The following is a 72,089-nucleotide window of genomic DNA, read 5'->3' as shown; positions in this document are numbered from 1 at the left end:
GAACAAACAATTTCAGACAATCTTACTTCTCAAATTCTTTCTTATCAGAGGAAACCAATTTTTGTTTCCTCAATCCTTTTTCCAAGGCGCTCTTTCCTAACTCTCCTCCAGTTTTACATTACCATGACCCATGAGATATGTTCAAGAAAGAGTGCAGGTAGTTACACTCATGGTCCTTCATTCCCAGGCTCCATACTAACTCTTAGGAGGAAGAGGGGAAACATGTCAATGGTTTGGGCCCCTCCCCACCTAAAAGGAGTAGGCAATGTGACATCCAGACTATGATGACTCCGCTCAAAAGGCCCTGATGGGAATGGGGGAAATTCCAGAAATAGAGACTTGGAGTGAATTGGGGAATTGAATACCAGGTTACTAGAATTCGGAGGATAGGAGTGTAACTCAGAAGAGTGCAAAAACCTGGAATGTGCTCCGGTCAATATTACCTTTACCAGAATTATAACCATTTGTAGTCATTAATTACCAATTCTGCTTCTGTAGGTCTGCTTGCTTGCTTTGTCTAACTTGCTCCACCACCTGTGGATGGTTTTCCCTTTAAAAGCCCAGGCCTACTGAAGCGCAGGGGTTGCACTTTGCTCCCTGAATGGTGGCATGCAGACAGCATTCGGTAAATAAAATCCTAGCCTGACTTAAAAGAAAAACATGGATATGAAAACGATTTAATAATCTTCCCTTTGTCACATGGTAGGGTGTGTGAGAAAGTGGAAAAGTGGCCAAGAATGAAATTTATCTTAAAAAATTTTATCTTGCTGTCAATCATTGCATTTCAATATCCCATATCTTGCTACAATAATTAGCCACCCCATTTCTTTCTGGACACATGAAGCTTTTAATGAAATCATCTAATTTTGTCTTTTTAGAATAAGGTTTTGAAGCCACTGAATGAACAATTATATCAAAAGCAAAGTGGAGTTTGCCCTTGTCATTTTCTCTATTGGCTTCACTGTGTTACACATATTCTTCATGCAAAATCCTTAGCTGCACATTTTGCAAGCTATAAAAGTATTTAGGTGAGTCATCAGCCAATCAATTACTGAATAAATGAACTTCCTGCTTCATTTGACCTCTATTTGCATAGCTGTTAACATTTATTCAGAAGAGTCAAACACAATTTACCAGTAATCATTCCCATAATGGTTCTTTCAAACATAAAGAAATCACAATGTCCACTAAAAAAGAAAAAAAAAAAATCAAAACCCTCCTCGCACCCAAAAGAAGAGCTATAAATTCAAGCCAATATAAACTTGTCAGAGTTCTCCTTCTCAATTTCACACCAGGGTGTGGTGCTGCACAGCTGGGGAGCTGAGCTAATAAGTGTTGAAAAATGAAAAAAAATGCTGCTTTATGGCATCACATAAACTGGCAGAAAGAATACTTTTAAACTCCACCCCATTTCTGACAAACAAATGCCAAACGGAGATGCTGTCAGAATGAGACTGGATGGTGTGAGACCCATGGGGGAAGCACAATTGTCTTAAGGGATTCCCTTTTTTTTTAATTGAATACTCCTTGTAATAAGAAGTGGCATACCATTTGTAAAATCTAATCACTTTGGGTTCCCTTTTGAACCTCAAAGGGGTCATTTCTAGAAAAGCTGTTGGAAACACTGCATAATGATCTATTTATCCAGAGGTGAAACAGAATTATCCCTTTTGCAAGGCAGCTGAGCTTTCCCTAACAATATAAATACTGTAGCACAATCACACAACTTGAGGCTTTTGAGGAACATCACGTTCAACAAATATTTATTGAATAACCATGACAGAGTTCAAAGAACATGCTTAGGAGCTCTTATATAAGATACATGAAATAATATAATCAAGCCCAAGCTGTTTTTCTTGGGTTGGTTTGTTTCCTGATGATCCATCACTGGTCATTCAACATTCAATCATCAAGAAAAATCTATTGGAAGTTTACTGTATTGAAGTTACATATGTCTAATAAATCCTAGAAAATTGTACAGTTTAAAGAATGAAATAGCCAATGTATTAGAGAATAGATGGCTTTAAGGGCTTGCAACAAATGAGAAGGAGCCAGAACAAAGTAAGCCAAAGAAGTAAAAAGTATATTATTGGGATGCATTACTTCTCTATAGAGAAATGCTGAACTTCAGTGAAAAGAGAGGAGATAGCTCCAGGCCCTACTCTACAGCTTTCAAGAGATGTTAGATACCAGTGGGAAAACAGTCGTTTATTAGATAGTTGTCATTGTTCTTCTCTCTATATATGCCTTCCTGAGTTTCAATGGCTGCCAATACATATTCTTTCCCCTGTGAATCTGGAAATTTTTTATGTATAACCTATCAGAAGTGATTGTTATTTATGTTTTAAATATAAATACTATTTATCTCCCCGCTAAATATGAACTTTTAAAAGGTAGGACCAAAGCGTGACCCATTTTTCACTCACCAACAATCCATGTTTTAGTGCACAATGCACATTATAAAACATACTACATTATAATAATGGAAATTATTTATATCACTGAATAAAGTTTTGACTGGTTCAATTAATATTATAATCAAGCACTCACAATGTAAGTGGAAACTAATAACAGAAGTATAAGTACTAACTGAGGAAAGTAAATGCCTAACTAATATTTGAGGGAAATACCATTTGGGAAGTACATACCATGAGCAAGTAGGTAAATCATGGCATGGAAGAGAGAATTCTGGTTACAGCTTTGTATATAACACAAAATTAAGAAAAGTAAGGGAGGGTATGGGTGAAAATGGGGTGAGAATATTGAAGGGGGTGACACTGATCAAGATGCACTGTATACCTAAACTCTTTCATTAAATGGCACCTCCATTGTACAACTAGTTAAGGATAAGAAAAAAGAAATTTAAAGGAAGTCCTTTTTACCAATTCCCAAAAGTATCTGTGTATATTTTATAGGGCTCAACTAAAGACTACAATTACATGAGCTGAGTAATATTATCAATTTTCAATTCCTTAATTAAATAAAATGTATCATTACACTATTTTTCTCACAAATGAATGTACATTATATAAACATCCTATTATTTCCTAGAACAAATCCATTTCCCTGATACTCTGATGGCTTTTTAAGGTTGCTAATGTTAAATGTTATGGAAGTGAGACAAAAGAAGAACGTTGATAGATTTAGCTGGCTCCAGTATTAAACAGATAATTTCAAATATGTCTTGTTTACTCTGAAAAAAAGAAAAATATGTACAAGTATTGTAAGAGTGTAAACTTTTAAAAGTTATCTTGTATAGTATTTCTCAGGACATAAGTGGAAACCTACCAGTTCTATTAATGCATTACTAATTTAAAGAGTGTTTATCAATCCTCAGGGAATAGTCATTAATTTTGGTACCCAGTTGAACTTTGAAGATGACTAACAATGAGAATGTCATTTTACCTAATTTTGATACCATATCTAGAAAGGTGATGCAGATACCTGACTTTGCTCTGCAAAGGACAATTAATTAGTATTTTGAAGTCTTGGGCTATTCACATTTGGCAAGGGGGGAATACTGGACAATTTTGCATGAATCTGAGATGTCGAGGTATGTGAATAATCTCATATTTTGAAGCTCTTAAATTGACATTTTCATCTGCTTGAAATTAAATTTCATCACAATATAGGTCCAAAGAAATAGGCACAAAACACCAACATAACTTTAATGAGTCTAAGTGGGTGAACTTCAAAGAACAACAGCTGACAAGAATAATCTCAGGACTACCCTAAGCACCTGGTCAAACAACATGGGAGACAAGAAAGGTTAGCAGAATAGGGACAGTGTAATTGGAATGTACCCACATCTTTAGAGGACAGAATTCAGTCAACAGAGGTAAAAAAAAAAATCAGGCAATAATTAAAACCAGTAAGAAAACAGTGAGAAAACAGTAAGAACCACAGGTTAAAATTCTTTGTCCCAAGGGTTTCATGTTAAGTTACAAATAATTGCTGTTATTGGCATAATCTTTGAGTGTAAAGGATATCATTTCTTTTTCTAATTGAGATAACTAAAAGAGACAAATGATACATTTTCACCTCTTTTTTTTTTTTTTTTTTTGGCCAGTCCTGGGCCTTGAACTCAGGGCCTGAGCACTGTCCCTGGCTTCTTCCCGCTCAAGGCTAGCACTCTGCCACTTGAGCCACAGCGCCACTTCTGGCCATTTTCTGTATATGTGGTGCTGGGGAATTGAACCTAGGACCTAATGTATACAAGGCGAGCACCCTTGCCACTAAGCCATAACCCCAGCCCCACATTTTCACCTTTTTATTGGTGTATATAAACTTTATAAAATGTTAGGTTTTGATAGGCACTGGTAGCTCATCTCTGTAATTCTAGCTGAGGATTGTGGTTCAAAGCCAGCATAGGCAGAAAAGTTCAGAGATGGTCACCTTCAATTTACTATCAAAAAACCAAAAGTGGAGCTTTGGCTCAAGTGATAGGGTACTGGCCTTGAACAAAAAAGCTTAGTGACAGTGCCTAGGCCCCAAATTCAAAGCCCCAGGAGATTGCATTGTGATTTTCATATATGAATCTAAAGTACTTAGATCCTATTTCCATCTTCTATATCCCTCCCCTATGCCCTCTACCCTAGCCCATTGGTCCTGTTCCCTATCAGTCCTCATTCTTCGTTCATGTTTGTTTTTTTTCTAGATTCTGAGTATGAGAGAAAGCACATAATATTCATCATTCTGAATCTTACTTATTTTACTTGTCAAAATGATCTGCAATTCCATCCATTTTGCTGCATGTGACATGATTTCATTCTTCTTTATGGTTGAATACAACTCCATTGTATATAAATACATTTTCTTTCCTAGACTGATGCAATACTTGGTTACTATGAATAGTGCTGCTTACAAGCAAGGATTGATCTGTATCTCCATTATAAGCTCACTTGAACTCTTTCCAATATATGCTCAGAAAGTGGTATAATTGGATCATATGGTATTGTTTTGGAACTTCCTTGCAGATTTCCATAGTGGCAACAGTATTTGTGTTGCTCCCACCTTTTATTCCCATTCAAATGAATACTTTCAATGCCATAGAACCTATGTAAATCATCATAAACCAAAAATGAAAACATGTCATTATTGCCAAACTCTACATTAAAGAAATCCCTAGTGAAATGTCTTAGATAAGCACTACTGGAATGCCTCAGAGACCTATGAAACATAAAATGCTTGCTGTGGAATAGAAAGTGTATGGCCAACTTTTTATTTCACGCTCTATATATTTTTCTTTTTTTCTGTATCCAGAAATGAGCAAATCTATTTAATGCTGTTATGAGAGAAACATTGTCCTTTACACAAAGCACAAATTGTGGGAGGAAAATTCATGCATCTTGTGTTTATGGCCAAGGCCATAGGTCAAAATGAAAATCATGTCCTGTGCAAACTGAAATCATCAAGAGATTTTATTTGCCATGCCTTTTTATGTTTTCGGGAAGTTTGTTTTAAGACAAAGAACATATTTCTTGATAGTTCACTCTATGGGCTTAATGTTATGGCAATGATTAGATTTTCAGTCTGTATATGTTGAAGATGTAGAATTTGTCTTCTCTTCCATTTTACTATGTGCGTTCTCTTAGATGGGCAGCAAATTGGTGATAATTATTATCCTTAGGTATGTCCAGATCTCAACCTTGTGATGAACAGAATTATCCTGACAAGACCAGCAAAAGACTTAATTCAAATTTTTATTTTAAAAACCATGAATAAATACTTTTCAATCAATTCTTCTGCATGACGAAAAACATCTACATAGACAGGATAAGCTCCTATGAAGAAAAGAAGTTTTGAATTTGTACAGCAGCACATGTCAAGATTCTCCTGTTATCCTTTTAAAAGACTAATGTAATGAAAACTGACTACAACTTACCTCTTAATGCTTTACTTTTAGATTTTTTTATTTAAAGATATTTTTATTTTTTATTTTAGGTAATTGTCCGAAGGAGTTTCAATTCAACAAGTCAGATTTTGAGTACAGCTGATCTTGATCAATGTCAACCCTTCTATTATTCTCCTCTATTGAGGATAATGCATCGTTTGAATCCATATTCATTTCTGACAAGTCCTGTCCATATTTTTAATCATTCTGGTGGAACATACTTCTAAATTATTTGCAACTAAGATGCAGCTGATGGTTACCTTTGTATTAAGAAAATAAATAGTTCACATTCTTGTGCATGAAAGTCGGTAGTTTTCTAGCTTTCTTGAAATTGTATTACTATTAGGGGCAAGTGCCAATAAAGTTCATGGGTGGTGCTTCTCTCTGAAAAGCAAGACATAAAGCAGTATTTTTTAGCAGAGTTAATTCTCTTGGCTTCCAAACCAAAATATTATTTTTAGGTTAATTTTCAAACAGAATCTCGTGCTTTATTTATTTATATTTATTTTGTCCTGGCGTGTCTTCAAATCATGATTCTTTTATCTCCAGTGCAGAGGGGACGACAAGTGTGTGCTGCCACGCTTGACTTATAACATAGGCCTTGATCACTTTTTGCAATGCTATTAACCATGATCCACCTAATCTCGGCTTCCTGAATAGCTAGAAGAGTAGTTAAGATTACAGGCATACACCACCATATCCAAATACGGAGATATTTCATTACAGCACTTTACACCTAACATACACCACTTGGCTACTAGGAATAGTAATTGTTTTTGAATATATTCAAATTTGCGTCCATGTTTAATCTACACAAAGAATCTCTGCTCTTGAAAATTGACATGTTGCCATCATTTCCTAAGTCAATTCTTTAAAGTATATTCAGGAAAGGGAATGACTTCAAAAAATGAATTAAGGAGAACTTTACAAAATTTCTGTCTTCATTACCTAATATATGGTTATGACAACAAGAAATCTACTGTTGTATCTTCCCACAAAATCTGTTCACACACAAATATGCAGTACAGACATCCTGAAAGTAGCCCACTTTAAAATAAATTGTAGTACTTTCTTTTAAGTTGCAAAAATCGACTTCATATCATGTACTTTTTAAAAAGGTTCTTTCATAATTCATATATTTCTAATGTTTAGAAGTTATTATAGGAAGAATAGGAAGAATTGAATATTTAAATTTTTATGATCCTAGAATCATAAGGTTTTAAACCTTATTCTCTCCCTATATATATATTTTATTATCAAACTGAATTTCAGAGAGGTTACAGTTTCATACATTAGGCATTGGATACATTTCTTGTACTGTTTGTTACCTCGTCCCTCATTCACCCCTTCCCTCTTCTCCTTTCCCTTCCCCCCCATGAGTTGTTCAGTTTATTTACACCAAACAGATTTGCAAATATTTCTTTTGTAGTTGTTTGTCTTTTTTTACCCTGTGTCTCTCGATTTTGTTATTCTCTTCCAATTTCCTAGTTCTAATACCAGTATACCCAGTTCCCAATATACTCACATAAGATACAGAGATAGTGTAGGCACAACCACAGGAAGGTGATACAAGAAGATCATCAATAATAGAGGCTACAGTTACATATGGAACATTGAAAGTAGTTACAACTGTGATATGACAATCATTTCCATAACATGGAGTTCATTTCACTTGGCATTATCTTATGTGTTCATAAGGGTATAGCTATTGGGCTCCTGTGATCCTCTGCTGTGACTTGCCTAAACCTGTGCTAATTATTCCCTATAAGGGAGACATTAGAGTCCATGCTTCTTTGGGTCTGGCTCACTTCACTTAGTATAACTTTTTCCAAGTCCTTCCATTTCCTTACAAATGGGGCAATGTCATTCTTTCTGATAGAGGCATAAAATTCCATTGTACCACATTTTCCTGATCCACTCTTCTACTGAGGGGCATCTGGGTTGGTTCCAGATTCTAGCTATGACAAATTGTGCTGTGATGAACATAGTTGTGCTGGTGGCTTTAGTGTGATTATGTTTGTGGTCTTTTGGATAGATACCCAAAAGTGGGGCTGCTGGGTTCTATGTTTAGCCTTCTGAGGAATCTCCATACCACTTGCCATAGTGGCTGAGCCAGTTTACATTCCCACCAACAATGAAATAGGGTTCCCTTTTGGCCACATCCCCTCCAACAGTTGTTATTGTTAGTTTTCTTGATATAGGACATTCTTACTGGGGTGAGATGGAATCTCAATGTTTTTTTGATTTGCATTTCTTTTATGGCCAGTGATGTAGAGCACTTTTTCCTATGTCTCTTGGCCATTCTCATTTCCTCATTCTCATTTCCTCTTTTTAAGTCTCTAGCCCACTTGAGGAGGGGGCTATTGGTTCTTTGCGGTTTTGTTTTGGAGAAAGGTAATTTTTTTTAGTTCTGCATATATTTTAGATATGAGGCCTTTGTCCATTGAATGGCCAGTAAAGATCTTCTCCCAATATGTGGACTTTCTGTTTATCTTTCGAGCTATGTCCTTTGCCGTGCAGAAGCTCTGCAGTTTGATGTAGTCTCATTTTGTCCAACCTTTCTTTGATTTGTAGCCTTTCTGGGTCTTTGTTAAGGAAGTTCCGTCCTGTGCCAAGGAGCCCAAGTGTTTCTCCTACTCCTTCCTTTAGTGTTTTCAATTCCAAATGGATCAAAGACCTCAAAATCAAAGCCTTATTCTCTTATCTTACAGGAGAGACACAATAAGGACAATTGGCTTGTCTAAGAACAAACAGCTTTTTATTCCTTGAAGCACAATAGAAATTCCTCACTGACATGGTAATACTCCAATATTCATGTATGCATAGATAGAATCTTCTCTAAAGTGAATACAAAATAATTGTTTAGCCTGGATTAATAGTCTTTTTTGTCTTTTTATTAGACCTCTAGAACATAATGACTTAACCTCATCTCACAGGAAAGTTGAAAACTGAGTTTGTCCATAAGGGAACAGACTTATTTAGTAATGGCTACTAATTCTTGGTTTAGATTTGAAAAGAAGAACCACCAAAATCAATTGCACAAAAAGGAGGAGTGTTGTTTAACTGCTCTGGTAGATAAACAGATCACCTATTCTGCTATGATGGAAAGGAACATCCAGCCACTCCTTTGGGCCTGGATATTGCTTGGGTTTGAATCACTGCCTGTTAGCAATCCATCCAAGTAAGAATTAACAGTGCCACAAGGCTGTCTTTGAGTAACTCATTTATTCCTTGTCCCCAACATTAATGTTGCAGTGTCCCGGCTGACCTATCTGCTCCAAAAAAGAAATGCTAGCAGGAGTAATGGAGATAAATAGAAGAACCCCTCTCCTCTGTTTCTAGAAGGATAAAATTCTAGATTTTAAAGTATTTGAACTTCAAAAGATTAAGGACTCTGGAACTAAGGTGATGGTTATACCAAATTTCATAAGCTCACATCAAAAGTGTGTACATTAACTGTTTTATAAAAATCCATGACCTTTTGGTAGTCTAGATTTTTAATTAGTGTATAATGAGAATGTACAAGAATTTTATTTATTAACTTAAAATTTTAAGTTACCTAACACTGAGATAGTGTGTATGATATGTATGTGTATTGTGTGTGTTTCTCTGTCTCTTTGAACTATGCAATAAATTCTAACCTATGGAGGAATTACAGTGAAGCTCAAGAAAGAAAAAGAACAAAAGTGTAACTGTACTGTCTGCATGACTAGTGAAATTTCATTTATCATTCGAAAATACCAAATGTTCTACTCTAAATGGCTTCTTAAAAGCCAACATGTATGCCCTAAAGACTCTTTTAAACTCACAGCAGAACAGAGAACTAAGCTCTGACTTTGCTATGTGTGTGCTTAGCTCTCAATAAACACTGAAATCATGAGATTGAAAGGTCATTCTTAGCTTTTGCTTTATTTTGTTTACTTGCCTTTTTTTTAAGTTTAGAACTACTTACCAAATGAAGAGTGCATCTGTAACAGATGCCAACCAAGGCTGGTAGGGAACAAATGTATAGTTACAGTATAATTAAAAGATACACAGAGAGGGGCTGGGGATATAGCCTAGTGGCAAGAGTGCCTGCCTCGGATACACGAGGCCCTAGGTTCGATTCCCCAGCACCACATATACAGAAAACGGCCAGAAGCGGTGCTGTGGCTCAAGTGGCAGAGTGCTAGCCTTGAGCGGGAAGAAGCCAGGGACAGTGCTCAGGCCCTGAGTCCAAGGCCCAGGACTGGCCAAAAAAAAAAAAAACAAGGAAAAAAGATACACAGAGGAATATGTCTTCCATGGATAATTCCTTACTCTCCTCCCTTTCCCTTCAATAGAGCAAAAGATCCACCATAAAAGAGGCAAACAGCTATCCTGAAACTTAATTACATTTCAGAGTATTACAGTTACATGAAAGGAACAAAACATTTTTTCAATAGTTTGCCTACCAGATGGCATCCCTAAATATAGCAATATAAAACTTTCTGTTTGTACTATAAATAAAGATGAAAGGAATAGTGACAATAGCTAAGCATTTAAATCACTTGACATATAAAGGCACTTGATTAGGTCTGGAAGAATCTGGCTTGTTCTAATTATATCTGACTCTGGGAAGGATTGATTTCCAGGTGAAATCCTAAATCTTAACCTGCATGTATCTATGCTTGCTTATCTACCTGTTTAGACCAGTGTTTATGCAGGAGTTGATACAAACTGGAACCCAGAAGGTTTGGAAAGAAAGAGAAAGAAAGAACTATAAAATAAGAAAGAAAAAGAGAGAGAGAAAAGAAAGAGAAAGAGAAAGAAAGAAAGAAAGAGAGAAAGAAAGAAAGAAAGTAAGAAAGAAAGAAACAGGGAGGAAAAGAGGGAGGAAGGAAGGAAGGGAGGAAAGGATGGAGGAAGAAAGGGAGGGAAGGAGGAGAATCCTAACAGCCTACTGCTCAAATTCCATAAGGATTTTTAAAAATAGTTGAAATATACCCTTGATTTATTTTTGTAATCTAGTGTTATAAATGTAAGCAGTATTTAAGTAGCCAGTCTCTGTAATCAAACACAACTGGCCAAGGCTCTAGAAAGGACTAGAAGGATATTTTGAAGCAAGTTCCTTCGTTATTGATTCTCTTTGCCCAGAGTAGATCATAATAATAGAGAATGTTATAGAAACGTACTTATGACCATCCCATGAATTCAACTGCTTAACAACAGTAGCAATACAAGTAATAGTAACTATGAAATCATCATGTTCCTCATTTCTTATCTCAAAAGCACAGTTGTGCCCAGCAAGCTGTTGTGGCAGTGAGTTGAGATCAAGGAATGTCACTCACAGTCTTGTCAGATATTCCTCCAAGGGCCTCTCCTAGGAACTATACACTCTTTTCACCTGGCTCTAAAATCTACCTAGAACTGGTGTGCAAAAGGCAAGCCTACAGACAACAGTGCTCTATACGAGATTTTGTTATAAGAGTTCAGGCTACCCTAACTTATTCTTCTCAGAAACTTTGCTCTCAACACAGTGCTGTAGTGCTAAGGGCTTTAGGAGAATGAGTCAGTTTGTTTTCAACCTGGCTAGTTAATGGCATGTAGAACCATTCTCCTGATAGCAATGGTGCCACACAGTGGTAGCCCAAAATTGAACTGGGCACTAATTTTTGATAGAAAGCAGTAAGTCACCCAGGAGCAGGAAAATAGCAAGAAAACATAAAAGCTGCAGTAGCTTAAATCTAATATATACTACTGTGAAAGGAAAGCTGATGTCTAACTGTACTTGAGAGTTAGACTGGGCTGTTTTGTGGGATGTTGCATGAGGAAAGAGCCTCTTATTGAGTTACATTTTTAGTCATTTAACATTACTAAACCATATCTATGTTTGGGCCTTCATACAAAAAAAGTCTAGTTTTCAATATCCTTAAATTTTGGTAATAAAATTTATTATTTTACTCATTAAAGTGTATGGAAAGGTCAGTAAGTACCTTAATGTGCAACCACCTACTAAGTCCTTTTCCAGAGCATTTTCATTATTCCAGAAATATACGCTACACTAACCTATTCTCATTTCCCTTTCTCAATTAGTCCCTACTAAGCCCTATTGTATTTTGTCTCTGTGATTTTGCCATTCTATATATTTCATTGGGGATGAAAACAGGCATTATTTGCCCTTTTGTGCTTGGCTAGTTTCCCTAGCATAGTAAGAAGTTGAAAGCTGGTAACTTTTGAATGCTGATCTATGTTGTAGCAAAGATGTAGGGTTTTATTCCATTTAAGGCTCAGTCATAACCCATTTTTACTACATATTTTATTTATTCATCTGTAGGATGATATTTTGGTTTTTCATCTTTAGACTATCATGAATAGTACTACTATACATATTGGTATGCAAACACCTTTTACGAGTTCCTGTTTTCATTTCTTTGGGGACATATTTGCTGGCAGATTGCTTTATCTAACCCCATGCTTATCTTTCCCAGGAATTATCACAGCTAACACATTATTTCATATTCCCATCAGCACAAAAGTTCAGGATAATAGCTACCTTAGTAAATGTGAAGTTCCATCTCCTTGTATATCTGATTTGTTAAATACTTTGGGGGTAATTTTTTTTTTTAATACAGAGAGTAATTATTGTAGAGTTGGTTTTACTCTGTGTACAAATCCCTGCAAGCATTTGGTGTGTGCTCCAAAGTGGTAAGTGAAATATAATCTGTTGGATTTTAAACACAGTTGGCATAGATATTTCTACGGAGGTACTTCTGAGTTTTAAAATTGTGTTTAAAAATTCCTCAGCAAATGCTCGAGATAAAAGATACCCATTAATCATTATAACAGCTCACAGGAGGCTGACACCTCTGGAGTACCAGCCACAGTAAACTCTCCGTACAGCAATAACTGCCTCAGAGTTGACCCCAAGCATTCAAAAAGTAGCCGGAGCCATCCCTGGTTCGCGCATGCGCGGGAGGGGGGGCGAGCAGGCGCGCTCTCAAAGGCGCGCTTACGAAAGTGCCAGCGTGCGTGCGTGCGTGCGTGCATGCTTGCGTGCGCGGTCCCGAACAGGCAAAGGGGCGGGGCGGAGCAGACTGGACTTGGGTCCAGGCCTGCGCGATGGCGGCGCCCGCAGGCCTAGCACACCTGGAGACCTGTATTGTGTCACCGCTCAGAAGGCACAGCGCCACGCTGATCTTGCTGCATGGCTCAGGTGGACTGAAGTTTTGCGTCCTTTTTGTTGGTGTTGCAGCTTGGGGAACGTTCTCCCGTGGGGGTGGTTACCCCGGTGTTTGGTGTTTCCCAGTGGAGGAGGTGCTAGGCCGTTCTTGGGCCCCAGGGTGAGGGAGTGTGTGCCTAAGGACCGGACCCCCCTATCCCCAAGTCAGTCTCTGTTTGCTGTCTGTCTGTCTGTCTGTCTGTCTGTCTGTCTCTCTCTCTCTCTCTCTCTCTCTCTCCGTCCCTCTCCTTACTTCCCTCTCCCTCCCTCCTTCCCTCTCCCTCCCTCCCTCCCTCTCTCTCCCTCCCCCTCTCTTCTCTTTCCCCTCCTCCTCTCCTCCTTTCTCTCTCCTCTGTCTTCATTGATGAACCACCCTCCATCTGGATTCTAGCCTGTTGTGCCCTGGCCAGCCCTCCTTCCACAACGTTCTAATGGAGCCACTGCCATCCCACTTCCCTGCCCGCCCCTCCACCCAGGTTCTAACACTGTTCTTTTAGTTCTTTTAAGACCTTTTAGGGGCAATCAGTTATGTGAGTACCGTTCAGGGTCCAGCCAGTAGAGGTTTCTTTTTCTTTTCTCTCTTTTTAAAAACTGATTTGCAATGCATTATTTGCCATTGTTTTCTTTCTGTAGTCTTACACTCATGTAGGCAACTGAGATTCACAGCTATTGTAGGTAATACTGATCAGATATTTCCTTTCCTGGTGACACTTTGACAGAGCTGGAGTGCTTTTCTATCTTCAGGCCTCTGCTTTCCTGATTTCTTATGTCTTCCTCTGTCCCTTAAGCACAGAATCAACTCTGAGGCCCATCCTCTGCCTGCCCTTCATTCTTTTCTTTCTTCATTATAACTTTTTTCCCCTCTCTCATCTGTAATTATGTCTTTCTCCCCCCACTGGATGGTGAGGCCCCCCCACTGGAGGACCCTTTTTTCAATCTGTGCATCAACAGTATTTGACCCAGAGTAAGTTCTCAGGAAGTTTTATTTTTATTTCTTAAGAAATGAGATGGAGCCTGTGTCCTTAGAGAGCCCACCTAAATTTCAAAAACAAAAACAATTCAATTAATTTGAGTCAGCAGTGCATGGGAGATCACAAGATGGTACAAGATTCACTGCCAAGTGAATACTAGGGACAGACAAAGCTGTGGTTAGGCTTCAAGTCATTTGGAAGAGGAAGATGGTCAGATTTTTCCAACGAAATTCGAGCTAAGACATGGGAAGGCTTACATGGGATGGTGATTAGGAGGACACAGGGTTGAGAATAGAGCATGGGGCAGCGGTGGTTCAACAGCTTGTCCCAGTGTAAGTGGTGGTCACATTGAGATTTGAACCCAAAGCTTTCTGACCAAACTCAACTTTTGAACACAAAGCTTTTTGACTCCAAAATCAGCTTTTAGGGGGTGAGCACGTATAAAAAGTCTAAACTAAATTATGTCATTTGTAGGAATGATGGTTAAAGGGAGAGACTTTACTGGTGAAGTCAGTTTATAACAGATGTCCAAGATCACAGCAATACTTTACAACTACCAGACTGGCCTTTTGTTGTAGGTCCCAAAATAAGTACTCACCTATTCTCCATACTATATTCCTCTCATAAGTAACATAATTAATTCACAATCCCTTTAGAGAACTTTCAAATTTTGTTAATTTTCTCCTGTGGCATTGTGTTTTGTCTGTATTTTCCCCTTCCAAATTACTGACATTCTTACAACATGTAATACATGTCTTTGAAACCTATGGTCATGTATTGTAAATATACATTTATACACATATTTATAATGAATATATATGCATGTTTATATAAATACTTTTATACATACATATATGCATATATGTGCATATATGCATATGTATATATATCCTTAGTAATTTGGGTGACAATTACAGTGTAATTCTTGTATATTTAAATCTCCTCTGAAGTATAGAAAATTCTTATCAGGAATAGGCCTTTATCATGGATTTAGAGGCCAACAGTTTTACATTAGACTTTAACATTTATATTATACAGTATGTTTGGCTTCTGGTTAATCCAAATATGGACAAACTAGTTATAACAGTGTACCATAGTCTTGGATTAAGTGCTGGCATTTTAAAAAGTGGACTTTGTGAGTGGATGTTGTTTGGTAGAAATCAGTATTTTTTCAAGACTGAAAAAAATGTACTAAAAACAACTCTTACATTTTAAAACATTATACAAGTATCTTACAAGAAAAATTTCCTAGAACATTGCTGTAGAAGAGCATACAGCACCGTAAGTTACACATTGCCAACTTAATTTGAGTCTTTTATACTTTTTCAGTCTTCCAGATTAGGTTAATACACTCTGTTAATTTGCTCCTTTGAGACTCCATGGTTCTATCATTCACAATCATCATACTTGTAGTTACTTAATTTAAGGTCTGCATTCCACACTGATTCAGAAAGTTCATGAAGATCCCAACCATGTGTGTCTCTTTGAGATATTTCTCCCCATATAATAAGAGTTCATGAATTGACCAAGTTGATCTTGCTGAAGTCACCAGTAACCTCTGTCTTGAAAAGTCTAGTGGACATTTTTCCATTAAACCTTCCTCTTACTTGAATTTTAGCAAAACAACTAACTGTTGGTTCTTTCTGGTGTCATTTACAAGACCTATACTTCTTACTCAACTGTATCTTTGCTCTTCTTTACTGATCCCTCCTGTCTTGGCTTCTGGGCATTTTCCCTGTCCTCAGCCTCAGATGTTTCTTTTTTTTTTTTTTCTTCTTCTGCACTTCCCCCCGTCCTATAGATTGTGGTGCATATAATTCAGCAACTCTTTTGGGTGCCCTGGTTGTGTCACTGCTGTTCCAGACAGTAGAACCCATAGCTTCATGGATAAAACCAAATGAACCTTGTCTTGGAGAGTTTATACTTATTGAAGATGTCTATGGATTGCTTAACTATTCGTTCTGAATAGAGTGAACCCTTTGCAGTGGTTATATTTGTCTTTCATATTTATTTTATGATTAGTTGACTAACTACTGTGTATTATAATAAACCAATATTTTCTGTCATTGCTATGCCAGCAGAGAACATAGTACCTTCTCATTAAGGTATTCAATAGAAAATTAATGAATTGATGTTGTAATGAAAAGATTAATTAAAACATTAGAGTTGTGACATTTAAATTTTCTTCTTTACTACCACGTAAGATGAACCTATTTACTTCCTTTTTTCTGTGAATAAATATTTGTAGAGACTTGAATGATTTTGAATTATTTTTCAGACTTAGCATGTCATGGAAATTAAATTGAGTTCTTTGAGGGACTGTTGTTTTAAATAAGAAAATGAATTGGGCTGCACTAACTACAAAAGTCTAGCAATTGTATTAGGAATTTTATTAGTTTTAAGAGTAAGGTAAGAAAAAAGTAGAGCTAGTTAAGGGGGAAAATCCCGTTTTAGGACAATCAGTTGTTGATTTGTACTCATTTTAAGTGAGAAAACCTAAAATTCAAGTTTAAAGGTCTTCAAAGTGGTGAATTTCAGATCTGAAACTATTGTAATTAAAACTGTACTGTTGATGCCTGAGCAAGCAACTTCTATTGGGAAATCTTGTTCTAAACAGGTATTTTTCTATGGAGATTTAAGAATTCCTGATTCCAGCCTTTGTTTTACTTGAAAGTTATAGACTGCTTGTTTAAGTTATAGACTGCTTTTAAATGCACTGTGTTTTTAAAATGTTTATCTTACTATGTATTTTGTGATTCATCAGGTGATTCTGGACCAGGCTTTAGAAAATGGATCAAACAGGTTTTAAATAAAGATTTAGCATTCCATCACATAAAAGTTATTTATCCAACAGCTCCTCCCAGGTATGTAGTCATTTATCTCACTTTCAAGATGACCTTGTGGCATAAAATATATGTAGGTGTGCCAGCCAGATGTTTACAATGTATTCTTCATTTTTCAGTTCAATTCTTGGGCCAAGTTTTGCCAAGTGAATAATTTCCCTCTCTGCTAAACATACTGTACAGCTCTGGATTTATACTGTGTCCCAGCGTGGCCTGCTAGACTCGGCTACTTCTGGCCATGAAGATTGCACATTGTTAAAACTATCTATTCTCAGCCATCCCACAAAGAAACATTGTCAGCAAAAACAGCCTTTCTAATGATTTAGTTAAGACAGCTCAGAATCTCTGGAAAATAGATTTATGACATCATTTCCACATTTAAAAAGATTACATAGAAATAATATTTTTGTGAATTGGTAAACAAGGAATGTGCAGTTGAGTATTTAATAAATATTTAGATTTTGTAACCTGTAGGTATGTTTTTCAAAATGGGTATGTTTTTCAAAATTCACAGTAATAAGAGTAGTAAACTATGGAAGTTGGAATGTTTTATTTTTCTATTCACTTAGTGTTCAGTGGAAAAAGAACCAGAATTTCAAAGGTCTTTTTAAATTTGCTAATATGATGAAAGTTTGACATTGGTCAGGATGCATTTTAATAATAAATTGACTTGTTGAATTGAAACCCTTTTATACACCTACTTAAAGATGCTAAAAAAATACATTTATAAAAAGAATTTACTTCATTGAAAGCCTCTAAAGAAATAGAACAAAAATGAAAATGTAGGGTTAAACAGGTAAAAAATTAGGAGAAAAGAGTTTAGAAGTTTGGTAGTACAACACAGGGTCTGTTAACGTGGGTTATTTTTGTGGTGTAAGTTGAATATCTTTGAAATTGTTTCGGATAGGTAATATTTGAAAGGAATACTGATATTTCTATGGTGGTGGGAAAGATATTTAAATCTAAGTATAAATGTAATTATACCACTGTACATAAGAATACTATTAGAGGGCTGGGTTTTAGCTCAGTGGCAAAGTGCTTACATACCAAGTGCAAGTTCCTGGGTTTGATCCCCAGTACCAAAAAAACACAAAAAACAAAAACAAAAACAAAGCAAAAAAAAACCCCAGACAGTAATACCATTAGAGATGTGGTTTGGGGAATTAATGTTAATTATCTGAATTTTGTGTGTCATCAGCCATTATGATGTGAATTTTATATTCATGTTTATCAAACTTTAGGTTGGAAATATTTCAAAGTCTGAATATTCCGCTGTATATTATGTATTTGTGGATATTATGTGAAATATATGATCATTGAAGTTATTCATTTGAATTCCTAGTAACTTTTTATTACATTTTTCTAATTAATACTACTTTGGACATATAACCAGAGATTAGACTACCCTAACTAACAAAAATGTAATATGAGCTACATATGTAAATGTAAATTTTCTTGACACCACATTTAAAAAGGTAAACAGATAAAATTCAGATTAATCATTTATTTAACCTAATATATTCAAAATAGTTTTTTTAGCATTGCCAAAATAAGCATTGAAGTGAAGTATTTGTTCAACATGTAAATCTTACCTCAATTTGTATGCTATTTAATTGATTAAATTTAAATTAGTGTTAGTAATTCAGTCCTTAGTTACATTAGCCACATTGGAACAATTTGTGGCCAGGGGCTGCCATTTCGAAGGCATAGCTTTACACCTTATAAAGGAATTCCCATAGAGAGTATGTAGAGAGCCACTGTTATTGATTGATCAAACCACCATTTTTACTTAAGTACAAGGCTCAAGGTCTAAGTTTCCACTTGAGATGTAGCTCAAGTGATAGAATACCAGCTGTGAGCAAAAACAGTGAGAGCTCAAGACCCGAAGTTCAAGTCCCCTGTACCTGGACAACAAAAACAACAAGAAAATACCAAAACATAATCTATTCATATTTCTTATTTTGTTTTTGAGTGAGGATTAATGAAGTGTAGTTCTTACCTAATTTTTGTCTTTTGTGAAATTTGTCAGATTTATTGACAAAGTTTTTTGTATATTTAGTGCTTTAATGGATTATATTGATTCATTTATTCATTTTTAGTAGTTTTTATATCTTTATTCCTTTTTCTCTCAGTTCAGGTTGACAAAGAGTTATCAGTTTTATTCATCTCTTTTAGATGTTGCCATTTTCGTGTTGTAGTGTTCCACTTCATTTGTAGTAATCTTACAGTTCTTATTTCTTTGTATTTTTCTGAAAGCTATGTATTTCTTGCTGATCACTACTTTATCTAAATATCTCTAGTCTTTTGTTTAATTATTAATATTTTAATTCTTTCTGTCCCCTTTATGTTTCCAGTGTTATTTTTAAGAAACTACTGTAATCAACAGTTTTATTATGGTCACAAATTTTGTGGGGTAGGAATTCAGAAAAGGTACAATAGTGGTGAGTCAGTTGTGTTCTGTTGTTTTTCGGGCCTCTCCTGGGAAACCTTGAAGGCTGGGTGTGACTTATGACTGCTGGGGCTTACTCACATATCTGGCAGCTACAGCTGGATATTACTAGCTGGACACTTTCCTTATGTCTTGTTACTGTAACACCTATGTGAAACTCTGCCATGTGGAAACTTGAGCTTCCTGGTAGAATGGAGATAGGGTTGGAAAAGCAGATGTCCTCAGAGAATGAGGAAGCTGTATTAAGTAAGACCTGGTGTTAATAGTTTCATAGCACTAGGTTTTTGTGGTTTTCTTTTGCTGTGTATTTGTTTGTTTGTTGTTGTTGTTGTTGTTTTGGAGTCAAGGGGAGAGAACATAGAACTTTACCCCTTGGCCAAGTATCAGAGTCATATTATAAATAGGATTTATGTAATGACTGCTCTAGTCAGATGTGGAAAACCTAATTCAGGGACATTTTTAGGTTAATTAGAAATTTGTTAGTAGCTTCTAGATAATTCAGGTTCTGTATGTCCTATTGCTACTGATTTCTGATTCATATCATTGTTGTCAGTATATTTCAATTTTCATGCTTATTAGAACTTATTTTCTGGCTTTTGCATATGGTCTGTGTAGGAGACCACTGTGTTTTTTTTGTGTAGAGTTCTATAAAAGTTGAATCATTGGTCTTCAAATTTTTTAATAATATTATTAGATACATAACCTTGTTTAGTTATTTATACTATCTTTACAGAATGGTTATTTTGAAGTGTGCACCAGCTTTCTATGTGTACTTTATACTTTTTCTCTCCTTTTACTTTATTATGATTACTGCTACATAGGAATTCTTTCTCTAGCCTCTTCTTTATAACCTAATTACTATCAATTGTCTTTAAAAAATGTTTCCTATATGCAACACATAGTTGGGCTTTATTTACTTTTAACCAACCTGACAGTTCTACCTTTTGAGTGATTTGTTTCAACCCCTAACATTTTGTCTCTTACCTATCCCACCTACACTCTACTTTCTCCTTTCTTTAAGTTATATGAACTTTTTAATACTTCAGTTTAAGTTATCTATTCCTTTTTCCCTCTGTTGTGCTAGAGTACAATATGCAAAGCAAATCTTTCCATCTTAAGAGGTAACTATAGAACCATAACTTATAAATCATATTTTAATTGTCATATGTACTTCATCAACATATATTGAAATCTCAATCAAACGAGGTTATACATGATTTCTGTTTTTAACCATCATGCCATTTTAAAGAATGCAAGAGGAAAACAATAGTCTATTGTATTTACTTAGTTGTGGTCTATAACAGCTTATTGTTATGTTGTGATTAAATTCTGAGTTACCCTTTTGGTTATAAATAGTCCTTTTCCTAACTATATTTAATAGATGTTTTAAATCAGCTTAGTGTGGGCATGTTAAATAAAGATCAACAATTAGTTTGCTGTGTTAATTAAAATGGAGACCATTGTGGTATTTTTTATTATATTTATTTGAGATTCTTTTATTGAAATACTCAGTGAGGACTTTCATTTCTGTGATATGTTTTCACTGTGCTTGCAATAAGAGGTTTTCTTAGTTGGGTTTACTACTAGAATTCACATTTAAATAATTTTTAACAAGCCATTTATACTTATGATGACAGAGTTTCCCTTGGTGTTTGAAAAATTATAGAAGAACTGAAACTTGTGTGTGGTGCCACTATTCTTTTGGTTTGCTATTTTCCCACATAAAAAGTGCATGTTTATGTTTTTACCAAATGCATTCTCTTAAATATCTTAAGCACATTTTCTTGAGGCATAGGAAACCATGGACTTGTCTTCACTTCACCACTTAGGATTCATTTTGAAGCAAATCCAGAGATCCTTCCCCTGACACCAACTCTGTGTGATCAGTGCATTTGCCAGGGACTCCACTAAAGAGTAAACAGCTATTTTAGAGGAGCAGCGTGCTTCTTTGGTAAATATTTAAATACCTGTTAGTGCATATGACTCTTTTTAAGGCATGTGCTTTCATTCATTTGGGTTTTTAAACAGCAAAATAAAAATTTGGCCATTGTCTAGAAATGATAAAAGTTTAAATCAAAGGATATCCAGAACACAAATGAAACAATATTAGACATTCTACTTTAGCTGACATAAAATCATTCTCAAGTGACACCAATGATTATTGGCATTTTCCAATCAGCAAATGCTTATGTAGGATTGTATCTACTGTAGATAAAACTTTGTTCTGGGCTTGTGGAGAAAAGAAGTCTTTGCTATGAGGAAGCTCAAATAAACACAGAAAATAAAAATAAATAAATATAAATAAAATATAAAAATAAAATTTTCTTTAAAAAATTAGACACATTACCTGTTAAATATAAGCATGCATTTTATGAAAATAGATGAGTTTTTTTAATTTATTTTTTGGTTTATGTGGTACTATACTAAGGAATCAAACCCAGGGCTTCATGCATACTAGGCAAGCACTCTACCACTAAGCCACATCCCAGCTCAAAACAGATGAGATTTTTTTTATCATAAACATAATGTAACCAAAACTGCATCATGTTGCATCATTTTAAAAAATCTATTTAGTCAGAAGTGGCACTGTGGCTCAATTGTTAGAGCCTAGCCTTGAGCTGAAGAGCTCAGGGACAGTGCTCAGGCCCAGAGTTCAAGCGGACAGTTGCCACCCCCCCCTCCAAATCTATTTGGTATCTAGTTTAATAGAAAATGACTCTGTTTTTATATATGCTGCTGGATTTGGTCTGTTGCTGTCTGTTTTGGCTGAAAAACAGTTAAATACAAAAAGATATTTGGTTGAAGAGGAAAGAAAAGTTGAAGTGTCAAGTACTCTAATTTCAAATGGTGATAAATGATATTAAGACAGTTAAATCAGGTATAGGATAAGGTCTTTGTGTATATTACAGACAGATGTGAAAGTTGGAGAGTCAAAGGAATGCCCTTAGGAAGTGGTCTATGAGCTGTAAACTAAATCATCAGTGGGAGCCCACCTTGCAGTTAGGTGGCAACGTTCATTCCCATAGAGGGAGAGTAGATGCAAAGCTCCTGCATTAGTAGTGAAGCTGGTCATATGTAAAGAAAGTAGGAGACAAATGTGACTGGGGTATAGAGGGTGCTGGAGGAGGTGGTATGAAATGGAGACTGAGGAGGAAGCCAGGTGGTTATCTTACCAGCTGTGACTGACTTCTGATTTCACCACTTTAGAGAAACACAGTTCAAAACAAAACTTGGAATGAAACTGAATGTCTTCTTACTGTTCGAATACCTTGGACATTTTCTTCTCACTTGATATTTTGCCAGCCTGTAATGGGTTGATTGATTGGCTTTGGAACTACACAGATGTTCTTTGCAAACATATTTATTTATTGTGGTAATGTCTGAGCTGTTTTAAACCAGCTAATAAAGTGATTTATTTGAGGAAAAGGTGATTGAGCATAACATACGTTCCAAATGTTTTACTTATTTAAAAAGTAATCTTTTGTGCTGTATTTAAAGGTTATTCTAATGTCTTAAGAGACTTATACATTTGTGATTATCATTCATTAACAAAAAAATAGTTTGTCCCATTACATTTTTCCAGTTATCCCTTTTGATCATAAGATTTTAATTTTCTTAAAGAAAGACTAAAAAGCTCCCAGATTAGTAAACTACTTCATTGGGATTCTAGAGGCATGGATCATCTATCTAATTAAGTAAGGCATTGTCAAAGGAAAAGAACCTTAGGTGAATGTCATTTTTTCCATTTATGGCTGAAGTCCCAGCATGAGTCACATGTTAGCCTATGATATCATCCTTATTTAAGTGCTTAGACAGACAAATAAACACTTTGAGTAATAGCAGAATAAAATGGAAAGGGAACTAGCAAGAATTCAAATAGGTAACAGTCTACTTTGAACCTCAGAGTGAGTGTTGTATATTCAGTTTTGATTTAGAACTTCAGTTATATTAGTGCCAATCTGAATATGATTTGGGAATCATTTTATCTAATGATGGCTGTGTGGAAAACAATTGCTTCCACTTTCAGGTTACTTTTTTTTTTTTTTTTTGGCCAGTCCTGGGCCTTGGACTCAGGGCCTGAGCACTGTCCCTGGCTTCTTCCCGCTCAAGGCTAGCACTCCGCCACTTGAGCCACAGCGCCGCTTCTGGCCGTTTTTCTGTATATGTGGTGCTGGGGAATCGAACCTAGGGCCTCGTGTATCCGAGGCAGGCACTCTTGCCACTAGGCTATCTCCCCAGCCCCTCAGGTTACTTTTAAGAGAGTTAAAACCTGAAGAGGTTTCTTGGAAGAGAAAAATTTGAATGTTTTCTACCTTTTCTCAGCTTCTACTTCCAGTTTATCTTCTTTCTGAGTCAGTCTCTTCAGGGTCAGAAGGCATGTCTCACTTAGGGAGACTTTAGGCTCCCTTGTAGTCCTGGTAGAGACATGGTACAGGATTTTCTCCTTCGCACCAGTTGAGAACCTGGGATAAGAGCTCTGCAGGTGCAGGGTGGAGAATTCAGCTTGCAAAAGCCTGTCTTGCTCTCACGATTTATCCAAACATTAATTCTCAGACAATAATGCGAGATTAATTGATATTTTAAAGAACTTTCAGATAAGTGTTTTTAAAATCTACTACGTGAACAAACACAGCTCTTAGAATGTATGCAATTGTATATGGTCAAACCTATGGATTAGGAAAAACTTAAATCAGGAGAATCTGTAATTTAGTTTAAAATATTATAGAAAATGTAAGATCTTTTACTTGGTTAAAAAAATCTTAAATTCATCTAGATATTCAAAAATAAATTTAAGTGGTACTGTTGCTCCAAGTGGTAGAACACTAGTCTTGAGAGAAAAGGCTCGGGGACAGCACTCAAGTCCTGAGTTCAAGCCTCAGGACAGACAGAAACATAAATAAATTTAAAAATTCTTGAAAAACAGAAGACAAATACTTGCAATATAGACACAGTACTCTTCTGAACTAACAAGAAAAAAGTAAAACCCCTGTGGAAAATGATAGCAAATAATATCAGCCACAGTTGTCATTCATGCATAACTTTGGAGTAGGAAGAAATAATCATTGATAGGAACACTCAAAAACATGTGGGAATTGCCTACAAAGGTGTCTCATACAATTTTCTGAGGAAAGGGTATGTTCTGTGTCATTATGCAAATGGTGTTTGCTTTGTATCCATTGCCATGGGTACTCAGATCATCTCACCTTTCTGGAAGAAAATAAAATTTAACCTTCTTTCTGAAAGCAAGTTTGAAAATCTATTAAGGTAGAAATGGAATGTATACTTTCAGTCTGGTAGGCCTATTTGTTGGTTTCTGTTCCATAAGACTAAACATAATACTACATAAACATATATGTGTGTATGTGCTTAATGTAACATGTCTAGCACTTGGGTACCAAATAAATGGCCAGTTAGTGATAAATTATAGAACATGATAATCTCAGAGGATATCATAACTGTTTAGAAGGTTGGTGAGAGTTATATCGTATGTATGGAGTTCTGTGAGATGTTGAAGGAGAAGGAAGAGTACGACACATTTTTTTTTTTTAAAGACAGGTAGGCATATTTCGTTATTGTAAAACATTTTAAAAGTGCATGTTTCAGTAAAAGTTGAGGGAAAGATTTCCAGATTATTACCATGATATATATAGTATGGAGGATAAGACACATAAGAGAGAGAAGGGCAATGATGAGGAGATGAGCAGATGGTAGATATTTTAAAAATCATGCCTGAGTATAGTGGCCCATATCAATATTCCCAGCTATTCAAGGAGTGATTATTGGGAGAACTGTAGACCAAGGCCACCCAGAACAAAATGCTGTGAGACACCCCCACAGCCCTCACACACAACCTCACCAAATTAGTTGAGCTTGGTGGGTTGTGTCTCATCAAGGAAGGTAAGAGGCATAATGGGACAATAAAATATCCAGGCTGGCCCTAGAAAAAAAAAGTGCAAAGACAACATTTGAAAAATAAAGCAAAGAGGACTGTGGGTTAGAGCACTAGAAGCCCGAGGCTCTGAGTTTAATTTGTAGTGCTACCAACAAAAAATCTAATGTGGATATATATATATATATATATATATATATATATGCGCATGTATATATATGATTATTATACACATATATAAAGTATACTATATTTGTAAATTTTTGTGTATACATAAGATAAGGAAAAAGTACTTGTGTTTTTTTTTAAGGAAAAATATAGGTTTGTTTGACTGACATACATGAATATTCAGCATATGTAGTCAATGTTTACCAAGTTTGTTGCATGATTGTTTGAGAAAATATGGGATTGTTTGAACCACCTTTGATGGTTCTAAGAACCTTTGCAATTACCCTCTTGACACTAGGCTCCAATGAGGATGTCAGCTTGTTTGAGAGTGGTAAGATTGGTACAGAAAAATGGTGGGGGGATCGGAAGATGGCGCCGCCACAGGAGGGAGGCACCCCGACTCGCTCCAACCGAATAGCGACCTGGGAACTCCAGCACCCAATACCCCATCAAGAACCCAGCAAAACCAGCAGCCAGAAGCAGTGGAGAAATGCAGGAAACAAAAAGGAGCAAAAAAGAAGAGCCAAAAACCTACATGGAGCCGGAGAATCTACGGGGCACCCTTCCCCCACCAGCCGACCCTGGCCCGAACAGGGCCAGGCTGGGAAAGGGGACCCGGCGATCGGCAGACCAACTGCCAGGAATGCAGAGTCCAGACAGCGGGACTCCACGGACACCAGGGAGTGTGCAGACCAAGACACATGGCGACGGCGGCGATGGGAAGTTTGGGTCCACACTGGGAACGGACGTAAGCGGCTGGGGAACCCAGCGGTGCAGAAGGGGAGAGCCGGGGACACCACCAAGACCTTTCGCCACACCACACCACTCCACCCCCGAAGGACCAACGGCGGCGCGGGACACACACACAATCCAGGACCAGTGAGTCCCCCATTAGCCCCTCCCCCAACGGGAGACCAGCTATCAGAGACCCAAACCCTACAAAGAAGCTAGATCTCTCTCCCTCCCCCTCCCCACCCTGAGGGAACAAAGAACCCCCAAATCAGGCAGGAAGCTCCCATCAGGCTCTGGGAAGTCACAGGAGTTTAGCAGGGGAAGGGCAGAGCAGCCCCAAGGCCGCCCAGGAGCCTGAACTGGCCGAATCGGCCCTGCCCCCTTCCCAACAGGGGCCGGGGGACGGCCGGCAGTGCAAGCCCCACCCCAGGCGCCTGGACCCCGCGGACCTTTACAACTAAAATCACAGGCGCTGGTGGGCAATACCAGCCCAGCAAGGACACCTGGGCCTGATCACACACACACCCCCTCGCAGCAGAGGCGCAGTCTGAGGGCGCGTTGATCCCACTGGGCCCCACACATACCGCCCCCCACAGCGGACTCGCGGGAGGGCGCAAGCACAACCCAACAACCTAGGGCTCGCTCTGGTAGGCGTACCCCGCTCAGGTGGACGGGGCCACAGCAGCAGCGCCCGTTGTAGTGGGCATGGCGCACGCCCACCTGGGCGGGGCCCACGGCGACAGTGCCCACTCTGGTAGGCATACCCCGCTCAGGTGGGCGGGGCCACAGCGGCAGCGCCCGCTCTGGTAGGCGCGCCTACACAGGAGGGCAGAGCTGTCCATTGGCCCGTGCCCACTCAGTTTGGCGCATTTCGCACAAGTGGGTGGGCCGCCCCTCAACAACACCGGCCCTGGAGCGGTCCACACAGGAGGGCAAACCGCCTGAGAGGTGAGCTCCTCTGACCAAGATACAGAGTGGAAAAAAGAACCAAAGAATAGATAAGCCTCCACGCCACGCGCAACCAGCGACCAGCAAACCCCCAACAGGGGCATGCTAGGGTCAGCACAGCACAGCGGCAGGACACTGTCCTGCAGAGAAAGACACAGAACCTACCGGCCCCCAAGTGCAGGGAGAGTGACCACCTCAGCAACAACCGAGAAGGTCACGCTCACCCATTGGGTAGCAAGGTTCAACAGCCAAACCCAGAGCCAGGGCACCAGGGCACAAGGCTCCCACTGACAGACCAGCGGGAACCAGCACAAAACCAAACCAGGGAAGCCACCCACATATCTCCAAATGCACAAATCACAAAGAAATATAACAGAGTTCATCAAAGGGCAAGCCAACTCGCCAGCTCCAAAAAGCAGCACGATTGAAGAGGAGATGGAGAATAAAAAAGCAAATGAGGCCATGTTAACAGAAATGATGGAAAGCGTCAGAAATGAAATCAGAAAACAATTCCAGGAGTTTAGAGTGGAAGTCTTGAAGGACATCCAGGAAGCCAAGAAAGAAATGGAAGCAAAAATGGATACAATGCAAACCTCTGTTAAAGAAGACCTTAACATCCTGAGAAGTGAAATGCATGAAAAAATAGATTTAAAATATAACTCTTTAAAGGAAGAAATTTCCACAATCAGAGCTGATCTGACAACCATAAATAGCTCTCTGACATCCATAAACTCCGCAATTGAATCCACAGCACAAAGAATTGACCATATGGAATCCAGAATCTCTCTTTTGGACGATGAAGCAGCCAACAACAACCAGAAAATTACCACATTCCAAGAAATGGTGAAGCTTCAGGGCAGACTAATCCAGGATCTAATGGACAAAGACAAGAGAGATAATCTGCACATAATTGGAATAGAAGAAGGAGCCAAATACCAGAGCAGAGGGCTTAATCATATTTTCAATAAATTTATTGCAGAAAACTTCCCCAATCTCACAAGGGACCCATCCAGGTAACCGAAGCCTATAGGACACCTGGCAGGCCAGACCCCAGAAAAGCCACCCCAAAGCACATAATATTCAAGACTTCAGATCTCAAGAATAAAGAGCAAATCCTGAATGCAGCCAAAGAGAAGAAATTTTCTAAAATGGGAAGAAGATCTGAATAACAGCAGACCTCTCCACACAAACCTACCAAGTGTGAAGTGAGTGGAAGAACACCATCCAAGTTCTACAGGCCAACAATATGCAATCTAGGATTAAATATCCAGCGAAATTGGAGTTCACATTCGAAGGGAAAACCAGATCTTTCCATAGCAAAGAGGATCTAAAGGAGTATGTGAATAAAAAAACCAGCCCTACAGCAAATTCTAAGAGGGGAATCCCACCCAACAGAGATCGTACCAGACACACAGACAGAAACAGAAAGAAACTACAATAGCCAGAGCACAACAGAAAGAGCAGCTCACTAAAGACAAGAAAAAAAAAAAGAGGAAAAACAACCCAACAAGAAAATGGAAAGAGAAAAAACACTCTTATCCTTGATCTCTTTGAATATAAATGGTATAAACTCTCCAATAAAGAGGAACAGACTGGCAGAATGGATCCGCAAACAAAAAGTTGGCATCTGTTGTCTACAAGAGACCCACCTTACAGCAAGGGACAAAAACAGGCTCTGAATGAAAGGATGGAGCAAGACCTTCCAAGCAAACGCACCTACCAAAACAGCAGGTGTAGCCATCCTGATCTCAGACAAGCTGGACTTTTCATTAAAATCAACTCAAAAAGACAAAGAAAGACACTACATTTTAATACAAGGAAAAATCCAGAATCAAGACATCACGGTGATAAATGTATACTCACCCAACAAAAGAGGCCCTACATATGTCAAGCAAATTCTCACAGAATTAAAGAACAAGATAGACGCAAACAATAATTGTGGGAGACTTTAATACCCCACTCTCTCCAAGGGACAGATTAAACACCCAGAGGATTAGCAAGGGAGCTGAGGACCTAAGTAACACCATATCCCAAATGGATCTGACAGATCTATACTGAATCTTCTACCCTAGAGACCCAATACACCTTCTTCTCAGCAGCCTATGGATCATACTCCAAAATAGACCATGTCATAGCCCACTCAAAGAACCTCAGCAAATACAGAAGTATTGACGTCATCCCATGTATTATATCTGATTGCAGTGGATTAAAGGTAACCCTCAATAACAACGGTTACCACAGAGGCTATACACATTCTTGGAGGCTAAACCCCACACTGTTATCCAACACTTGGGCCACAGACCAAATTAAAGATGAAATCAACGAATTCATAAGCCACAATGACAATGAAAATACATCACAAAGAAACCTCTGGGACACAGCTAAGGCAGTACTGAGGGGCAAGATCATTGCCCTCAGCACTCACATTAAAAGAATGGAAGCAGAGCAGGTGAATCACCTCACGATGAAACTAAAACAACTGGAGAAACAAGAAATGACCGAATCTAAAATGACTAGGAGGAGAGAGAGCACAAAGATTAAAGAAGAGATAAATCTAATTGAAAATAGACCATTGAACAAATAAATAAGACTAAAAGCTGGTTCTTTGAGAAAATAAATAAAATTGACAGACCCCTCGCAAGACTTACAAAAAAAAAGAAGAGAAGAGACTCACATACGTAAAATCAGGGACTCCACCGGAAAAATTTCAAGTACACACGATATTCAAACAATCATAAGGAGCTATTTCCGGAACCTCTACTCAGTAAAAAACAATAATTTTACAGAAATGGATCAATTCTTAGAGAAGTATAAACTGCCCAAACTGAACCAAGAAGAAATAAATCAACTAAATAAACCAATAACATACAGTGAGATACAGGAGGTAATCAAGAACCTCCCAACAAAGAAAAGCCCAGGCCCAGATGGATTCACCAACGAATTCTACAAAACCTTTAGTGAGGAGCTAATACCAATACTCCTCAAACTCTTCCGCGAAATAGAAACAGAGGGAGAAATCCCAAACTCATTCTATGAAGCTAATATCATACTCATTCCCAAACCAGGCAAAGACCCAACAAAAAAAAGAGAACTACAGACCAATATCACTAATGAACACAGACGCAAAGCTCCTCAATAAAATATTAGCTAACAGGATCCAGAAACTGATCAAGAAAATTATACATCATGACCAAGTAGGCTTCATCCCAAAGTCACAAGGATGGTTCAACATCCGTAAATCATTCAACGTAATTCACCACATAAACAGAACTAAAATCAAGAATCACATTGTTATCTCAGTCGATGCCCAAAAAGCCTTTGACAAAATACAACATCCATACTTATTAAAAGCTTTGGAGAGAAAAGGAATAGATGGAACATTCCTCAAAACAATAAAAGCCATATACAACAGACCAACTGCTAATATCATATTAAATGGAGAGAAACTTAAATCATTCGCCCTAAACTCAGGAACAAGACAAGGATGCCCACTCTCCCCACTTCTCTTCAACATAGTGCTGGAATCCCTAGCCATAGCAATAAGGCAAGAGGAGGACATCAAAGGGATCCACATCGGCAAGGAAGAAATCAAGTTATCACTATTCGCAGATGACACGATCTTACATCTGAAGGATCCAAAAAACTCAGTCCCCAAACTCCTACACCTAATAAACCATTTTGGCAAGTAGCAGGATACAAAATCAATCCACAAAAGTCAGCAGCTTTTCTGTATACCAGCAATATACAAACAGAAAAGGAAATTATGGAAACAATTCCATTTACAGTAGCCAAAAAAAGAATCAAGTACCTAGGGATCAACTTAACCAAGGACGTGACGGACCTCTTTAATGAAAACTATAAAAATCTAATAAGGGAAATCAAAGAAGACACAAGGAGATGGAAAGACCTCCCATGCTCATGGGTAGGCAGAATCAATATAGTGAAAATGGCCATATTGCCCAAATTGTTATACAAATTCAATGCAATCCCTATCAAAATCCCAGCCACACACTTCACTGAAATAGAGAAAGCAATCCATAAATTCATATGGAACAGCAAAAGACCTAGAATAGCCAAAGCAATTCTAGCCAAAAAAAAGCAGTGCACGAGGTATCACAATACCAGACTTCAGGCTCAACTACAGGGCCTGGTATTGGTATAAAAACAGATCGGAAGACCAATGGATTAGAATTGAAGATCCAGAAATAAAACTGCACTCTTACAGTCAGCTGATATTCCACAAAGGAGCTAAAGACATACAATGGAATAACCATAGCCTCTTCGACTACTCGTGCTGGGAGAACTGGGCAGCCATATGCAGAAAACTCAAAGTAGATCCAAGCCTAACACCATGCACAAAAATCAACTCAAAATGGATCAAGGACCTCAATATCAGACCTGAATCCTTGAAACTACTGAAGGACAGAGTAGGAAAGATGCTAGAACTTATAGGCACAGGAAGGAACTTCCTGAATATAGTCCCAGGGGCACAACAAATAGGGGAGAGACTCGACAAATGGGACTACTACAAATTAAAAAGTTTCTGCACAGCTAAGGACATAGCCACCAAAACAGAAAGACAGCCAACCATATGGGAAAGGATCTTTACCAGCACAGCAACAGACAAAGGCCTAATATCTGTCATCTATAGAGAACTCAAAAAACTAAGCCCCGCCAAGCCCAATAAACCAATTAGGAAATGGGCATAGGAGCTAAAGAGAGACTTCACAAGAGAAGAGATAAAAATGGCAAAGAAACATATGAGGAAATGTTCAACATCCCTGGTAGTAAAGGAAATGCAAGTAAAACCAACCCTGAGATACCACATCACCCCAGTTAGAATGGCCTATACTCTGAACTCAGGCAACAACAAATGCTGGAGGGGGTGCAGGGAAAGAGGAACCCTTCTCCATTGTTGGTGGGAGTGCAAATTAGTACAACCACTTTGGAGAACAGTATGGAGGTTTCTCAAAAAGCTCAATATAGACCTACCCTATGACCCAGCCATACCACTCCTAGGTATCTATCCTAAACAAGTCCCAAGATATCAAAAAGACATTTGTACTTCATGTTTATCGGGGCACAATTCACAATAGCCAAAGTATGGAAACAACCCAGATGCCCCCCCACAGATGAATGGATCCAAAAGATATGGTACCTATACACAATGGAATACTACATAGCGATTAGGAATGGTGAAATATTGTCATTTGCAGGGAAATGGTCAGAACTCAAACAAATAATGTTGAGCGAGACAAGCCTAGAACACAGAAAACAAAGGGGCATGATCTCTCTCATATATGACTGTTAAGAAAGGGAGACAGAGAGACAGTAGAGACCAGGTCTGTGAAACCAAAAACTGCTTGTCAAATGGAATTTCCCACAGGATTGGGGCAGCGACCCAACAGTATGTAACCAAAACCAAACAACTACTCAACATATAAAGGTCAAAAATTGACCTCTCAGTGGAATATAGTAGCTCAAAAGCTATGTATGTACGTTCATATAAGATTACTGTCGACATATTGCCTAATATCGACATTACATTTAAAGCCCTAGGTGAATTTTCTTGGGCTTGGCCACGTGGCTACTGTATATGTTCTTGATACATTGTATATTGTATATATGTCTACCTGACCTAGAGAAGGGAAAGAATAACAGGGCGTAAGATATCACAAGAAATGTACACACTGCCCTACTATGTAACTGTACCCTTTTTGCACACACAACACCTTGTCAAAAAAATTTGTGTTCAATTAATAAATTAAATTTTAAAAAATGCTAGCGAGAAGGTTAACAAGTTGGAGAAGAAATATACTCATTGTGTTATTATGAAACTGTAACCCCTCTGTACATCACTTTGACAATAAAGACATAAATAAAATGTTTTTAAAAAGCAAAAAAAAAAATGGTGGAATACTTCCCTTCCCTTTAGCAGGAAGCTATTCATCCTAAAGATTGTGATAATGAAAATAAGGTATTTTTAGCTTTTGGGGTTTTCAATTAGGGAAAATACTAGAATGCATGTGTAAGTAGTCCTATACATTTTTCCTTTTTTATTTTTGGTTGTTTACTTTGTTATTTCAGTGACTGGAGAATAGAATGTACAGCTAAATCTGAAATGGCAAAGAGGTATAGGAGAAATCTGTATCTGTGGTCATCAAAGAGAAATTGTCATCAGTAGAGATTCCACTCAGTCATTGTGGGTTTTTCATCACTGCCTGTCTTTTCTGGTGTATGAAATGAACAAATGAACAATGAACAAATGAAATGAACAAATTTTTCAGTTAAGTAAAGAGAAACTAGGGTTTACCACATGATCAGCAGCAGCTTTTATCACGTGGTCCCGCCTCTTGTCAAACTTTTTGTTCTCAGTTATATCTCCCTGTGTCTCTTATAACTGCCTGCAAAGATCTCTATGGTTCTTGTTTTTTACCTTTCCCAATACTAGATTCTAACCTCTTAACTCTGCTATAATGAATTAAAACAATATTTCAAGTGCCTTGATAATTATATAACTCACATAGATACAGTGTTATTGCAAAGGATTAGAATGGGTTAAGATTCCCGAGAATTATAATTCTCCTATCTCTTAAAGATGGATAGGTAATTAATAATGATGAATTAGCTTTAATAGTTTTAGTAGGCTCAGTGTAAGTATGGGAACGTTGGTGCCATGTGCATTGGGAAAATTAAAATTGTTCCACACACTAATCTTGTGGAAATTACAGCAATTATTTTAATAACATTCTTTATCTCTTCTGTTGTTTTTTCCCCCTTCTTTTGTTTTAATCAGGCCATATACCCCTTTGAAAGGAGGAATCTCTAATGTGTGGTTTGACAGGTACAAAATAGATATTGACTGCCCGGAAAATCTTGAATCGATTAATGTAACATGTAATGTGCTTACTGATCTGATTAATGATGAAGTAAAAAGTGGCATCCAAAAGAACAGGATAATATTAGGTAAGGCCTTTATAAGTTTGTTAATTACATTTGCTACTTTTATCTCATTGTGTGCATCAAATTTCACATTGTTTAGAGGCTGCATATATCAAGTTACGCATTCATAGTTTAAAATAAACTACATATTAAGGGTTTCAAAATGATTGCCATCCAAAAGCTCATGAAATGATTTTATTGAATAGTGTATTTTACATGCCTTCTCTTTAAAAATATATATATAGCCTAAACTGTTTTCCAATTTATGATCCTGTTGTCTTCATATTGCTGGGATTTCAGAAATGTGCCACCTTGCCTAGCTGTTTTACCATTTTAAGACAATTAAAATTTTGTGTAGTTTAATTTTTAGCTGACATTATTCAAGTTTTTAAATACTTTATTTTTATTAGATTATTATGAATATAAGAGTAAATTATTACTTCCCTGATTAAGATGGAATACATGATCAGTATTTCCTATAAAATTTATAAGTTTTACTCTCTTGGGTAAATATTATGAAAATAAAATATTTGTGCACTTTTGGTAATATGTTTTTAGCCAGCCCTTTTCTAAGGGGAAATATCACAGGTTTATATAAGGTCTTTATTCTACTTAATAACCTTCTTCTCTATCCATCAAATGTGCAAATTGACATAATCTATTTCTCTAATATATCATCCGAGTAAGATGAAGTGTATGGAATGTGAGTGGTATAGAACATTGTTGTCGTTGAAAGGGTTATCTCCAATGTAACTATTTCATTTTGTTTATTTTCGCCTCTTTTGAACTTGATCCACAGCACAACTTCCAGCTTTTTCTCTTTATGTGGAGCTGAGGAATTGAACCCAGGGCTTCATGCATGCTAGGCAAGCACTCTATCGCTAAGCCACATCCCCCACCTAATAACGATTTTTATAGCTGTATTTCATGATGAAGTGATAAATTCTGTTGTAAATAATGTTAAAATACACATGTAAATTTTGTGTGGGTAGTATATGTGTCAATTCAATTAATCTAACTGAAATTTTTGTTCACTGAAATACTGTGTCACCCATTAATTTATAGACAAAAGTAATATAGTAACAGATAAAGGACATTCTTTTCTATGTTAGCTGTGATTCCTACTTTATTTAAAAACAGCGTGGTCTTTAACTTAGTGACCTCATTTCTTGTCTGTTTCCTCATCTGTGTTTATCTTTCTGTGTTTAACATAACTGTATAACGCTGGTAAGATATTTATGGAGTACTTTGAGAGTACTAGGAAGAACATAGGAAAGGAACTCTACGCTCTGATGGTGAAACATAAGATAGAATTTAAAATGTGTGCAGGATTTCATCTTTAGCAAATACTTCTTTTCGTGTGTGTGTGTGTGTGTGTGTGTGTGTGTGTGTGTGTCCTGGAGATTGAACTTGGGGCCTGGGTTTTATCTCTGAGCTTTTTTACTCAAGGCTAGCTCTCTACCACTTCTGACTTTTCTTCCTGGGCTGGCTTAGAACCATGATTCTCAGATCTCGATCTCCTGAGTAGCTAGGATTAAAGGTCCGTGAGCCCCCAGCACTAAGCACCAAATATTTCTCTACTTCTGCAGTGCAAAGTGTTTTATATGTTCAAACAAAGACATAGATAAATAAAACAAGATCTGTCTCATGAATTTCTTATGAACTAGAGCAGCTATGAAGTGCTTAAAATTAAAACTACAATCCTACCAGGCTGGGATAAGTATACTAGCATTCTATTTCTGGTAGTTCTGCAAAGAAATTACCACATATTTCCCTTTATATTTCCCAGTCACAAAACCTGACACAAAGCAGGAGATTCATAATGAATAACATGACCTGGAAGTGAATTAATGATTTAAGTAATTAACAAGTACTATAGACATTTACAGGAGGAAGAGATTATCTGTACTTGGGACAGTAAGAGAGGATATAGTAGCAAGGAGGCAGGGGTATTGGGAAATGCAAATTATTACAGTTTTCTTATAATATAGTAATTTAAGTATAGAAAATGATAAGGGAAGTAAGATAGAAAGACAATAAGTCTGGTTTTGATCTTCCAGGACATGAGCTGCTATGACAGAAAGCTTGTCATCTGACTAGGAAGTATTAGTTTACTTTGATATGCAGGCCAAGGATGGTGGTTTAGTGATGACATTAATGGGATCAAATCTGAAGTCAGCTACCTCCTAGCTGGACAACCATTTAATTACTGTTGCTGCATATACTTTAAAGTGGAAATAATACTACACTGTCTTTTCTTTTTCTGGGAGATGATGCTTATCAGATTTTTTTTTCAGTGAAGTGCCTTATAAAATATTCTCTTTGGTCCCATTTTATCCTTTTCTATAAGTATAATATATGCATAATAATTGGTGCAAGATGACCAAGTCATGTATTTAATTAGAACTCTGATTTCAAATGTTAATCTTACTTTATGCTGATGGTTAACACCTATAATCCTAACTACACAGAAGTCTGAGACCCAGAGAACTGAGGTTCAAAGCCAATCCAAGCAGAAAAGTGGTAACTGTAGATTTACTTCTTGATCAGAAGAGCGAATTTCCTTTATCCTCTGTGTCTGGGATGATAATTATAATCTTTACCTAATGGGATTTGGACAGTTGAATTCATTTATGTGAAATACTTAGACTCATGTCTTCTTGCTGTTATTTTGGACTTTTTATATTCTAACCCCTTGGTAACTGGAGAGCACAAATCCTAAACGCAAACTGTTTTCACACGAGGCCGTGCAGACTCCTTCCTCCCACGTTCTTGCTTTTCATCGGTGCTGTCTGCGCTTTGCTTCCTCTCCCTTTTCAGTGTTTATAGATTATTTAAACAGAAGTTTCTGCCCAATGTTTTTATATTGGTTTTTGTACTAATATCTCTATTTGAGTATTCATTTAAGGTACTATTCATGACATTCTGAGCCTAAAAGCAAACAGAATTGTATTTAATTATTATCATTCCAGAAGTGAAAACGCTGAAGTTCAAAGAGATTACTAGCTAATGTAGCATGAGACTAGAACCCAAGTCTTTTGAATTAGTCAAGAACTTTGTATTATGATGAGAATCCTTTTTGTCCACTAGGTGGTGTTAACTTGTTAAGAGAAAATATTGTTATAATTTAGGTGTGACTTTTGATCGAGGCTGTATAGAACCTGACAGATTGCACAAATAAATTATCAGCATTTTGGCAATATGAGAATATATTCAGACCTTTGACTTAGGAAGGAGCAAGCTTCTGGGACCAGACTTGAGTTAGTTATATAATGACCTAAATAAGTACTATGAGGGAGGGGAATGGTTAAAGGAATTACAAATCTAGTCCTAAAACTGAACATTATACAGCTGTTAAATATAATATATACACAGGCATTGGAAGGAATTCTGTTTGTGTTCAGTTTAAAATGTATATTTCAAGTTTTTGAACTTTTTAAAGACTCAATCAGTATTATCTGCAAGAAAAAGCAAGCTATAAAGGTGTCCATGTAAATGAGTTTAACCATTGAAATGAACCTTAAGAAATACTAAAGTTATGTGTAGACAGTAAGGTTTTAGGTAGCTCATTTTCATTTCGTATTTCTAGGAAATTCTATAGTGTTTCATATAATAATGCTTAGGACAAAAATAAAATAAAGGAAAGCTGGAATTCCCAAGATGCCTAGAATCCTAAGCTGCCCTTTCTGAACTCTTGGTGTTCTGCTGGAACTGAAAGTCAGGAATGAGAACACACACCTACATACATTTATGTAGACACACACACACACACACACACACACACACTCTTTAATTAGTTAAACAGCTTAGATACTAGGTATATTTAACAATTGCCCTGAGTATAAAGGCTTAGAACTATTGTCCTAACAATATTTTATAGAGGGAAAGAACTACTTTATCCTACATATTTTGTAGGAGAGAAAAGGTACAAGTTCTTATGGTAGGCATAATTTGTATATTCCTAAAATCTTTTTAGACTTAACTCTAAAGAATAATTCTAATTAAATGAAATTAAAGAACTGTCGAAATTTGTGAGTGTGATATATTTTATTACATTTTTAAAATCCTGTTTGCTTGACAACAAACCTTACTTTTATCCTTGGGATTTTGCTTTAAGATAGTATATCTTACTTTTCCCAGGATTGCTTTTTATGTAAAGATTGTTTCTGTTTTATATAAAGAGTTTATAAAGTCAGGTTTATTATTTTTAACATGCATTATTCAGCTTATTAATCTTAAGTACATGTTGAAATGTTGACTCTTGGCATTTTAAATACTTCACAAGCAACTATAAATATCCATTAGAATTACTACCTACAATGAATTTACTATTTTCTATTTATTTATTGAACAGTGTAATAGATGGTAGACTCTTACATGGAAAATTGAGTCAAATGAGTAGTTCTTTGTGTTAACTTCTCTTTTAGGGAAAGTATACAACAATCCTTTCACAGTAGTATCCCATGCTGTAAGCAATTGTATTTTCAAGGATTTGTATTTTTGAGGTATTGTAGGATACTTCCCAAGATTATAAGTGAGCAGAGGACTAAAATTAACATAGTTAATTAAAGTAGTAAGGTGTTAATAAGTACATTTTTCTTCATTGTAACTTATACAATCAGACACAAGGTGAAATGTCTGCAGGAAGCATTTACGAGTGCAGTAGACCCTTAGAATCCAAATACTTTGTTGAGGAAACACTGCAGAGTCTCAGGACGTGTATTTTAGGTGCTTGATTCTTTTTTCCACAGTGCTATCTTTTTTTGTTCTTTACTAAGCTACATGAAGTAGCCGTTTATTTATTTATTTATTTTTATTTTCCTTTATTGTCAAAGTGAAGTACAGAGGGGTTACAATTTCATATGTAAGGCAGTGAGTACATTTTTTGTTCAACTTGTTGCCCCCTCCCTCATTTTCCCCTGCGTCCCCCTCTCCCCCCATGAGTTGTACAGTTGTTTTGTACCAAATGGTTTTGTAAGTATTGCTTTTGGGATACTGTATATACATGTATTAAAACTAGGGAGGGGAAAAGGAATACCAAAATCGAGAGACACAGGATAAAAAGACAAATGATTCCCACAATACTATCTTACTTCCACCAAAGACATGCTGCCTTTCAACAGTTCTCAGTTTTTCACTTTATCAGTTCAGCTAAGCACATTTACTTTTACATTGCTTTTCTGAGTCATTGGTTTGGGGAGGCATGTTTTCACACAATTTAACGATATGGAAAGACTTCAACATACCACACGATTTAAACACAACTGATGATAACTCAGTACTGACAGTTTCTTTGCTCAGCCAAGTTGTTCAGTGCATATATGGAGAATTTAAAGGTTTTTGTTGAAAATTTTCACTTATTTTTAACCATATTTGCTCAAAATCTTACTTAGTAGGGCTGACAATAAAGCAGGGCTACTGTTTTCAAATGACATTCAAAGTGTGGGTAATTTTTTTTCTGTTTTTTCTTTGTAGTTAGGCTAGTTCCATCAAGAAATACTACAATCATGTGCCAAGATTAGGGTCCCAAGTCAATAAAAATAACGTGTTGGGAACATTCAGCAGGCAAATTTCCCAGATAGATATGATTTTAGCGTGTCTTTTTGCCTATTTATTTTATTTAGCTTTATCTTTTAATGATCTTTATCTGAGCATCAGACTTGCCTTTCTATAACTTTTCATGCCTATAAACCCAGTGAGAAGGGAGGTAGAGATGATAGTACCACAACTTGAGGCCTGTCTGGTCAAAAAGTTGGCAAGATCCTATCTCAAAGAAGAAGCTGGCTATGGTTGAAAAAATTTCTATTTAAAAATTTTAAACTAGAGCAAAAAGGGTTTCAGGTGTGCTGCGTGGCTCAAAAGGTAAAGCACCTGCTTGTCTGAGGCCCTGCATTCAAACCCCACTTCTAGCCTGGTGCCAGTGGCTTGAGCCTATAATCCTAGCTACTCAGGAGGCTGAGATCTGAGGGTCACAGCTCAAAGCTAGCCCAGGCAGGAAAGTCTGTGACTCTTAATCTCCACTAACCACCAGAAAATGGGAAGTGGCGCTGTGGCTCAAAGTGATAGAGCTCTAGCCTGGAGCTGAAGAGCTCAGGGACAGGTTCAGGCCCAGAACTCAAGCCTCATTACTGACAAAATAAACAAAAACAAACAACAGAAAAAAACAACCCACAGTATTTATGACATTGAAAAAAGCAAGTTCCTCTTAAATATTTATTTTAGCTGATTTGGTGGAGTTTAAAATGCTTTAAAATCACAGATATGACTTAGAAGTTTTACAGCTTCTTATTTCGATAAGGTAAACCATTAGTTATATGTGGTTCTTTATAGCCAACTTTAAACTCCTTAAAAGTTAAGTAAAATTTAAACTTTAATTTCTTGGCCTCATTAATTGGACTTTAAATCATTAAAAGCTATATTTGACAAAAACTAATTCAAGTTCTTGAATTTCTTAGGAAAATAACTTTATGGGGTCTATTGGCCCCATAAGCCTAGCTAATTGGGTGGTGGAGATCAATAGTTTGAGTTCAGCCAGGGCATAAAAATAATTCAAAGAATTTCATCCTGACCAATAGCTGGGTTCAGTGTCATATACCTGCCATCCCAATAATAAAGGGAAGCACAAATAGGAGAATTGTAGTCTTTGCAGGACATAGGCACAAAGTGAGATTTTATCTTGAAAACAACCTTAAGAGAACTGGTGGAGTAGCTTAAGTGGTAAAATTCCTAAGTAAGCATGAGGTCTTACATCACTACCACAATCAAAATAATAATTAAAAAATAACTTTTTAAGTTTAATTTTATTCCCAAGGTGAATAAAATAAAGAGGGGTTACAGTTACATACGTAAGATAGTACATTTCTTATCAACCTTTTTCCCCCTTCCTCATTTTCCTCCCTCTTTCCCTCCCACAATAAAATCATTTGTCATGACTATAAACCCAGCCTATAAACCCAGATACCAACTTTGGTATCTGTAGCATATGTATCTGCTTTAAATCATGACCATATTATTGCTCTTTATTTTTAGCTAATATGCTTAATTTTAACTTACTTGCCTCACCACTTTTCTTCTTGGATGTATGATTTACCCATAAGAGCTTTTAAGAATTAGTGAGATTTTGTTAATAGACCTAGAATTGAGTCTAAAAATTCTTTAAGACCTAGATTAGGAATGATTGACCTGGAGCTAATTATTCAATCTTAGATTTTCTAAGCTTTCACTAGCTCAGACCACATAAAAGGTACATTTTATGATGATAAATTTGTCTTTTTACAGAAACATGTTTTCCAAACTTTCCATTAATTTTATTTATTCAGTGACTATTTACTTAGCTCCTCCAGTATTCTAGCACTGTTCTAAACTTAAGGGATCTTTATTTTCTAGGAATTCTGAATTGGGCTTTTTAATTTTTAGTAAGAAAAATGGTTGCTTATATCTTTGTATGCAATAGGATAAATTTAAGATACTGCTTTATTATTACATTAAGCCTATTATATACGGTTTCTAAAATATCAGTTACACACAATTTATGGGTGTCACACAGTGCTTGTCACCAAGCGCATAAACATGCTGCCACCTCATTGGCATGTGCCCAACGGAGGCAGACACACCTTGCTCAGCTAGTCACAGGCACTCAGCCAGACCTTAATGATGGACCAAAGAACTGATCCTTACCCTTAGGAGATCTACAAAACTCATTTATATCCAAAGAACTAATACTTTTTTTTTCAAATTTTTATTATCAAACTGATGTACAGAGAGGTTACAGTTTCATACGTTAGGCATTGGATGCATTACTTGTACTGTTTGTTACCTTGTCCCTCATACCCCCCTCTCCCCTCCTCCTTTCCCTTCCCCCCCCCCCCGAGGTGTTCAGTTCACTTACACCAAACAGTTTTGCAAGTATTGCTTTTGTAGTTGTTTGTCTTTTTTTACCCTGTGTCTCTCAATTTTGGTATTCCCTTTCAATTTCCTAGTTCTAATACCAGTATACAAGGTTTCCAATATACTCAGATAAGATTACAGAGATAGTGTAGGTACAACCACAAGAAGGTGATACAAGAACATCATCAATAATAGAAGCTACAGATACACATGGGATGTTGAAAGTAGTTACAACTGTGATATAACAATTTTCTCCATAACATGGAGTTCATTTCACTTAGCATCATTGTATGTGTTCATAAGGGTATAGCTATTGGGCCTTGTGGTGCTCTGCTATGAGTTGCCTAAACCTGTACTAATTATTCCCAATAAGGGAGACCATAGAGTCCATGTTTCTTTGGGTCTGGCTCACTTCACTTAGTATAATTTTTTCCAAGTCTTTCCATTTCCTTACAAATGGGACAATGTCATTCTTTCTGATAGAGGCATAAAATTCCATTGTGTATATGTACCACATTTTCCTCATCCATTCATCTACTGAGGGGCATCTGGGTTGGTTCCAGATTCTCGCTATGACAAATTGTGCTGCGATGAACATTGTTGTGCTGGTGGCATTACTGTGATTTTGTTTGTGGTCTTTTGGATAGATACCCAAAAGTGGGGCTGCTGGGTCATAGGGGAGTTCTATATTTAGCCTTCTGAGGAATCTCCATATTGCTTGCCATAGTGGCTGAACCAGTTTACATTCCCACCAACAGTGAAGTAGGATTCCCTTTTGGCCACATCCCCTCCAACAATTGTTATTGTTAGTTTTCTTGATATATGACATTCTTACTGGGGTGAGATGGAATCTCAATGTTGTTTTGATTTGCATTTCTTTTATGGCCTGTGGTAGAGCATTTTTTCATATGTCTCTTGGCCATTCTCAATTCCTCATCAGAGAAGTCTCTTTGTAAGTCTTTAGCCCACTTGATGAGGGGGCTATTGGCAAAGAACTAATACTTAATCAGCATCTTCGCTCAAAACATGTGTTTATCGATAACCCATGTGATGTTATGCAGAAAGACTTGAGAAGCAATGGTGTCTAGAACTAAACTTGAGAGACAGAAGCTTAGAATTCTTTCTAATGTTGATGAATGTCAAATTTTACCTGCCAGCCATACTAGTCTTTTCTATAGTGAGCATAAATTTATAGGTAATATAGCCCAGTAGCTTTTAAATTTGAGTACATCTGATGTACAAGAACAAATTTTACATACTCTTTTAAGATGTTGACATTCCCTTTTACCCACCAAGCTTATCGGTGAACTTTCATTAATTGAAGCTGAGTCTAGAAGTGTTAGAGAAGAAATTGAGGGTTTTTTTTTGTGATGTTTCTCAAAACTCCCTGGTGGGATACTTGTTGAGACAGTTATTTTGTTCTGGAACATTGAAAATTATAGATAGAATATTTAGCGTAATAGTTATTACTTACATGTTATGCTCTTTTAAAAATTCTAAACTTGATAAGATGATAGTCTTCTTTCATATGCTGTATCCTGTGTCCTAAATAATATCTGCCTCTCCCAGAAAAAGAGATCCTCTTTAATAAATATCAGGATGATAGAAAATGAAATTTCTGTTGTAAATGATTTGAATTCCAAAAGTCCTAGCTTTAAACCAAAATGTGGGGTACAACTGTTAAGCAAGTCACCTGATCTCCTTTGGCCTCATTTCCATTCAGCTGTAGGAAAGGAAAAAATTATTCAAATTTGTGTTCTCTAAGGGCTTAGCTTTATACTTACATGCAGTTAGACAGTAAATTGGAAATTAGGAGACCTGCATCCTGTCCCAATGTATACTTTGCTGTTTCTTTTAGTACATGGCTACACGATTTGTTTTTCATACTTATTTATTTTCTCAGGAAATATAAACTAGGTATTTCCTAGCTATCACTGAAGTTTAGGAACATCATACCAAGCCTCTGGCCTGTAGTCAGACTGATATCACCAGCTGCTCTGCTCCTGTCATATTGCACCTGGCTCTTCTTGTTACCTGCTTCCTCATTCAAGTCCCCTTGAGCGTCCATGTATTTTAATCTTCAGTGAATAGTATTTTTTGAGACATGTAAGATTATGATACTCAAAAGGAGGAAGTTGAACTTGAGGCTAGGCTGGGCTGCCTAGCAAGACCCTGTCTCAGAATCCAAGGACTGGGGTATAACCAGATATGGTGCTTGCCTGGCATACACAAAGCATTAGAACAAGAAAAAAAAAAGTCAAATCAGTGAATTCTTTTATAAGTTATTTTATTTTATTTTTATTATGTCATCATAATTCAGTTTTTAAAATAATTCTGTAATGCCAATTATTTTATCATGCTTCCTAAATCATTGATCATTAAGTACCAGCTAGATCTAGAAACAGCTTCAGTTGGCAAATAAGACAAGAAGGTGCATGAGATAAGCTTCAGTGGTATTCTGAGGATTTCTCTTAAGAACAAAGCTAATGTAATCATAGAAGTTCAGGTAACAATGCTAATGCTATTATTTAGTTGTATAATTATGACTCAAACTTTGAATAGTATTTTGCCTTCATAAACATGACTTCTTTGTTCAAGTCTGTAGCACAAATCTCTTTACCAATGTTATTACCATAGGTGGAGCAGTATTATTTATTCATAGCAAGTCTTACTCCATGAGACCTGAAATAGACTAAATTTAGTTTATCTGTCTATCTGTCTATCTATCTCTACCTATCTATATCTTTAAAGGTCTCAAACATTTTAAAATTATTTGATACAAGTTGTCACACATGTCCTGCTGTTTGTGTTAAGTGCATTTTTGCTTCATTTAGGAGGGTTTTCTATGGGAGGATGTATGGCAATGCATTTAGCCTACAGATTCCATCAAGATGTAGCCGGAGTATTTGCCCTATCTAGTTTTCTGAATAAATCCTCTGCTGTTTATCAGGTAAGTCACAGATGTAAATAACCAGTTGCAAAAGGTTATATGAAAAATTAGATAAATTGGAACTAAAATAGAGTTGATAGTTAAGCAATAAAAATGGTTGTACAGTTACTATAAATTTAGCATCCCTTGGAATTCATAGTCAAATGAGTTCCAGGAGGTCATGAATGTTCAGGAAGTGCCTTGTGCAGCATTGTGTAAAGAGGAAAACACTAACGCATATGCTATATATGTGTATTATATATGTGAAGGCTTTAAACATTGTAACAATAAAATTGAAAGCCACATGCTAGTTGCTCATACCTATGCAAAAGGCTGAGATCTGGAGGATCACGGTTTGATGCCAACCTGGGCACATAGATAGAGTCGATGGGACTCTGTATCTAGTTAACCTGCATAATCCTGAACATGAGGCATGGCTCAAGCATCATCCTTGAGCAACAATTCTGTGTAACTGTACAAGGCACTCAGATCATGCCTAGCATTGGCTCAAAAATAAAGATGACTGTACATAGGTTTGTGTATTGTGTCATAAAGATATTAAAAATCAACTGTAAAACTGATACTTATTTTACACTAATAACCAAATTGATGAACATATTATGTTACATTATTCCAGCCTCATTTCCAGAAATACAAATGATAAAGCAGCTACAGACATGAGAACTACTCTTTGGTTGCACTCTTGAGCTCATCGCTCATATAAACACAACTCTCTGGTGTCAAAACCCAATGATGCCCACGAGCCTACCTCCTAATGTACGCCCCACAGGGCACAGCCTCTTCTCTTTAGTTATTGTAGTTTGATCAAATTTGAATTTTTCTTCCTTTGGTTTTCTACGAGCAAACTTAAACCAAATTTCTTCAACCAGTCCGTTTTCTTCCTTTTCTCTAGGCTGTTCAGAAAAATGATGGTGTGCTTCCAGAGTTATTTCAGTGTCATGGCACTGTAGATGAACTAGTTCTATATTCCTGGGGTGAAGAGACAAATTCAAGGTTAAAACACCTAGGAGTAAGCACCAAGTTTCATGTTTTGCCGAAGTATTACCATGAAATAAGGAAACCTGAGCTAGAGAAGCTAAAGTCATGGATCCTTACAAAGCTTCCTGAAGAACTCGAAAAGAATAATGAATGAATTTCATTTGATTTGTTGCTGTATATGGAATGTCTTTGTGAAAAATGAACTTATTGCCAAATTAAAATAATAAACACAAAGAAATAGTTTATTCAATGAAGTAATTACTGAAATGCTTAACATTTTAGAGCATAATATGATATTAATGTTAGATTCATTTAAACCACCATCTATACATTCTTTTTCAGATACATTTTTATAAACATTCTTAAGCATTCCAAGTTAAAGAGCTGAAAGCTAACAGTAGGCCAGGTTCCATGATGCATTCCTGTAGTCCCAACTACACAGAAAATAAAAATGGAAGGATCACAGTTTGAGGTCAGCAAAAAAGTGAATGAGACACTACCTTAAAAATCAAACAGAATCACTTAAAAATCATATTACGTGAAGTGAGCCAGACCCAAAGAAACAGACTCTATGGTTTTCCTCATTGGGAATAATTAGTAGACATCTAGGATAATCCTTGCAGAAGATCACAATAATTCAATCGCTGTGTCCATATAAACATAAAAGATGATGCTAAGTGAAATGAACTCCAAGTTATGGAAACAATTGGCAACATACCATGTGAAATTATGCCCTTTTCTTTTGTCTTTCTTTCCTGTGGTTTTACCCTTGATGTCACTGTAACTGATTTTGGTACCCTGGATATTGTATGTACATGTATTGAAACTAGGGAATACCACAATTGCGAGACAAGGATAAAGAGACAAACCAATGCAACAGCAATACTTACAAAACTATATGGTAGAAACCAACTGTACAACTCATGGGTGGAGGGAAATGGGGAGGAGGTAAGGCGGAGGGAACTTGAAGGAGGAGGTAACAAATTAAATAAGAAATGTACCCATTGCCTTACGTATGAAACTGTAACCCTTCTGTACATCACTTTGACAATAAAGAAATGAATTTTAAAAAAATCAAACAGGAATCCATCCATGATTATTAGACCTCTAAGTCTGGCTACTCAAGTAGACCTGTAGCCTATCTGAGATTGGGAGGATTATGGCTCAAGGCTACTGCAAGGGGAAAGATTGTGAGACCCTGCCCTACTCAACCAAGAGCTGGATGCATTTACTTTTACCTTCCATCCTAGATAAAGTGGGGTGTACAGAGGATTGTGATCCATGTGTAAAGCAAGACCCTATGTTAAAATAGTGCATGAAAGGCCTGGAAATGTCACTCACTGTTAAAATATTTGCCTAACATGCAGGAGACCCTGAGTTCAAACCCCAGTGTTGCAAAACAACAACAACAGAATAAAGATTAGGGAAGATATTGATGAAACAGATACTAAAACAATATAAAAAGAATGAAACAAAAATCTGGCCCTTAGAAAAGATAAATTGATCAACGAAAAAAGAAAAGGGAAATGATCCAAATAAATAAAATTAGAGGTGAAAGTGTAGATATCACAACAAATATAAATGAAACAGAATATCATGAGGGAATACTTTGAAAGCTTTTATTCAGATTAACTTGGAAATCTAGTAAAAATAGATGTATTTCTAGACTCAATTTAGAAAAATAGAATGTAATCACCTATAAAGACTTAACAGCAATGAGTTTGAAATATTAATAAATATTCCAACAAAGAAAAACCCAGAATACAGTGGATTCATGGCTGAATTCTATAAGATTATTGAAGTTTTTTTTATAAGACTTTTGAAGAACTTTTAAGACTTTTGAAGCTCAATACTCCTCAAACTTTTCCATGAAATAGGGAAAGATTAGTATTAAAGCTAATTGTGTGAAGCTAGTATTACAAGCATTCCAAAACTGGACAGAGACTCAACAAAAAAAAATTGTAGGCAAATGCCTTTGATGAACATAGACACAAAATTCTCAAAGTACTTGTTAATTAGACTCAACAACCAGAATTTCACACACCAGGATACAGTTAGTTCGAGGTATGCAGGTTATTTCAATGTATATTACTGAATAAATGCAATACATAAACAGAATCAAAGAGAAGTATCATGTGATCATCTCAATTGATAAAAGCCCTTTCACAAAATTTAGTATGGTTTGTATAAAAGCCACGAAAAAACTAGAAATAGAAGAAATATACTTTAAAGTATTGCAAGCTATATACAACCACTATAGCCAACATCATACTAAATGGGATAAAATTGAAACCATTTCCATTAAAATCAGGATAAGACAAAGGTATCCTCTTTATCTACTCTTAATATACTACCAGAATTCCTATCCAGAAAAATACAGTGAAAAAAAATGAACCCAACTAGAGAAGAAGTCACATTATCCTTATTTGCAGATGATATGATCCTATTCCCAGAGAAACCTAAATATTTCACTCCAAAATTCAGGTATTAAAGGGTAGTCCCCAAATTGAGGCAGACCAAGGGTCTTCTGAGTGACTAGTAACTGACAAGACACAGTTGGGTAATTGTTGGGACTTCTTTCCCCCAGCCATAATCACTTCCCTAGTTTTTCTCATTAAGAGGATATGAGGTGAAAAATAACAGTCATTGCCAAAGGCCAAACAATTTGTTCAACTTGTTCACTACCATTCTGCATGGGACTTCCCTCAAACTTCAGTACTTTGGAAGTGGGTATGAAATTTAGTTTGAAATAGTGAATGGACTTCACAAAAATACGAAGTATTTTTTAACTATTTTTAGAATGTTTTTCCTGGTGATATTATTTAGACCTCTTGTTATAGATTGCTTGTGAAAACCATATGTAATTTTTTATATTGGGAATAATATAAATGCTTCTATGATGAATAGTGGACATCCTGTTTTTGAAGTCATCATATTTTGGGCTAAATTCCCACAAAAGACATGTTTTTGCCAACAGTTTAGTTCAGAACCTCTGGGATTTTTTTTAAGAAGTGGTGAGAAAGTTTGATGCTTTTGCATTTTATTCAAAATTTATGTTAGGGATAATTTCAAAATAGCTTATTACTTCATTCTTTTTCACTGTGACTAATTTGTAATTGGTGTTTTGTATATTTTTGTTTTGTCCCTACCTACTTTTAAGGGCCTAGCATGACTTTAGTTTTAATGTTCACTGTTTTCATTTTCTATCTCTCCATATCATCACCACCCCATTTAAAAAAAAATCTAGCCAGAGTTTGGTTTGTCTGATTGAAACTAGAGATATCCTTGACACATCCATTACTTGGCATAATCATTTTGGCAACTTCTGGTATTATTTATCTTGCCAATGAAATTATTGACATTTTAAAAACTGAAAAAAAAGTCTGTCTAGGGAGACAGGAGTATTTCTCTTGGACATTAGGTAGTAAGCCATTTTCTCTAAATTACAAGAAATCCAGAAGTTAAAAATGAATGCTCACAACATGTAACTAATGGTCAAGAACGAACAGATGGTTCCCTTTTAGAGTTGTGCTTAAAGAGCAGAGACTCTCTGGGCAAGTCAAGGAATATTTTGAAATGCCTAATGAAAAATATTTTAATTTCAAATAGTATCTGAAATTCAGTCTTATAGCATCTTGTGAAATGCGTTTGAGGGCAGCTGGCTAATGTCTTGCTGCCGCCATGAAATAAAATAATGTTTATTGGGGTTTAAGTTCTAGTGTATGATATCTGGGGGGCTCATTTTGCTTCTAAGGTCAATTTTTTGGGCCACTGTGGTTCTGATCCATTCGGATATGTGATTGATCTTACCAAGAATAGCAAAGTCCACCACAATCATTCAGATGACCATGGTTATAGCACTGATTGTACATAATTCCAAAGCATTGTGCATTTTTGTTTCTTATCTCTTTTGTTCTTTTGTTTCTAATCTTTTTATTTTATTTTATGTTTGGTTTTATTTTGTGCCACTCCTATCCCTGAGTGTGTGTGTGTGTGTGTGTGTGTGTGTGTGTGTGTGTACAAGCCTAGTTCTCTATCAGTTGGGTCACAGCTCTACTTCTGGATTTGAGGTGATTAATTGGACATAAGAGCCTTACAGACTTGCCTGCCTGGGCTAGGTTCAAACAGTGATCCTCAGATCTCAGTTCCCTGAGTACCTAGGATGACAGGTGTAAGCTTCCAGCTCCTCAGTCTAATCTGTTTCCTATGAATACATTTTATCTGCTGTGAGTGCTTTTCCTGTGTGATAATCATTAGAATACATAAATGTTTATGTTCGCAAAAACATATTATTACCTATTTGTTGTGTAAAGTGATTTGTGAATTTTTCTGTCATGTTTTATGTTGCTCAAATAAATATCCTTTAAAATGCACACAATAATTTGTTTTAGTCTTTTTTTCGCAAAACTAAAATTTTGATATGTTGACCTTCTGAGATTTTAGACTGTTAGGATTTTATACTTATTTAATTTAATCTCAGGATTTTATCCTTTGGGATAATTGCACAATCCTTTAAGGAACTAAGGTTCATATAATAAGAAATCATATAATCTGAAGACTTGTGTAGTTATTTACCCAACCTGAAAGGAGGAGACATGTATTCAATACACATGTATTCAATAGCTCTTAGCTCCAATTAACTAACAAAAGCCAAAAGTGTAGCTGTGGCTCAAGTGGTAGAGCTTTATTTAGCCTTAAGCAACAAAGCTCAGAGACCGAACCCAGGATCTAAGTTCAAGACCCAGGACCATCACACACACACAAACAAAATTAATTCAGTAATTTCATTTAGAAGACAATGTTCAATACCTAAGTGTAGCAACTGGCTACTGTCTGTGTCTTCTTCAACCTCATTCAGTAACCTCACTGGGTTTCAAAGCCGAGACTGTTCTCTGTGTGCTCACCTTGAATGTATATTTGCTCAGCTTGAATTCCAGTGCAATACTTTTTTAGGTAGGGTTGGTGGGGAGTAGTTACACAAACTGAGACTCTACTTGAAGAGCTGAAATGTGTGGTAGAACTGTGGCAATGCAGATCTCCATGCAACCTAAAGCCTGATTCACAGGTCTTCCTAAGCCACCCACCCAAGCAAATAGAGTCCCAATTCTGAAGTCAATTTTAGAGGCCTTGGAGAAAAAAATGGCATATTGAAATGTAATTATATAATTTTGTAAACAATAAAAATCACTGACAGTGATAGAGAATTATATAGGATATTTTAAAGGAAGTACTACCTTTTAATTCTACTTTTAAATCAGTCCCTCTAGCCAGCATATTGAAGGGCATGGAATCTTAACAAAGTGATCCTTAAGAGCCTTTAAACAATTGCACAGACCAGAGAGGGCAGGAGAGGGACACGTGGGTGAATATCTTTTATGCATGGAGATGAGATCCAGATGTTGAGAGGGAAACGTCAAACATTGTAAGCAAGGGAAATAACTATTGTATTGTCAGGCAGAGGATAAAGACAAGGAGATATCAAAACCCATGATATCTTCCTTTAATCTTGCTTGGGACTACAACAAAACAGTTGATATTTTTATATCAATAAGACATGAACTTGAATACATTAATATATTCATTCAAAAATACTTATCCAACAAATATATTACATTCTACATTGTGTAGTGTGTGCATGTGTGTGTGTGTGTGTGTGTGTGTGTGTGTGTATAAAATGACAAAGGTCAGCAATAGATGATAAGAAAAACTTCTTAACAATAATCCAAAAGTTAAAATACATAATATAAAGAATCACAACTTTTTTTTTAACACATGGCAAAAACACTCTCTGGAGAAGCCCATCCAGACTGATGTTTTGTCTGCATCAATTTCCTAATGTACTCTCTGCCATGCCTTGACAAGCCTGGCTTTCTTCCCTTACGTGTTGAACATCAGTATCTATAGGCAACTGTAGATATGTTCTCATGAGGATAAAGGCTATTTCAAACAATTACCAAGATATATATGTAATCACTGTCTATGTGGTCTATGCTAGTTCCTTAATTTTCTCAATAGTAAGCTCTTCTACTATTAGATATTATTCTGAATTTTCCTATGTACTCCATGACACCTATCTTCAGAAAACCAAATGTAAAATTTTGGTGACTGTAGAATCTGTCCATAGGTATATATTTTAAATGGACAAGGTAACAAACAGTACAAGAAATGTATACAATGCCTAATGTATGAAACTGTAACCTCTCTGTACATCAGTTTGATAATAAAAATTTGAAAAAAAAAGAAGAAAAAATGGTACATGTTTCTGTCAAACATACATCAATAGGTTTTTTTAAATGATTAGATTTTAGGAAACAATTTATTCATGAAATTCTAAATTGTCTGTTTGCAGTCGTAATATGCTTGCTTCAGAAGGAAAACATTTACTACCTACATCTCCAAAAGTCTGAAGTTTTTAGCAAGATGATTATGACACAGATTTGAGATCGTCAAAATGATAAGCCTTACCTTAGGTTACGTAGCTCTTCTGTAACTTAGTAATTCCAAAGGTTGGATAGACTTACTTCAGTTCATTTAAAAATACTGTGGACTGTGGGGTATGTTGGTACATGCCTATAATCCCAGAACTTCAGAAACTGAAGCAGGAGAGTGGAAAATTTGAAGGTATCCTGTGCTACATAACAGGATCAATGTTGCCCTGAGTCTTGAAAGATCCTGTACCAAAAATACACAAATGATAGATAGATAGATAGATAGATAGATAGATAGATAGATAGATAGATAGATAGATATAAACATATAAAAGCAAATAAACATTAGCACACTATGCAAAAATATATGAATACATAAATATATATACATTGTAAGACTGCAATGTGAAATTGAATTCTTGTCTTACATTAAAAAAAAAAGGAAAAATGGGCCAAAGACCTAAACAGGAGCTAAGTAAAGACTCTTAGAAGGAAACATTTAATGACATTGAACTTGATAATGGTTTCATGAGTATAACACTAAAAATAGGCAAATATATAGATAGACTATAAACTGGACTACATTGTAATTAAAGCTATCCTATTGAAAAAGAAAATATCAAATGTTTCATCTGAAAAGAGGTTAAAATCTTGAATATATGAGCAAGTCCTACAACTAAACAATAAAAATATGAAAGTAATACAACTTAAAAATATGCAAAGGAGTGCATAGTTATTTCTCCAAAGAAGAGAAGTGGCCAAGAAGCACACAAAAAGATGATCAGCATCACTAGTCATTAGGGAAATCTGAACTCATACCACTATATACATTGCACATCCATGAGGCATACCACTATGAAAAGAAAGAAAGAAAAAGCAAGGAAAGGAGGGAGGGAAGGAGGGAGGGAAGGAGGGAGGGAGGGAGGAAGGAAGGGATGGAGGGAGGGAGGGAGGGAGGAAGGAAGGAAGGAAGGAAGGAAGGAAGGAAGGAAGGAAGGAAGGAAGGAAGGAAGGAAGACCAAAAATAACAAGTATTTATGAAGATGTGGAGAAATGGAAATCCTCTGCATTGTTGGTATATCAAATAATGCAGCAAATATGCAAAACAGTGCAACATTTATTCATATCATTAAAACCAGAAATACTTTATCATCTTGTGATTCTTCTTCTATGTAAATATCTTAAAAAATTAAAAACATCATTATTCATGATAGCCAAAAAGTGAAAAAACACACATTTGTCTATAGATGAATAGACAAGAAAAATATGGTGTATAGACATAAAATGAAATATTATTGACATATCTAGCAAGATAAATAACTCACAGAATTGGAGATCTTTCCTAACTATACATGGGCTTCATCTCTAAAATATACTTACAACTGACCCTCCCCCAATAAACACTCAAAGAAACAATAACCCAATTACTAAATGGGCTAAAGACTTAAAGAAGGACATCTCAGAAGAAGTAGGAATGGCCAATAGACACATGAAAAAAGCTCAACATCTTTGGCCTTAAAAGAAATGCAACTTCTCATATGAGTACCCTAGATACTGTATATATGTGTATTAGAACTAGGGAAGGGAAAAGGAATATCAAAATGAGAGACAAAGGATAAAATGACAAACTATTCCAAAAGTAATACTTACAAAACCATTTGGTATAAATCAACTGTACAACTCATAAGGGGAAGAGGGAAAGGGGTAGGGGGGAGGTGGGGAAAATGAGGGAGGAGGTAACAAGTTGAACAAGAAATGTACTCACTGCCTTACATATGAAACTGTAACCCCTCTGTACTTCACTTTGACAATAAAGGAAAAAATGTGAAAGAAAGAAAAAAAAAACAGAAATGCAATTTAAAACAACATCGAGATTTCATCTCACCCCAGTTAGAATGGCCTTATCACGAAAACTAACAATAACAGATGCTGGTGGGGATGTGGCCAAAAGGGAATACTACTACACTTTTGTGAGAATGTAAACTTGTTCAACTCTGAAAAGCAATACAGAGGTTCCACAAAAGACTAAACATAGAGCTTCCCCATTACCCAGCAATTCCACTCATGGTCATTTTATACAATAGAACACAAACAAGACACTAGAGCCACCACCATATCCATGTACATTGCAGCATTGTTTCCTGTAGCCAAGATATAAAGCCAAATGTCTCTCAGTGGACAAATGAACAAATGTAGCTTATGAACTCTATACTTCCATCTGAATGAATAATAGTGTGCCATTCATAAGGAAAGGGAAAGACTTGGAAAAAATTATATTAAACAAAGAAAGCCAGACCCAAAGAAACAGGATACAGTTTCCCTCACTCATTGTAACTATAACATGTCTATCTTCTACAAGTAAACTCAATGGATGGTAAAAGTCCAAAAAGTACACTTGGACATGATAAATTATACAGGAATCTAAACAGTCACACAATGAGAACAAAAGAGGATGTTCTTAAAAGTGAATCACAAAGTCTCAATAGTATAATTATGTAAAATGATGTTTATCTAAATGAGCTCCAAGAAATGGAAAGAAGAGGTTTTATGTTACTTTGCTTCTTGGTTTTTTCTTCGTCCTTTGTCAGTGTTGTTAATTTCTGTACCTTTTGTCTAGTATGTAAGTTTGTTTTGGTGAGGGAAGGTTGAGCACAGAAATGGTGGGACAGGGGTGAACAAATGTAGCAGTGATACTCACTAGACACTGTGATGAAAAATGAACTTACAATTTGTGAGGTAGGGATTGGGAAGAAAAAACTGGGGAAAAATGAGGGAAGGGGGTGAGGGTACTATAAAAGAAATGTACTCATGTACTGATTTATGTAACCTTAACTCATCTGTGCATCACCTTTGCAATAACATAAAAATATTTAATAGAGAAAATTTGATAAACGCACACAAAAAGTATTGTTCAACCATCAAAGGAAAGAAATTCCAAAATATGCCATAATGTAGATAAAACTGAGAGCCTAAGTGAAAGAAACCACAAAATGACACTGCTTATGGGCAGCATCAAAAGTAGTCCAACTCCTAGGAACAGAAAGTGGGATGACACCCAGGGATGCAGGAAGCCACAATTTGTAGTTATTTAATGGGTATTGTGGTTAGTCAGCTTTTCATCATGGTGATAAAATACCTGAATATATTAAAAGAGGCAAATTTTATTTTCAATGTCTAATTATTAGTCTCTATTGTTTCTGGGTCTGTGGTAAAGCAGAGTAACATGAAGAGGAACATGTGTTGATTCCAAGGAGCATGTGTTGATTCTCACTTGATGATAACCAGGAAAGAAAGGGAAGAGCAGTAAAGGAGGACAATGAGAAAAGCAAAGATGAGCAGAGAAGAGGGGATGAGAAAGGGGGGGGAAGGCTAATTGGTCAAAGATAAACATCCATTTTCAGGTCATGCCCACCATGTTCTACTTTCTTCAGTTAGGTTCCTATACCTAAAGTTTCCACCATTTTGTAATAGTATGTGAAGCTATGAATCCACTGATGGATCCCTCTATTAATGAAGTCGAAGTCCTCTACTAATGAAGTCAGAGCCCTCATGGTAAAATCAGCTCCTAAAGGCGTCACCTCCAAACACTGCTGGATTACAATAGTGGTGATCAAGCCTTTAACACTTCAGCTTTGGGGAAACATTTCAAATCTAAACCATACCAAGTACAGTGTTTCAATCTTATACTTTGAAGTAGTTCTGGAGACTGGTTCTAAAGCAATGTGAACATGTTCAACAACTACTGAACTGTACATCAAACATGGTTCAGATGGTAAGTTTTTATGCAGTATTTTACTCCAGTTTTTGAACATAATAGAGTAGTAAAACATATTCTAAAACAACAATGTGTAAATACTTTCCTTCTAAGGGAGGGATATCTCTGAGCACTTCCATATGTAGAAGAAGACTGGTATAAAGAGATGATTTGAGGAGGGAGCAGTAATGAACACTGTGTAAAGATGGCCTCTGTGATCATTTACACTAGGATCGTTTACACTAAATGGTGCCATGGTGAGCCATGTTCACTAAACACCCTCTCCCAAGGTTGTCCATATCAACTGGAAACAATGATATGAATATCAAAAGATCATTTTGAGACTGAATTCATCTGTGTGTACTGAAGAATCTAATACACAGCCTGAAACAACACATTGACAGATTCATCATTAATAATGCTGTAATTATTACTTTTATTAAGATATAATTTTGCTTCAAATCAAATATTTTTTGCACTTTCAAAAAGAACCTATACTTAGAAGCTGTACTTGATGCCTGTAACTTTTATGTGTAAGCAATTAAACTACAATGGATAGATCTGTTTTATGACTCCCTTAAGTTTACTTACATAATCCAGCATAAGCAGTGCTCATAGAATTCTAGATGCAATGAGTAACATGTTTATTTATGTACAAAAGATAATCAGATATCAATCCTAAAAATTACAAGTTATATAACTAGAGAAATAATTTTGAAAATCATATAATAATAATAATTCTGCAAGTCAAATGAGAAAAAAAATGATTTCACCTATGGCAGTAACTATCTGTGTGTCTGTGGATTTCAATCCTTCCTTTTGCTATAAAACACCATGAGTCATCCTTTCCCTTTTGGAAATCTACTTTTTAAAATATCTTTTATTTGTTTTCTTTGTAAAATGTAACAGTTGATAACGGAAGTGGTGTGTTTGTCACTTAGGAACATTTATGGAATGGTCCGTAAGCCAAGTTTAATAGCAAACAGACCACAGATAATGTACATTTAGTGTCTAGTATGGAAGTAGATTGAGAATTTTGTCTTTATTATTATTGTTTTGATGTTACTAGAATTTGAACTTGGGGCCCTGCAGCTGCTAGGCAGGCACCCTACTACTGAAGCCACACCTAAGTGTTTGTGTTTTCTTTAAATATGTAAGGTCATTTCTCTACCCCTATAATTCATAGGTTATATTTTAAGGCTGTAACAAAAACCAGTCACTGCAAATTTTTTTAAGGTATTACTTTCTCACAACATTTTCCAATGTGAATCTAATGTTATATAAAATCCCTTACCTGTGGATATCATAATTTATGGTGACTGTGATGTTCCAAGGAAATGGAAAGATTAAATTAATTGAAATATTCTTGGGGCTTGCCTGAAGAACACATGTTTTTGATGGCTGACAAGAAAGACAATTTGCATAGATGGAAGCAACTACCTTCATTAAATCACACACTAACCAATGAATATTTCTCGTGCATACATCTGTAAGCAAAATAAGAAAAATGTAAACATCTGAAACAGAAAGGTGACATTCTTGAAGCAGAAAACCTTTTGCACTTGGAAATATACTCTCTAGAGTTAATACGGAGGCATCATTGATTGCTCCCAGACCCTGAGAAATGGGAAAGTGAGCTTGTCAAGCCAATCCTTCATTTACAAAATGTAATCTAATTACTTATGGATCAGTGTGGAAAAATAGTTCAGCATCTGACTTGACATAAATGCTCCTTTAATATTTAATACAACCTATTTTATGTTCAAGCTCTGAGTGTGTGCCATGACTAAAAATGTTTGCATAGTCACAGACAAGTCAAGATTTCCATTTCTACAAGATAGTATGCTCATATAGAATGTTCTAACATAAAAACTGCTTACTTCCTAACATGATTTTCTAAGGCACATTCATTATGTCTGTGGGCCCCTGAATTCAAGTCTAGTTTTGGCATCAGGGGAACTTCTCAATGCCAATATGGAGATTAGGTACAATGTGCTTGCTTTATACATGAAATATCCAGCATTTCATACAGTTCCTGTCTATCTTCACCATGTATGCATAAACAGCCGATAGAACGCATTGATGATGGGAAATTCCATGATTGTGGAAAGGACAAAAGAGGCATGGCTTTAAGGTTAGGCACTTGTTTGGAGTTCTCGAAATATTGTTTCCACTATATGTGAGCTTAAATAAGCATTCACAGACTTTCTACCAAAGAAATTAGTCCTTATGTGAATAGTGATAAATAAAATTGTTATACAGTGGGATAACAGGAACATGTAATGAAACTTGATTTCCAGCCAAAACAGACATATGGGCCTTAAAGCTAAAAAAAAGGGGGGGAGTGGGGAATGAGCACTCAATGGGTCCCATGCGGGATGATTGAAGTCATCCACTAACGTGTGTCTGGATTCCATCCATTTAGGAGCCCAAGATCATTTCAGGCAGGGGGCTGCTCTTACTATCTGAGGGTGCTGGATGTGAGAAAATGTGGTTTCCTGTAGGGTGGGGAAAAGGGTGAGGCACAGTTGTCAACAGTTACCAGGTTTTGTTCAACACATTTCATTGGATAGTGTGATACTAAGTTCTATGACATGATGTTAATGATAGCAGCACTTGTTGTTATCTCAAAGTAAGTACTTCCTTACATTCTGTACAATGAGTTGCCCTACAAATATTTTCCTGACATAGTGGTCTTCATTATATTACTTTGAAATATTCATTTATATATTCAGGTAGTCATTAATTCAAAAATATTTATAAAATATCTGTCAATAAAATTCTCCCTCCTTTTCTCCTTCTCTGTCTCTGTCTGTCTGTCTGTCTCAGTACTGGAACTTGAACTCAGGACCTTGTACATGTGCATGGCTTGTTTTCTCATGGCTAGCAATGCCTCCTCCTACCATGCCTCTATTGTAGCTTTTTGCTTATTATTTTGAAGTGGGTGTCAAGGACATTTCAGCCTGGTCTCGCTTCAAATTGATTCTCTAGGTGTCAGCCTCCTAAGAGATTAGGATTGCAGGAATGAGCCACCCATGACCAGCAAGATATTATTTTAATAAACAAAGAAATGTCCTTTTATCATCTAAATTTATCAGAATACCTCACTCATTCATCTAATCCAGGGATGGTTATTTTCATATGCCTAAGATAACCCAGTTTGGGGTGATAGTGTGTACTACCTTGAATTATATGCTTCAAAATATTCCTTGGAACATTGTATAAATGTTGAGCTATGGCTCTTAACAACCACACAGTCCTTGTGAGAAAGACCAATAAATGGTATGGAGAAGTTTTCAACAGTTACCAACACATTGTGTCAACACATTTTATTGGGCAGTGTGCTACTAAGGTTGACAACATGGGCAGTATTTGTAATGACAGAATATGGTATGATCTCACAGCAGTAACAACTTGGTTTTGAATAAATAACTATCCTAATTATCTTGCTTGGCCCAGTTTCATCAGGTAAGAGTATCCACTACTCCTACTTCTCTGTCTTTTTTAATCCCTTGTTTAGTTTTTCATCTGGTCTTTCTAGAAATTTCAACGGAGATTTCTCATTGTGTAGGAGGCTTTCTGGAGGTACCAAGACTGAGGTGGGCTCCTCCTGAATTTTCTCATGGCACCCAAGACATCTTCTTTCATGGCCTCCTTGGTAATCCCTTCTTGGGTATTCTCTCCACCCATCCAGCTGCCACCTGGCCAACCACCGACTGCTACATTTGAGATGCTTTGTATCATTTGCCACTGTGTCCCCAGCCTCTCAAGCAATGCTTGATACATACAAGTCATCAAATGCATATATATCAAATGAATGCCATTTGGAGTGAATAAAAAATGAGAATTCCGTACATCTGGCTTCTAGATGTTGACATTCACTGAGTAGCTTTATACAAATAGAAAAACCTATCTCTGCCTAATTTCCTTGAAGTTCAACTTGAGAGATGTGGGAAAGAGGATTTCTAAACATCTTACAAACCAAAAACATTTAATGTTTCTGTAATGACCCTCTGGAGTTGTCTTTCCTTTAGAGCAGCATCTTATGTGCTTCAAGAATGGTGTTTTGAATTTCATATGCCCTGATTATGGAGAAGTGATTTTTCAGAAGAAGTTTCATAGCTGATTTCTCAGATTTAGAGCACTTGTTTAGTTTCTCAGGTAATTTCTTGGGCTATTACAAACTCTGAGCTTACTGTCTGCTCGGCACTGCTGATACTATCAGGGAAGGCCAAATGATAAATAAGGAAAAGTCACATGCTGTTTCACACACATCAGCACAAGAAAATAACAATACAAATTTCACCTTATTTACAATTATCATTAAATATTTTATTTTTTACTTTTAAATCTTCCTTTATTATTCATTCATTGTTACTGTAAAGGTGATGTACAGAGGGGCTACAGTTACATAAGTCAGGGATTTAGTACATTTCTTTTTAAACAGTTACCTTTTCCCTTGCTTTCTCTCAATTTTTCCTTCCTTATCCTCTCTACAAGTTGTATAGCTCATTTTCAACATAAGTGTCTAGTGAATTTACTCTTTGTCTCACCATTTCTGTACTCTCCCCTTACTCCCCCCAAACAGATAAACTTACAAACAAGACAAAATTTCAAAAATAAATATCATTTTATATGATCATATGCACATAGCTGTTGTGCCTTTATGATCCTCTCCTGAGAATATCTTCCTTTGGTTTTACTGTGTGAATGTCTAGAATCCTATATAATTTACCAAGTCCAAGCCTATTTTTTTGTTTTTTACAATCCAGTGTTTTTACTTGTTGATTTATACACATTCTAGTTCACATAAATGAGGCAAACCATGTAACCTATGTAAATTCTCTAATCAAGACTGAATGTTTGTCAATAACCATGTGTCATTGAAGAGATTAGAAGGGAAATTCAAACATTTATGGAATTGAATGAAAGTGAACACACTAAGTACCAGCTCCTCTGGAACATAGCAAAGGTAGTACTCAGAGGAAAATTCATAGCTCTGAGTGCCTATAATCCACAAATTGTAGAAATCTCAAATCAACACTTTAATGATGCACTTCAATGTCCTTAAAAAACAAGAACAAGCTAAAGCCCAAACCAGTAAATGAAAACAAATCTTAAAAATTAAACCAGAAATAAGTAAATTAGAGACTAAAAAAATCCATAGAAAGAACCAACAAAATGAAGAGTTGTTTGAAAAAAATAACAAAATTGACAAGACATTAACAAAACTGACTAAAAACAGAAGAGAAAACACCCAGATAAATAAAATTAGAGACAAAAACAAGAACATCAGAACAGAAACAAGCAAGATTCGGAATATTATAAGGCAATACTTTGCAAACTTTTATGCCAAGCAGTTGGAGAACCTGGAAGAAATTGAAACATTCCTGGAGAATACTGATATACCTAAACTGAACCAAGAATATTTAAACCAACTAACCCATAACCAGTAACAAAATTGAAATGGCAATAAAAGATCTCCCATCCAAGATCAACCCAGGACCCTATGGATTCACAGCCAATTCTGTAAGGCCTTCAAAGAAAAACTCACTCAAATATTCCTGAAGCTTTCCCATGAAGTTGAAAGGGAAAGATCACAACCAAACTCATGCTATGAAGTCAGTTTAACACTCATCCCCAAACCAGGGACCCATCAAAGAAAGAGAACTTTGATGAACATAGATGCAAAACTTCTCAGTGAAATTCTGGCCAACTGAATTCAACAACAACAACAAAAGATATAGTATGATCAAATGTGATTGATTCCAGGGATAAAAAGCTGGTTAACTATATGTAAGTCAATTAATATAATTCAACACATCAACAGAAACAAGGAAAAGAACCACATGCTCATTCCAATAGTTATTTTTAAAACAAGCTTTTGTTGTGGTGGCACACACCTGTAATGCCAGCAGTTAGGAGGTTGAGGCAGGTAGATTTCAAGGTCAAGGCAATCCTCTATCTCAGCAATAGTCTATTTCAGATAACCAAAATAATAAACGCTACTAATGATAATAGTAGACTTAATAAAATGAAAGAGTACTTAGAATAAAGAAATACATATAATCACATTATTATTTTGATTACAGCACAAGTTATTTAAAGCTTTATCTAAGGGGTGAAGGAATTCTGTCCTGTGGTGCACATGACAGAGGAATAGGTCCTCATAGGAGAAAAAAATGTCAGGTTCCAGAAGCAGCCACAGCCACCTCTCTTTTCAGTGGATTTCATTGCACATCTATCCTTTCTTGCAGGTGATGCAGAACCCAGCTTCACCCAGGCTTTGGACTGGGAATGATCAACTGTGGAGGGAGCTTTCCTGATGGTGACAATGTGAATTTACCTGTAATACTGTTTGAAACTCAAAGAATCTAAGAGAAGATTTATATCTTTCGGCTTTCATAATAAAAGAACTTCATAATCAATTGGAAGTGTCTCTACCCATTTACATGAAGCATCTGTACTGCCATGTTATCTATCACAAGCTAAATTGAATTCAATATGACAGCTTACATGGAAATAGGAAATAGGACAAGGAGAAACTTCATCCTCAGCATAAAGCATGGGCTTCATGTGCTAGAATAGAAATTGAACCATCTCACTGCCATTTGAGTAGCTACACACTGTGGATAATAGTTCCCCACATCAGAGAGGAGAGCAGATCTCAAGTTCATTTTAGGTTTCATGGTAAAATAATTCAAATATGAGAGAATAATATAAAGGAATCTCTTTTCCTTTCATGTTTCTGTTACATGCAAAACTTCTGCTACTTTAGCCATGCTAATGTCTCACCAGCCCTTCCTTGCTCCCTGAAAGAGAGCAGATTATCTAACTAGTAGATGATGTGCATGGTCTATGTGTCTTATTGGAGTAAAGCTTATCAACTAAAAGGTCAGACCTCAAGCCAACTGAGAGCTGGACATCCTATGCTTTCAATTAAGTTGGAACAATCTGATTGGCAGGCTGGCCTAAATGTCCGGGCTTGAAGTGGAATAGCAGCCAACGTTTTGTTATCCATGCGGGGTGGGTTTATGTCCAATGGGGTCTGATATATGAAATGATAGCGCATATGAGGGGAAGAAATGATATTATTTATTATTTTTCTTTTATGTGGGATTCAACTTCTCTCCAGCCTCAGGTAACATACAGCACAATTCTCTCCATTATGACAAAGGCTTCTACTTATAAGTAGACTGAACCCTAGTGTGCATTTTCCATAAAACCAAACAGCATGAATAGGAAGAGCAGTCAGTCCAATCTCTGGGGTTCATGGTAATGGGACAGACACATGACCCACCTCCCTTGAATTGTTTTTTCCATTAAAAAGTGGAGATAATAGCTCTCTGGAATTCTGAATATTCAATTGGGCATATAAAATAACATCTACTTGCTCCAGTGCATTTGATGTTCAAAAAGAAATCATTCTTGTTGGGCCTAGTGTGACTCATCAAGCAAACACAAACTTTCATGGAACTGTGTTGTAATTTCTAGCACATTATAGGGAGATAGTCCATAAATGTTAATTGTTAGTCCAGACTGTACTGAAGAATGAGAAATAGAGTCCAAACTAAAGAAGGTGTGCTTTGTTAATTTTAAAAAGCATAATTTTTAAGAAGTCATAGAAAACACCTGTTGAGTGAAATTTGTAAGTTTCTTGACTTGGGAAAGTTCACATTTTTGCTCATAAATAAATGATAAATTTTATGATACAGGTGTATCATCTTGGTGGCCCAGTTGTACATCCTGTGAGTTAGGAATGGTGGGTACTGCCTGCCTTCTAGATCCAGAAGCAGTGTGTCTTGCCCTTATGTCAACCCAAAATGTAGTTGAAGTTAGTGGAACCAAAAGCTGAGTGTTAGGGCTGTGAACCACAGCGAGACCTTGCTTCTCCCAGTTTGTATGCTTTCTGTGGTTTGGTATATGATTGGTCAGCAAAAAGCTCAATATAACTATCTGGGTTCAAATGTAGGCTGAATTATAAACCCTGGCAGCAGCTTTGGCTTAAGGGAGGCACCTTGTTTATTGAAGAATATGGCATGATCACAATCAATTGCTGGCATCTGTTTTCTTTCTTAAGGCAAAAAAAAAAAAATCAAATGACCCATGCTTGGAGTCTTTTATTAAAGCCTCATGCACACAGTGCCAATTGGATATTTTTGTTGAAGAAATCAAGGAAAATGTAGGTGAGTAAAGGAGTTTAAAGACAGATCTTATGAAAACATGAAATCAACTTGAGGGATTTTTTTTTTAATCCTTGAAAGAGTAATATGACTGGACCAAATGATAGCCCCTTATATAAAGAAAACACTATACCATTCCTCAAAGTATTTCTTAATACACATCTAAAGTTTCATTGTTAAAGACTCAAATTTTCCAAATCAGAGCAAAGTATTACTTCATGGTTCCCAAGTTTCCAATCACTTAACATAAGAAACATTGAAGTTCAGAGTCAAATGCTACAAGTGAAAAGCATCTGTTTGATGTCCACGAGGTCCCTGACAAATTCAGTGTTAAGAGACTCTTTGTGCTGCTCTTTGAAAATACATCACTTTACAATAAATCTCTGGGCTCTGACACTCATGGTGATGAGGTTTGCTTTATAGACTTATGCAAGAGGATCTGTTTGCCACACCTGGCTCTCTTGAGATGACTGGCACATTGCAAAATCAAAATGAACATGCCGCTTCAGGCTAGGGTGCTGACCAAAAAGCCTCTATTTTCTTTATACGCAGATAACACAATTCTTAGAAGAGTGAATTCTGTTTTCCAGCCTATCTAATTTTCTCTTTCTTCTCCACTTTTAGAAAATGATACTAAATGACTTTTTTTTTTTCTAAAAATGCAAGAGGTTAAAGCTGCGGAAATTAAGCACAAAATTTGCTAAGACAGTATTTGCTAGTAAAGCACTGAATAGATCTTCAGATTATTACTACAATTGTTTTAGCCATTGGAGGTGGGGAAGAGCTGATTCATTTTCACAGAGAATTCATCCAATGAAATTCTGCTTTTGGTTTTCTGTGGGGCCTGAAGCTATGGAGACAGTGAACAGCCTTCTCAACACTGAAGAATACAATGATTAACAGTTAATGTCCACATTGCCTTAAGAATATTTATTATATATTCACTATGGAATCCTTAGACACCACAGATAAAAATAAAACTACCTTGTCCTGGCCTAACTACCCAGAACCCAGAACCCCGACCAGGCCTGGCCTCTAAATCTCTACTCCTTAACCATCAAACCTCCAACAGCCTCAACCTCCAAACCTCCAAAGGAGTGAGCTGTTTTTTATTCCTCCTTCCTGCAGGCCTCCCCTCTCCTCAGGCCCCAGGTCTTGCCACAGGCCTCAGGCCTAAGGCCTCAGTCTCTCTGCAGGCCTCAGGCTTCTGACTTCCCCCCCACACTGCCTGCTTTCCTCTCTCCTCCACTTCCCCCTCGTCCTCTTCTGTATACTTTATTTTTTAAATCATTTTCTTTAAATTTTAGAATAGCTTTCGATTTGTAGAAAAGTTGCAAAGAGAATAGAAATCTTACATTCCAAAATCCCAGTTTCTCCTGTTATTATTTTCATTATAATTATTGTTTTAATTACAATGGTATATTTATAACTAATATTCATACATTATGTTATCATATCAATAAAAATTCCACTCCTTATTAGATTTCCTCATGATGTCTCTTGCCTGTTTCAGCTTTCCAGGCAGGGTATCATAATACAATTGTTTTGGGATTGTTGTTGTTTTTTTTGCCAGTCCTGGGGACTGAACTCAGGGCCTGAGCACTGTCCCTGGCTTCTTTTTGCTCAAGGCTAGCACTCTACCACTTGAGCCACAGTGCCACTTCTGGCCTTTTCCATATATGTGGTGCTGAGGAATCGAACCCAGGGCTTCATGTATATGAGCCAAGCACTCTACCACTAGGCCTTATTCTCAGTCCCTTAAATCTTTCAGAGTGTGTGTCTATCCCTCTGCTGTGTTGGCCTGTTCTCATGACAATGACATAAAGTGTTCGTTATGATTCTGAATACCAGGTAGCAATAACAGCCCAGTTTTATTTCTCCTCAACATAGCCTGACAGTTGTAGAAGAGCTCTGAGTTTCTATGAAAACTTCAGAAAGAAGAAATAGCTGACATAATGGCTGGTATTTTGATCAAGGTTGCACTGAATTAAAAGAATTTAGGCAAACTATACATGATAATAAGAATGACTTTTATGAACATGGTATGCATTTATTTAGGGCTTCTTTAATTTCTCTCATGGTTTCCTGTTTGTTATAGCTTTGCAGGTCTTTGTCTTGTTTTAGAGGCCATATATATTGATTACTGTAATTCTTCAGATACACCTACTGAGTTTTGATGCTATGGCAAATGTATTTCTTGTATTATTAAATGAACAAATAAATTAATTGCATGTCTGCTCTATGCAAGGACTAAATTCAGTGCTCAATCTGATATTTTTGTATTTGAATCAAGTAAGTTTGGAAACACACAGAGGAACAAACTTTGACTCCACTAAGACAAGGAACACATATTTAAATGTATATTTCAGTGTATTTTTCTACTGTACATTGCTAGTGTACACAGTGCAGTTCACTTATTATTTCTACTAGTTTAGACATAAAGTCACTTGAGTTTTCTATGCCTGAAATCATTTTGTCTCCTGAAATTGCAATTTTATCTCTTCCTCTTCAGTCTTTGTATCTTTAATTTTTTTCTTGTCTTATACTCTAGATATACCACAAGATAATGTTGAGTAGAAGAATGGATAAATTGATTACATTCCAATAAGTAAATGGCAGAATTAGTAAATTATCACTAAACATAGTGGAGATATATTGTCAATATTTCTTTATAAGATAAAGGTGTTTTCTCACTTTGTAGATTTTCTTTTTATCAGAGTAAGAGTTTTCCCACCTTCCTTGATTCTAAGAGCCTTTATCATTAGAGAATGTTGGATTTTAACCAACTATGCTTCTGTATCTACAAAGATAATAGAAGTGAAAGAAAAATCCATATGATTTTACTTCTCTTTAATAAAACATGGTAATTGAGTTTTAATTTTAAGCCCACTAGATGACAGGGTCCTAGTCCTTTTATTCATGGATGGATTTATTTTGATAGGTCTTTGTTTACCTTTTTCATGAGAAAAATTGTCTGCAATTTTCATCTTTCTGTAATATTTTTATCAGGTTTGTCTATCAAACTTTAACTGCACCATAAAATGAATTAGGAAGTATTCCTCTTTTTCTCTTCTCTAGAAGAATTTTTATAATATTGATTTTATTGCTCCCTTGAATGTTTAGGGGAATTCATGAGTAATGCCATCTGGGCTTTGAATTTCCTTTGTGCAGTGGTTATGTAATAACTGATCCATTTCATGAATTAGTAGTCATTTTCATTATCTACCTAACTCTTGAATGGCTATTGATATGCAGTTTTTTTTTCAAAAAACATACCATATCAGTTTTTATTTTATGTAAGATTTCAGAATTATTGTCATACGACTCTTTATCATTTTCTCATTATATTTTGAATATTTAAACCAAATGTAACAATAAGCCCTTTTTCTAAAAAACAAATATGAGACTTATCTCTCATTTCCTTCTTTTCTCTTCTTCCTTTCTTTTTAAGTCTTTCTCCTTTTCCTTCTTTTATCTTCCTTCCTTCTTCCTTTGCTTTAGCTTTTCTTTCTTTCCTTCCTCCCTCCGTCTTTCTCTCTCCTTTTGTCTTCCTTTCTCCTTCCTTTTTTCCTTCCTCCCTGTTTTCCCTTTTCGTTTTTTCCTTCTTTGTAGCTTCTTTTCTCTCCTCCTTCTTGATCAGTCTTATTAGCATTTCTAATTTTCTTTTAGAAAGTGCCAATGCCTTTGAGCCTTCTGATTGCCTATTTGTTTCTACTCTTCATTGCTCTAAAATTTATTGTTTTCACCTCTTGTATATTTCCTTTAAGTATTGAAAATGAATATTAAAATATGGATTCCAATATGGCCTTTCTTCTTTCCTATTCAAATAATGTGTATGGATATTTCTGTAACTTTATATTAGTATAAGTATAAAACATAGAGCATAAATATATACAGAATTCTCTATATTCATAGTTTTATTAGAATTCTACAACTTCTTATATTTTAAATATCTTTTATATCTGTGTGCCAGAACTGGGGCTTTCCCAATTAATGCTTGGTCTGCCATTTGAGTCATGCCTCCATTTCCACTTTTTTACTGACTAATTGGATATGTGAGTGTTTTATATTTTTATGCTTGAACTGGCTTCAAATTATAATTCTTAAGTCTCAACCACCTCAGCCATTTTTGCCAGGCAATTTTCTAATTAGTTTTCAATTTATATTATGGTTATTCTTCATTATTGAGTTTTTGCTTGGTTTTCAAAAAATTGGGGGTTTTCTGGCAATCTTTTTCATTATTGCTTTTTCCTTTAATTTCACTGTGCTCAGAAAATATGTTTTATGATTTCAAGTTTTAAATATGGATTGGGGTTTGCCTGCTTAAAATAAATATGCACTTTGTAACTCTAGTTTATCAATCCCATCAATGTTACTTGTCTTTCTTAGATGTTCTTTTAATGCTGATTTTTTGGTTCTGCTTGTTCCTTTCTATTTTTCTTAATTTTTCCTAAAGTTTTTGGCTGTGACTGTTGATTTGTGTATTTTTTAATTTAGTGTTCTCAATATTTGTTTTAAATATATTGGCACTATGTTAATTTTAATAAGTTGGTTAATCTCTTTTTCCAAAAAATTAACTTCAGATACTATCAGGTAATTATGCAGACTCAATTAGTTGTGTGAGTCTTTCTGCTGATTTTTCTATAGTTGATTTCTAACTCTGGTTTTGAACCCAACTGAAAGTATTACATGTTTAACACAGACTCTGAACCAAAGTGTTATTCCCTAGCCAAAGAATCTTGCTCACCTGAAGGGCCTCTTTACTCAAGATTTCCATTAGGAGGACGGAGAAGGCTTGTGGACAATCCTCATACATTATTTTATGTAATGCCAGTGCCTTGAACTCAGGGCCTTGGCACTGTCTCTTATCTTTATTCATTTAAGCCTGGTGTTCTACCACTTGAGTCACAGCTCCACTTCTGGCTTTGGGGAAGTTAATTAGAGATAAAAGTCTCACAGATTTCTTTGCCTAGGCTGAATTTGAACCTGAATCCTAACGTCTCAGCCTCCTGTGTAGCTGAGATTTACAGACATGAGCCACTGACACCCCATTGGCATTCATGCACTTCTGATGGAGATGTAACATCATGTATCTACTTTGGAAAATGGGTTGGAAGTTTCTGAAGAAGTGAAACACAGAGTATCTACATGATCCAGTAAATAATACCATCCCAAATGGCAGTGTCCGAATCAAAACTTGAATGTTCACAGCAGCATTTCTCTTCATAGAAATAAAGTGGGAGGAAAGAGAAGCTTATCAACTAATAAATAGATAAGAGGTGTTATATCCACACAATGGAATACTACTGAAAATTTAAAAAACCGAATGGTGTGGTAATACCTGCCCAAACACAAAGGAATTTCACAAGGCCAGGACTTGGAAGTCAGAAGCAGGAGAGCTGTCAGTATGAGGCTGGTCTGAGCTCTGCCAGGAGCTCCATGCCAGTCTGAGCTGTATAGCAGGCTCTTGCCTTACACACAGCAACAACAAATGTTAAGGAAGACCACTGCAAGTGAGCTGATACTGTATTATTTCATTTTCATTGTATACTGAGAACAGGAAACTCTGTAGAGAAAGGAAATCGGTTAGTGGCTACCTACAGATGGAAAGGCAAGGGGGAAAGGGTGAGCGACTGCTAATAGATTGTGGGACTTGTGTAGGAAATGGATGTTTCAGGCAGGATGGAAATGTTCTAAAGCTGCACAACTCTGTGAATCTATTGATCTTATTAAATTATTTTTTCAAAGAAAATGAGTTGCATGAACCATGAATTGTGTCTTGACAAATCCGTTGTTTTAAAAAAAATAACCTTTGCAAAAAAGGTAATGTAAAAGAAAAAGACTATATGAAATGTATGAAGGTGTATTTCTTACATCTGAAACCCTAGATAGAATATTGTGAAAGAATCCCTGTGGAAATGTAAATTAATAGCTAATGAGTTATAATCCAATGAATGTAAAGCTTGGATACCCTTCATTGTTTGGAGCAAAAGAATGTTGAGGATATCCAAGCATCAGAGAGTATATGTGTTTGCTAATGTATCGCCAGTGTTTCTACAACAAATGAAGTGCCACTTGCTGCAATGTCTCGCATGCAATAGAAGTTTATGTCATTCATGTAATAACTGGAAGTGGATGTATTTGGGCAGGGTGAAGAGTGCTTGTATGTAAATGAGGTGCTCTTTCTGATGCTGTGATTCAGGGACACACACTCCTTTCCTGTGTTTATACACTTCCTCATGTCCTTATCTTTATCATTCACATCCAGTTGGTAAGAAAGGAAAATGACCAGATGTTTTGTTATTGTTGATGTTTGAGAGCATTGAGACAGAAGTAATAAACCAGACTTCCAGCCACTGGTAAGAGCTAGTCACATAGACATAGCCATGATTCAAACTGAAAAATGTAGCTATATTTCCTGCATAGCCACCTATCAGTCATAATTTCATTACAGCACTGGAAGATTATAAGGGCTGCTCAATGTTTCCTACTTAACAGATCTGGGGGAAAAAAAGAAAAATATTTGCATGTTAATCAAATAGCAATGAAGAGACCTTGGGATCAAGATAAAAGGGATGAAAATGAAAAGAGAATAGTGGAACATGAAACATTTAATTGGGCAAAGAATTTATAGTATCTGTACTGAAAAAGTATTTTTATTTTATTTTAATTAATTAATTAATTTATTTATTTATTGCCAGTACTGGGTCTTGGACTCAAGGCCTGAGCACTGTCCCTGGCTTCTTTTTGCTCAAGGTTAGCACTCTGCCACTTGAGCCACAGTGCCACTTCTGGCCGTTTTCTATATATGTGGTGCTGGGGAATCGAACCCAGGGCCTCATGTATATGAGGCAAGCTCTCTTGCCACTAGGCCATATCCCCAGCCCGTTACAGAACTCTATATATGTGGTACTGAGAAATTGAACCCAGGGCTTCATATACATGAGGCAAACACTCTTGCCACTAGGCCATATTCCCAGCCCTAAAAAAGTATTTTTGAAGAAAAGATTTCATGCAATAACACTAAGTACACAATAATAATTAGTAGTTATATGAACCAAATAATACTACAGTGAAAAAAACTAAAGCTAAATCACTTCAGCTATATGGCAATGTCAGTAGGAAATAAATTATATCTTTCTCATGACTGAAGAGACAGAGTACACTTCAAATAATGCTGCCTTAGAGGAGTAGAGCGATATCATAAAGTACTTCATTTAACACACGTATGTACACAGAAAGAGCCAGCTTTAGTTCTCCATGGCAAAACACATTTCCCTGGATATCTATGGAACATTTGCAGAAATTATTCGTGTCCTTGAATTCACTGAAACTTTAATACCTCAAAAAGTTAGATGCTACAAACCACATGTTTAATCAAAATCACTGAAGAAAATAACTCAAAGGTGACTCACTTCTTTTTAAAACATACTCGAAGGATTTTGAATCATAAGTACATGAAAATTTAAAAACATTCTCCTTAACAATCTTTGGATCATAAAGAAAACTGAAAAAAGGACTATAAATCATATAGAATGCAATAGAAAATAGAGTCCACTGGACATTGTGCTAACTGTATTCAGATGAAAATCAGTAGCCTAACTGCCTTTATTTTAGAAAAGAAAGATGAAAAATAATGAAATCTCCTACCATCAACCCCCACTATAACTTGATAAGTTACATTTAGATTAATTCAATCACCTGTTGCCATGGTTATTAAAGTGACCTGAATATATGTGTACCTCTAAGCAGCCAACGGACAGTTTTTGATCTAAATCTCTCCTGGCCCTCTCTATGATTTGTCCCCATCTGGTGGCAATTATCTAGCTTATATATCACTTGGAAAATTTTTATTGCTAAGTAGGATCCCAGGACAGAAACAGAAATTCAAAA

General features: G+C 36.3%; 1 protein-coding gene across 1 annotated transcript; it reads left to right on the top strand.

Annotated features, from left to right (window-relative positions):
- Nucleotides 1-12,930: 12,930 nt before the first annotated feature.
- On the top strand, nt 12,931-46,278 carry Lyplal1 (lysophospholipase like 1). The gene is made up of 5 exons (XM_048357065.1): nt 12,931-13,067; nt 16,809-16,908; nt 33,871-34,040; nt 44,738-44,853; nt 45,746-46,278. The coding sequence occupies exons 1-5, from the start codon at nt 12,974-12,976 to the stop codon at nt 45,983-45,985; spliced, it is 720 nt and encodes a 239-aa protein (XP_048213022.1). The 5' UTR covers nt 12,931-12,973; the 3' UTR covers nt 45,986-46,278.
- Nucleotides 46,279-72,089: the final 25,811 nt, after the last annotated feature.

Source organism: Perognathus longimembris, chromosome 11 (genome assembly GCF_023159225.1).
Source record: "Perognathus longimembris pacificus isolate PPM17 chromosome 11, ASM2315922v1, whole genome shotgun sequence".
Lineage (NCBI taxonomy): Eukaryota > Metazoa > Chordata > Mammalia > Rodentia > Heteromyidae > Perognathus > Perognathus longimembris.
Note: the sequence above shows the minus strand (reverse complement) of the source record. Positions and strands in the feature narration are given on the sequence as shown.

Excerpts from the sequence above, each read along its gene's own strand:
- Lyplal1 (XM_048357065.1), top strand. The coding sequence starts at position 12,974 with ATGGCGGCGCCCGCAGGCCTAGCACACCTGGAGACCTGTATTGTGTCA. Across the intron at positions 16,909-33,870 it reads TATCCAACAGCTCCTCCCAG|GCCATATACCCCTTTGAAAG; the intron begins GTATGTAGTCAT and ends TGTTTTAATCAG. Across the intron at positions 34,041-44,737 it reads AAAGAACAGGATAATATTAG|GAGGGTTTTCTATGGGAGGA; the intron begins GTAAGGCCTTTA and ends TGCTTCATTTAG.